We start from the raw sequence: 72089 nt of genomic DNA, 5'->3' as shown, positions 1-72089 counted from the left end.
CTTTATTATTATGGAAATTAATGCCGCAGATGTCGCAACTCCTTTGGTGAATTTTTAAATTGATACTCGTGATTTCTGGAGTGAGCTCGGTTGGTTGGTTCTCATAGCGGAAATCATACCTCTCAATTAAACTAGTTGTTTCTGTTTTCATTTATTCAGAAGATATTCTGAAGTCTTCGTTTTATCATTTTTTGTAGGAAGTTACATAGTTGTCAATGCAATTCATGTGAATGCATTTACGTGCTTACTAGAAATTTAACAGCAGGAGTTTGACATGGGAAATCGTTTTTTTTTTCCTGAAATTATGCATCTAATTTAACTAATCGTCTATTTACACAATAAGCAAAAGGTGCCAATGCATCGCAATTCACACGCGTTCATTACTTTGCTGGTTAGCGTATTAAAATTATAGGTCCGCATCAATTCTCATTGTTTTTACAGGTGGATTAGAATTACTCTTCGCGTAAAACTGGATTCCTAATATTGCATGCTAATTGGGTGTATTCCTTTTTTAATCCACAGCTGGGTTTAGAAAATGGAAATATATACAGTGAAAATTTCAAAGCGATTATGTTTATGACGTAATTTATTTATCAGTACCCGGTTGAGTCAGTACTAAATTAAGAAATCATCATAAGAGGTGATTCACAGTTTTCAAACCATATCTTTGTGATATTATCACTAAATTGATTACTCGAATACTTGAGTTCTAATTAATTAAATATTGGATTACTGCTTATTACACTAACATGTTATGTCTGTTATTTGCGCATTTTTTGAGGGAGATGACGAACTTTTACCATAAACCCTTCCACCTTCGTATAATAGTAACTATTATTATGTTGAAAAAAGCCTTTGTAAAAGTTATTTTTATTCTACGCAGAAATTTAAAATTATTCATCCCCGGGTCACTCGAAAAATATAAATAAAAATTAATAGTTGTGCAGTCACTAAATATTTTAATGAAACCGAGTTTTAATAGCGCATTATATCCATTTTAGTACAACTAGTTGGCTACTCAGGCGAATATGAATTTACAATTTCATCTTTACTCAACCCATATACAATGAATTGCTTTGTCTCTCCCAAGAAATTTCCTTGTATCAGAGAGCAAGTGGAATATTCCCCCCCTTCCTTTCCCTCAAACGTATAATAGTCTTCGAGAAGGACACCAAACTAGAAATTCTGTACTTTAAGGAACTGAAATTTTAAGTCATTCTTCAGAATTCCCAATGTTGGATTTATTACGCGTAAAACACGACACCAATGATTCTTACAAAATATGAGCGCGCAGCATGAAACAAGCAGGTGGGCGAGATTTTCTAATTTTCCATACCGCATCATCCTAATCTGGTATTGTTGGTCTTGCACTCATTTATCGTCAAGTTGTTCTTATTCATGCAATCACCATGGTAACAGAAAGATAACGATGCAAATTCCTCGATTCACCAGACATTAAACAGCAATTCTTTATCGTTCAATGTGAGAATATTATTCCTTGTTAGAACCGAAAAATTCCGTTACTAGTCACAAGAAGCGGATTTATCCTTATCGATAGTGTGCTATCCGACTAATGCTTTCTTTAATTATCAACTCGCCGCATTTCTATCAGTTCTTGTTAGCACTTTTGCATAGAATCAGAAGGGGAAAAACAGAGAAGCGCTTTTCCCATTTATCATCGCAGGAAGTACCAAATTTAAATTGTGTAGTCCGTATTTTTTCGCCCTGTTTATAATGCATTACCAAAACACCCTACTGGAGAAAGACAACCTACTATATAATGTTAAGATGGAAAATCTTTCTTTTCCCCCCTCCCCCCAAAGACAGTATTATCACTTTTTTTTTAAAAGTGTTCGTAGAAGCTGATTTTTTTAAAGCAGGCCGTATCCCTGTAGTTGTTTCATTTGAAAAAAAAAAAAAAAGGAGGTAGTCACGCTAACAATTCCATCAAAGGAAAGTTACGAGATCTTCCATTTCTGCAGCAACATTTAATCTGACATAAGCAAATATAAATATAGATTGCGTAACTCAGAGAAGCAGTCTCTTTGCATTAATTACTATTCCCTACTCAGGACCTCATTATAACATAATGCACAGCATTCAAATACATCATCATATTAACAGGGTTATGAATAACAATTTCTTCGAAGCGACTTTGGCGCATTGCAACTGTTGTTGCAATGCGCCAAATAAAGCTTCCTCTTAGAAGTGAGAATTCTTCTGTAATTCCAGAAGGCTTTATTCGCGTCAAGTATTTGTTACATACACTCTATTAAAGACACAGGTCTGCGAATCACGCGATACTCACCCTCCATAAATTTACGATAAAGAACAATACGGAGTGCAAGCACCTGATGAAGGCTACACCCACCAAAGTCAGACTTGTCTCAATATGTGAAGTCAGAGGCATGATGGTGTGCAAACTATCAATAACACTGGAATTCATTACCGGAAAACACCAGCGGAATAGAAATGCTGTTCCTTTGGTCGTGGAATTGGAGTCTTTCACTTTTTCCCCCTTAGTACACAAATTAGACACGCGAAGTGTATTATCTTCTTCATAAACGGTGCTTGAAAGGTAAGCATTCGTGTCTGAAAGGACTGATCTTTTTGATGCATACAAGGGTCTTATTTTACAAGATGTGAATTATATTGTTGTTTTAATCCTACAGCCTCTAGTTACTTCACAACTAGCTTACTTGTATGCAGAGGCAATGGACGTGACTTCAGTTGCCTTAGCATCCGATAATGGGAAGTTTAACTACCGAGGCCGGTTTTATTGGAGTTTCAAAATGTGGTATGTAAACTGGTAAAATACCTTGAAGAGAGAGAGCTGTGGATAAGTCATAAAGGTACATCACGCTTACGCTTATGTTTGGATATAGAATTAAGAATACAATTTCTTCTCAGTATAATTGTAACCAAGAAGAAAATCTTTCGCATCTAACTCTTATCCAGAGTATTTTAAAAATTAGGAAATACACTTTTTATTTGTAAAGAGAAACTATGATTTGCTTTTGCTTTTTACTAGGGATGGCTGTTACTGTTGCATCATTTCTTGTAGGCTGAGTGGAGCCACCAATAAGTTTCCTGCTCTGGAATCATGTTCCTACTAGTGACCTTTCAAGTCACTAGGTGATCTCTCAGTTTTCTTTTTTTTTTTGAGAGGGGACCCCTTGCACCTTAAAAGGACCTCAGGTCGAAACCAGTCTGAGTAGTGACTCTTCCCATAATGCATTATGCAGGGGTCTATCGCCAGATTAGATCGCTTCGTGAGACAAACAATTGAATATCGTCCCTGATGGATTATAAGGCAAAAATATAAGAAATCTTCAATTGCTATTTTGTTTTTATTACAAGAGAAACATTAATGCAGAACGATTACATAATAATATTAATTAAATGTTTGCTCTACGGGGATATTGCACATTAAATATGTTTATAATCTCTTCGAAATTTAAATTATAAGCTATGTCCTCCTCTATCGATATAGTTGCTAGATCAACCAATCTTTCTTGGGTCACCGCTGTTCGCAAATAATTTTTAACCAGTTTAAGCTTTGAAGAACTTCTTTCCGTACTTGCTACGCTAACAATTCCTGTTAGCGAATTGTTAGCGTAGCGAAGCCGCCTACCGCAATAGGGCTGAACGAGCGCCGTGAGGCAGGCTGCCTCTCTGCTACACCCTGTCGATCTACAGATGATGATACTACAACTTCACAACTGTCGGCATCCCATTATGGGATGCCGACAGTTGTGAAGTTGTTTCACGCTTTAAGAAGGATTAAAACAAGAATAGATTTTTTGCCAAGTATAATTCCAAAACTTTTCACAATTACTTACTAAAACAATACTTTCTGGATTAGGCACATTCTGAAAAATACCTAATATCCAGTTTTGTCTAATGAAAAAAAATAGAATATTACAAAATTAGGCAGCTACTTCAGCTGGTACTTAATTGAAAAAATATCCGTAAGATAGCTTTAATTCAATAAACATTTTCCTTAATCCGAATAAAAAAAAGTTTTATCCAAAAATGTCGGTATTAATTTAATTTTTTATTTTTATTTTTTTAGAAATGTCATTAAGCTTATTGAGAAAAATTGCTTCTTGTGCGGTCTTCTGTAAAAGGTTAAGAAAATGAACACGGGAATTGGATCTCTAACTAACGGCGCACTCCTCTGTTATACCAAACACCGAGAGAGTAGATGCCATAAAATGGCCAATCAAGCTAATTATCATTATTATCAGCCTCTTTTATTTAGTTTCTCATCAGTAGGAGATAAGTTCTATAAAAGAGAATAAAATGATAAGTTACACATTTACCAATAAAGTTGCCATTACTTAATTTATATTTTGCATTAAAATATTAAACACCTTATTTTGGTTTTTATAGAAGCACTTCGAATATCTTGGAACTACAGTGCAAGGATGAATACAACGAACGAAGCTGTGCAAACGTTTGTTTATTTCTCTTGGAATTTTAAAGTTACAATTATCAAAACAAGCGAATACATTAAAGCTTGTTTATATGCTTTTTTTCTTGAATTGTAAAGAAGGTTTAAAAAATTTCCGAATGTTTGACCAACTCCTGTTTTTTTCTTCCAGTCTTTAAATCTTTTGTTATTTAGCAATGCAAGTGCAGGAAGTTAACTACTGGATATGAATGAAAATTAAATAATACAAAAATGAAATTCATATTCATTTCCTGTAGAAGAATATTCTTTTTCATTCGTATATCGGAAACACTCGAAAATCGAAGAATGCAAATTCGTCACTTCCGGTCCCAAGAAATGATAAACACTCAAAAGGAAAATTCAGTCATTTAAACACATGATTTATTCATATTCTGAATATGGCTGCATTCATTCGTCGCACACTTTTTTCCCTTTCAGCAAACTTTTATACCCACAGGGGGAAGTATATAATGAATCAGCCTTAGAGTCCCCACATTTCAAGAGAAAAAAAAAATTGATTTCTCTTTTCCGATTTTTGATGCTTCGGGTTTTTATTTCGATACAAATGGATGAAAAATGGGCACTTCTTAGGTGTTGGTTGCGGTACTTATCACTCAAACAATTCTTCATTCAAAATTGTAAGAACTTAACGAAACAAAGAACTCATAAAATATTCTTTCGTCCTCTGCTAGATTAGATAGAACCGAATAAAATTTCGCAAACCACAAGCGCCACATTCATTACTCAGACAGGACAGGAAATTACAGCATTTATCTTAAGCGAGACAGAGAAAGATGCTTTGTCTATGATAAGCAGACAAGCGTGTGATAAAGTAGGAAGATATTTTCACGATAGAATATTCTTTATCGGTGTCTGCAGTGCAGTTCTTATTCCACATGGCTGGTTGCTGCTTCCCCGTTAATTTTCGTACATGGCATGAAAATCTATACAATCCTTGAACGCACAAATTTTGATTCCAATATCCCACATTTGCGTTTCTTTTTCTCTGAACATTTTTTTATGTATCTCAAGTTTCTGTCTCCTCCAATGTTAGTATTGATTTTCTTCTTTATGCAAATGCTTGCTGTGACTTTGCTCCGAAATGCACGACTTTCAGTTCGCCCTTCTTCGAAATAAATATTTCCACAATCAAGATAAAAGAGAACGAAGGAGCGCATTGCCCTCTGGTGATCTTAGAGACATCGAATTCTTCATGTTCTATACATATGACGTTTCCTGGGTGGTTTGGTAGTGTGTAACAGAAAGCGTATTTCTTCTTTGTTTAAATTATGAATGCTTCGGACGTCCTCTTAAAAGATTCAACGATGACTTCTAAGGCCGGAACAGGCCACGCTAGGCATGATGATGGTAAATGCTTCGGGCAAGGAATGTAATAGTTATGCAGAAAGATATTAACTATTTTAATATCACACGCTGTTTTCGTTTTTTTTTAAAAAATACCTCATTATAAATAAGTCTCTTCAGAATGTGTACTAAACCTGTCTTTAGTTGTTCCCCAATTTGTGGCGAAATCAGACGAAAGGAGAACGTCTGCAGGCAAGCTTCCTAGCACTTCTGCTGTAAGTAGAATATATTGTTGTCATGGAAGCATTACTTCACATCCATCTATTGGCTTCAAATTACATTGTTATACAGTCAAAAAGTTAAGTAGATTTTTTTTTCGGGGGGAGGGACGGGAGGAATGGTTTCTTCTGATTCGAAGTCAAATGCTACCGTATGTAGTCTTTATTATTTAACTAGAGTTTTTCTTTCGTTTATAAGTCTGCATTCTATCCATCAAATTATTGAACGTGATTGTTTAATTTAATTTTTATCCAATAGCACGGAGAAACCAGTATGGTTCATGTGACGATGATTTTAGAGGTCGTGTCTGTGTTGCTAACCTTTAGAAATAACGCAATAAAATGATAAAAAAAGCATTCATATGTTTTGTTGGAAATGATCACTGAGATATCATAAAAAACGTAGAATAAAGTGAAGAAATTGGAATAAAAAATTCCAATAATGGAAAAAAGTAGTTCATTACTTCATTAACTTTAAATGTACTGTAATTAATGATTACCCATATATAATGTGCCGCTGACCTCTGAACACCTCATTTACTAATCTTTTTGAAAAATGTCATCAAGAATTCCGGAGACAACCGACAGCGCTGATATAATAAACAAATCTTGCATAGAGCCTTAAACACATCGTATGCTCACTCCTTGTAAATCGAATGATGACCCACAAAGAGTAATCTGTGTAATGCAGAGAAAACGTCGCGTTTATTTAGATCATTTCGGTCCACTGACTGAACCATATAATCTTTCATTCATGTAGAAATAACCAAACCAATCTATTCTATACTCATATAAATACATTTATCGACATTGTTCATCCCTAACCCCACTCACTATATGTAGTTTCAAACTTCATCTTTTCAAAATACTCTTGCAAAGATTACCAGTGCTTGCTTAGATGGTAGGAATAAGTTTCTCTCACAGTGATCATTTAGGGCTGCTTGATCTGGCCATCATCGGGACTGTAACATAACCCGATTTTAACCCGATAAACGCTCCTGCAATATTTATACGGGAATTTCCAATATCATTAATAAATCTCATTCTTTATGTTTAGAAAAACAAGATGGAGAGAAAACAAATTTCTCTTTTATCCCTTTACCTACTGTTTCTCTCCAATCCACAACCGGCTGAATAGCAGAGCAGATCCGCTATCTACTGAAATAACCAGAGTGAAGTGCAGATCACACTTCAAAATACTTCCTAAAATGATTGATTCACTATCCCAATATGATATGAGAACGATTCTTCTAACGTTGCTCGAATTTGCATTTTAAATAGCGGTACAGATGAGAAGCACTATATTACACTGGAAGGGATACCAAGCTTTTCGGCCGCTATGGCACAACATCCTAGTAGATAGACGTGCAAGCCAGCTCAAATCTAATCTTACAATGAAATGATGATCATGGTATTATCAAAAGGTAAGGGATGGCGAAGGTCGTGGACTTTATTATACATTACATCCAGAAGAAAGGTAAAAACTTGCATTTATATATTGCCGGTCCAATTTTTTTTCGGACTACTGCACTTCTTTTTATTTTTGCCAAGTTTATCAGTCGTCTAGCAAAAGAAGCCTGGGGCAGTTAGCATCTACAACATAATGCTCAGATTAATCCATTTCACCTTTACTAAACACGCAGCTATAACCGAATGTGCTCCAGTTCGGTTCTATACTTGCGAAGGAGAACAAAAAGCATCACCATACCCACCTACGCGGTGGTTGGCGTGTGTATATTCCCACCCATATTTTACTTCTTTCAACTCCCTGCGCTTCATTCTTTCATCATTTTTAAAGTTTCTTTTGAACACCTATTAATGCTTAAAAATACCACCAGTGCTAACTATAACGATTATTCAAATATTTCATGTGATTATATAAATCCATTACTACTAATGGATTTATATAATCAAATATTTCATGTGATTATATAAATCCATTACTACATTAACATCCCTTCGGACTTTCCTGTTAACTTCGTTTATATAAGGAGCATCCATATATTGCTGCAGTCGCGATATTTGCAACATGGTTGCAAAAACTTTTATTCGAATCCCATCGAAAATGTTAACCTACTGTTTCTCGTAGTTTTCATACCGAAAACATGCAATCTAGCCAGACGAACACACACAGTTAACAAACCTAATATCACGGTTACGTGCCCTTAGTTTGCGGTGGGAGATGTGCAAACACATCTCCCACTAAAACAGTATCACGAACAGCCATTCGCATGGAGATATTTGAACTCACAGCCTGTTGGTTACGGAGTGATTACGCTAACCAGTCGGCCAATCAGTTTGGCATCCGAAAAACTGACTACTCTACTTTACATCAGCAAGGTGAGAAAATGTAGTCTTAATATTTAAATCCCAGTCGTAACCATCTGGCTTTTCGACACTAAACGCTAATTGATGTGACGACAGATTTATTATTCATCTTACTAAATGATTATTTTGCTCAGTAGGATCTTGCATGGAACACCATCAGGGGATTTACTAAAATCCAATATGGGATCATACTCTTAATAATAATAAATAATCCTCGGGACTTGCAAGTATTTAAGATTCAAAACCTGCCTGGATCGGCTTCGGTGACAGTAATTTTAGTACAAGGTTATTGATCAGTCTAAATATGCATCTTCTTGCGTGTATTATCCTGATATAAGGATGACAACTCTGCTACTTCCGTATGAGATTACGTATCTTGAACTGTAAAATCCATAAGCTTAGAGTCCATATCCTATTTCAGTGAAGGTCCACTGGAACTTCATGTTACAGCTATTACTCGGTCCGCTTCGTTTGTGACTTAATAAATACGCAGATTTATTAACCGATCTCCTCTTAACGAAGTCTGTTACGTTATGCCCTCCTCAGCAAGTGTGTTGAGGATATACAGGATACGTTTTCTAATTCTTCATTCTATAACAGTACGGCATATATGTCTAATTCTACACAATTGTGAACTGCAATAATTTCATACAACTTCTAATCGGAAGATACTATTTAAGAACTTACTACTTAAAATCTCAGTACATTGAAGATAAATTATTTACTAATCCTGATCAAAGTCTCTATACAAAGACGAGCCAGTTCAAATCGTTCTTCTAGAGCAGTGTTTCTCAAAGAGTGGTACGCGTACTCCCATGGGTACGCGAAAGATCTTCAAGGGGTACCTGGCAATTTTCGGCTATGCATCATTAAGGCATAGCCGAAAATGTTGCACCAGCAACATATGGTTTTGTTTGACACTACCCCGTCGTAAACGTGTTAAAACTAAGAAATATATAGTGAATTTGTTTCAGATATTATGGAATTCGGTTGAAGAGAATTAGCATTTCAACTCAACTGTCGTCTTTGGTTCGCGCGATCTTTCGCTAATACGGCACCAATCACATGCGCATCTCGAGTCTTGTAAATTATTGCTAATTTTTGCTTGAAATAATGGGAAAGCAGATATTTGGGTAGATGACTTTGAAGATGCACACAAGGAAACTGTTTTCGATGCCAAAAGTAGCGATAACGAGTAGGAGCTTCTTGGTAAGTCGCATCATTTTCAGTTTTTTTCTGAAAACTTTAGTTTCCGAAAATCCTCGCACTACGATTTTTTAACTTTAATTTTGGGAAGAAAGTGCGAGTTTTATTCGAGTGAACACAGTGATTTTTTTTAGCTTTCACATTCTTAAGTATGGATCTTATTCTTGTAGATAAGCTTATACGTTAGTGATACATAACTGTTAATTTTAAGGAAAGAACAATATATTATTATATTAACTAAATAACTTTAATTAATATTTCCAATATTTCTGCAATGTTACATTATCATCTTCAGGGAACGTAAAAATTAATGAAATGTGCACGCAATCACTGACATGGAGCAAAAAATAGCTGAAGAAAACAACTGAAGTCAGTCCTAAAGGGTGCCACCTAGTGGGCCAAATTGGGTATTAATCTTGGCGGTTTGGGCTGATGTTCTAAGAATGCAAGCCTCCCATTTTTGGGGTAGTCTCATGCACCCAAATTTATTGAGGTTTGGGGAGTTTAAGGCTGAGACTGATTCTAAGAATAATCTCTCATATATAAACTTGCTGCGGTGTAGTAAGGAAGCTTTCTTCCGACGTATTTTATGGCAGGTGTCCAAGGCATGGTCAGCGAGTCCTGAGTGGCTATAACGGTGGAAACGGATATAATTCTTATGTTCAGATATCCTAATATTAGCAGTCCTGCCTGTTTGGCCATAGTAGCACAGTTTACAACTCCAGGTAGGTCTAGAGGAAGTGGCTGGTCCTTGGGAGAGCGGATAAGAGATGCTAATTTTTGATAGGGTTTGTAACAAGTTGTCAAGTCATATTTTTTTAAAAATTTTTGTTAACTTTTCAGAAGTACCACGAATATAAGGAATAGTGACAGATTTAGAGTAGTCCTTGTTGTGAGAGGGGGAGGGGGGTTAGGTTAACTGGTTTTAATATTTTTTAGATTTTATGGGGGTTGTATCCATTGGCTACAAAGGTGTTAAGAAATGAATAAGTTCAGTAGTAAGGATGTTATCTGTACTGATTAATTTTGCTCTGTTATATAGGGTTTTTATAATCCCATATTGTTGGGAAGGGGGATGGTGTGAACGCTGGTGAATGTATCTGCCTGTATGTGTAGGTTTTCTCTAAACTGAGAAAGCCAGGGATCCATTAGGCTGGCGTGAAATCAGAGTATCTAGGAAAGGGAAATTGTTATTGTTTTCTTTTTCTAAGGTAAACTGGATCCTGGGGTGTTGATTGTTTAGGTGTGAAAGGAAGTTTTTGAGTATGTCTAGGCCATGTGGCCAAATAGCGAACACATCATCTACATAGCGTAGCCAAACAATAGGCTTAAGTGGGGCCGAGTTTAAGGCTTTTTCTTCGAAGGTCTCCATAAAGAAGTTGGCCAGAGGTGGGGAGAGTGGAGAACCCATGGCAATCCCCCTCTATTTGTTTGTAGAATTTTCCTTCCCAAACGAAATAGCCTGAGTTCATGGTGAACTGAAATAGGGCTGAGATATCGGGAGGAAATTTTTAATGTGCGAAGGTGTGTTGTGTGAGCACTTTGGCTAAATGGTTGGCTAGTTTGTATGTGGGGGAATCGATGCCATCCACAATGGGACGTAATGGCACATTCTGTTTATGGATTTTTGGAAGTCCATATATTCTGGGGGTATAGAGTTAAAAGGTTTTAGCCTATTAGTAATTTCCACAGGCCAAGAAGTAACCTTCTTAAGGAGCTCATGGAGTGTTCTGATTTGGGAGCTGGTAGGATCATATTCTATAGAGAGGTAAGTAGACCTATCTAATAGCAAGGAGGATAGCTTACCTGTGTAGTCCGTTTTGTTTAGAACTACAGTGGCATTTCCCTTATCCGCTTTAATTATTAATTTACTGTTATTTTTTAATTCCTGTAGAGCTTTGAATTCTTCTTTAGAAAGGTTGCATTTTGGAGGATTAGCTTTAGTGAGAACACTGGCTGCATCTTGTCTGAAATACATAAAAAGAAAGGTAAAATTAGAACGTAATATCCGCAACCTTCCCAACAATATCAGACTAGATCCAGTCATAAAAGCGTGTTTTTAAGACATTAATCCTCTTTGATGTCTTGCAATGTACTAATACGCTCTTTTAGATACGAAAGATAAAATGAAGCTAAATTCGTTTGTTGTAATGTTCTTTTGTGATAGATAAAAGAAAATAAGTGGTTAATATTACTCACATTTTAGAATGCTAGCAAGTAAGTGTTAATTTTATTTACATATATATATAATAATAGGAAAATAGAAACGAAGTACTAAAAGACCAGCTGGCAGAGCAAAAAATGGTGGAAGGAAGGACTGCAACGAAAAAAGACCTACTACTTATAAATAATTTTGACTTGTATTATTATAATTTGATTTTCTAAGATATTTAATAGAAATTGCAGTTTTTAAGCAATACTACGATATTGAAATAAGTACACCTTTTTTATATTTGGATAATCTTTCTATTACAATAACGGAAAATGCTTATGCGTTTATGTAATTAAGTATATTAAGAATTTAATATCGCAAATCACTTGGAGAAATTTGCAATCTTTCATCAGTGTATTTTCCTGGACACAACACAGATTTATATTTAATATATAATCTCCAAGACTTCAATGGGAAGATGATCACGACAAACTAAATGTCTGAATTTAAATATCCCCTCCTTGGATTTCAATTCGAGTGAACAGTGTTGGGCAACAATGCTCACTACTGTGATGTATTCACCTTTTCTTAATACACATAAGTATTAAGAATTTAATACTTATGGATATCATGAATGCCTTGTGATTGGCGTAAAACAGTTTGGTTTATGAAGAAATGCAAACATTCAACTATGTTATTATTAATCTAAAAATAATTATTAAACTTTTTAGTGTAGTATCTGTTCTTAGCAGTCAACATATATCAATATGTAGTGATTACTAAAAACAGATACTACACAGAAGCAACCGCTCATTAATTTTTCACTTATTTTTATGAATTTAACAACTCGTACATAAGATTCTGCTTGAGGACAATATATTGTAATGTTATTTCATTCTGAACTAGTTGGCAGAATGAATAGTTTGTCGAATAACTGCGTCACTTTACCTTAATTGCCACAGATGTGTGTGGCGTGCGCATTCCCCAATATATCCTGCAATGGCGAGAAATTTGCGTTCATAGTTCATCAATCCAGTACTATTGTGAGTCTACAAACAGGGGTCATTAAACATGTTGCTAGACTAATTGTCAGCATTTAAATATCCCGTCCTTGGATTCCAATTCGAGTAAACAGTGTTGAGCAACAATGCCCACTGCTGTGATGTGTTAATCTTTTTCTAATTGTTGCACGTCTCGCTGGCACGAGAATACTGAATCATATAGTTATTCACTAGATTCACATCAAGGGCTTCTGTGATCAGCTGGATAGTTCTCAGACAACCGGTAAAAAGCAATGCTAGAGTCGAAAAATATTCTGGGAATTAAAGGAAACCTTTTTTTCCCAATGGTAACAGGAATTTACATCTATTCCAAGCAATAATTCGTTTTATTTTTTTCATAATCATTGTTAATTCCTATTACTGAAGATTTGAGAAATCTACACTTTGACAGTACGAAAGCAATCTGCATTGTATATTTCTAGTATTATATTCACTTTTAATACGTACGTGCGATTTCCACCAGTCATCATTAATATTTTGACTAAAATCTAGAAGAAAATGTAAATTTATTAAAGCCAAAATATTACGTTTACACACGAGGATCAAGTGATTATAAAAATCTTAATAAAGCGCATGCGTCACTAGAATTCCGTTGCGTAATACACTTTTTTTTTTTTTTTTTTTGAATTTTGAATCCATAAAAGTTTTCATTAGTACATTCCCTACCATAGAATGAAAGTAAAAATATATTAGGGACAATTGAATAAATTCAGATACTTAAACAAAATAAATTAGTGCAGCGAAGTCACCATAGATTGGAACTAAATAAAGCCGTTACTGGTTCTGGCCAAATATGTCCGTCTTTACAATAACCATAGGAAATTCTTGCACTCTGCCGTAGTCACTGCATTCATTTATAGTGCAGTAGCACGGAGACATACGAAACACGAAGTAAACATCAACTTGCTTTAATATCACATGCTTCTAAGGTCGTAAAGCACGTCATCTTTTCTTAATTCTTTTTCCAAAATGCTATCTGCAATCTGAACCTATGACGAAAAGCCATCAGGCCGCACTTCTTGAGAAACAGCAGCCTTTAAAGGAAGGCATATTGCCTCTTCACAGACACCTCGCGCCTTCGACAAGTGTTAGAAATGCAAATACCCTCCTTAATATTCGTTTCGCTGAAATCCTTGACCCCTCGAACCACGTTTTCTCTTCTGTACATTCCACGCTGATGAAAATACTTTCAAATCACTGTACGTTTAGCATTCGAAGTAAACAACTGTTTTTTTGCCAATACGGTTATCGTATCGACTGTCCAATTTCATAGTAACACTGAGCCAGAAATGTTGTACATTTAATGTGTGTAAACTGTTTACTACGATAATATTAAAATATTAGCTATATTAATGCTTATAGTCGATCTCTGTCTAGACTAATTACTTGAGCCATGCCTGAAGAAGGCCTATAACCTCATCCGATCAAAGAGAATTTAGTGCAACTGTGCATCTTTATTCTGTCAACATTATATCCGATCAAGCATACTCTTATTTAGAGTAAGAAACGATACCAAAATGTTTGTTTTCATAAGAAATAAAAATACTGAGAGCACATTAGTGACGAAGCGTACTTCGAAGCAAAGTGAAAAATATTTCCTAAAGATTGTTTGATCTCTTCTGAGAAATTTCTTCATTTTAGTCTATATTTGCCAAAAGAACAATTTTAATTCAAGAATGGCAACACCAAAGGAGATCAAATGATGGGTAGGAGAAGAAAAGTAGCGACAAAGTCTGTTCCTTTAACAGCAGAGGGAATGAAGGGTCTGTAAATAATGCACAGGTTACCGATTGAGAAAAGACGTTTGAATCTGCAAGAGGAAGGGAGTTTTTTTTTTTTTTCTCATTTTTGTTAAGATTGCACATTTAGTTTAGGCCCTATGTCTGTCTCAGGAGCAACTGCAATAGAGCACAAATTAATTCAGAATGGCGGCTATAGGTCATTTACCCACGGATATGGACTGGACTACCACTCATATCGAATACGGGTTCGCCACTTCAAATTTCGCAGTGTGTGGGAATTTTGAATAGCCGTGAAATCAGAAACATCCTTTATCCTTTTACACAAAAAATAAGACAGCCTAATCAACTCATTTTGATATTAAACTAATAATTACATTGTGCTAATTCTCAATATTAACATTTCGTCCTAAATGTCTTTTTTTTATTATTATTCTTCCGTAATTTTAATAACCTAGCGTACGTATTCTGTAAGAAAGTTAAAAAAAATCATTTTGCATTTCGGTAAACTTTCTAAGTAATAGGCGGCAGTGCAATATAAGTAACTAAATCTCTAGAGCAAGTAATTTTCTTCTTTTTCTTCGCTTGTAATTTAGAGAGTGGAAAAATATATGACCCATCGTGAAGGTGTTGGTTAAATTGCAACAATGCGCGAACAAACGCACGGAGAATTAATTTCCTTTGAAATCGCATCACCGGCATGCGTACCAAATGAAAATTTCATCCTCTATTTCTTCCTTTTCCTCCAGCTGTTAATTCTTTTTGCAGTTTACTTTGCTATATACATACACCATCTGTCCAAAAAGAAACCGAACTTTTGATAGAAAATAAAATACAGACCAATTATAATTATTCAAATCATTTATTTCAATCAACATACTCTCCCTCAGCTTCGATACAGCGTTTGGCATCAATTAATTCGTTAAATGAGTTTTTTATAGCAGTTTTTGGGATACTGTTGAGGGTCGTGGTTACTACCGCTTGAATGTTTTCAGTGGTGTCGTATCGCTTTCCTTTCATTGGTAAATGAAGTCGAGGAAAGAGAAAAGTCACAGAATGCTAAATCAAGTGAATACGGCGAGTGATCCAACACACAACCTTGATTTTTGCTCAAAAACCGTCTCACAATGTTCCAACGATGAGATTGTGCATTATCGTGCAAAAGTGACAGCTGTCTGCATCACGATATTCATGCCGTACGCGGCGATTTCTCGCTATCAGTCACTTCCAAACTTTGAGATAAAACTCACCATTGACCATTTGGCCAGGCGGAATGAATTCTTTGTGGATAATGCCCTTGGAATCGTAGAAACAAATCAGCATTTTCTTTACTTTTGACTTCTCCAAGCGACTTTTTTCGGATGCCACTCTTCTGGTGGTCTCCATTCAGCACTCTGGCGCTTTGTTTCGGGATCATACTCAAAATACCACGTTTCGTAACCAGTAACGATCGTTTCAAGGAAGTTTGGTCCTTACGAGCGGTTTTAATGAAGTCCTTTGCAGTGTTCAATTCGATACATTTTTTGGTCGTCGGTCAACTTGTGGGGAACAAATCGCGAATTCAATTTACGAAGGGCCCAAACTCTCGGTCAAAATGTTGTACGCAGTTGATTTTGGAATCCCCAATTCATTTTCAATCAATCTCACGGTCGATTTCGGGTTTTCTTTGATGAAATCGCGCACTTTTTGGATGTTAACTTCGCTCAGTCTAGTTTTTGGATTGCTCGGCTTTTCGTCGTTCTCAAGCGTCTCATGACCACTTTAAAACAGTGTAAACCACACGTAAACTTGAGTACGGGATAAGCATTCATTACCGTATATTTTTTGAAGCATTTGTTGCGTTTCGGTAAAACTCTTACGGAGTTTAACACAAAAAGTCAATCTCATCTCTGTTTGAAATTCATTTTCCGACCGTTCGTCAAAACACACTATAACTCTGCTTCTAATGAAACAAATGTCATAAACAGTTGACACAACACTGAAGGTTTCCGCTTTCGACAACGAAAAGATACAACAGTTGGTGCCAATAGTTTCTTCTATTTTCGAAAAGTTCGGTTTCTTTTTGAACAGAGGGTGTTGTTCATTTGTTACCTTTCGTTTCGAATGTTCAAATCGCAGAGGATTTAGGTCCCTGGTGTATTCTTTCATTTGGTAGAAGACATTTAATTAACTATTAATAAATATTGCATCTAAGATTGTTGTGTTGGCTTTGAGGTGTTTTTGACAATCTTGTTTGATTAGTAAAGCATAAAAAAGCAATATTAAATAGTTGAAATAAACTGAAATGAAAAATCATTTAGGCTTAAGGACAACTAACGCATTTAATATGAATGAACCCACCTTTTAGCTGCAAACCTGCAGCTCAGTCTGCGATGTATCGCTATTGTATGAAGCAAACATGAACTCGAACTGATTACACTATTTGAAAGTGGGTTGCATGGGGATGGCATGCTAAACTGAGGAAGCGGACAGTCCTCACCCAGTATCTATCATAATCCTGGTTGAAGAACTATACTATTCCGTCACTCGCACCAATCAGTCGATCCTTCTTTGCTTCCTCCTGCGTCGATATTGAAGGTTCTTGCGCCACTGTAGAAAGGGGGGGGTAGGTGTATTTCTGGGGGGAAGAGATCTAATGATCAGTGGAGAGGCATTGGAATGCAGAAGACCGGAATATTTCAAGCTTTTAACAGGGTGAAAACCTGATAAGTGCACGTGTAGAAGCATATGCGGTGATTAACTCAATGCAGCCACTGTTGTCATGGTAACTCGAATTGCAACGGTAATACTGATCAGAAGCATATTTGCAGTTTGTTAAAATTATTAGCCAAAACTATTTTCGTAATATTTGCCTAAAGCAGACAATTTTCGAAATACAATTATTGGGATCTTTGAAGTGATCTAATCAGAAAGTTATTTATCGTATCGCATTACCGCTAAAAACAGTCAATTCTTGATAAAGCAACTGCAATCCCATATTTCTTTATGATGCTCTTACTGCAGAAGTGAATCGTTTGATCACTATCATAGAGACAGCCGTTTTTGCTGTTGTTTAAAAAACCCAGCTACTACTACATTAGTTAACGTTTAGATATCCGACTTTGGATAAAAGCAATTTTCTTAGGAAATGAAATGCAACTACTGTGCATTTCAAAGATAGATTAAGATTCTGGACGATAGGTGAATTCTGAGAAAGTTTTAAGCTGCAGTCGGTTAAAGATATCTTTCACTTCAAGCGATCTGGAATGATAAATCCATGTCAGATGAATAAGTTGTTTTTTTGTTTCTTTTTGCTAACATAAATCTGATTGGGTGATAATTCTATAAGGATTCGACTTTTTTCTTTTTACGAATATTGGTGTATTAAGTTTTGAAATTCTGATTAAATTTTCTCAGTGGAGAAAAAGATGATCATAGCTATAATCAAAGTAACACAAGTAAACTTTGGTTGCGCATAATTGGTGTAAGAATAGCTACGATCATTCTGGTTATATATAATTGGTAACGACATCCAGAATAGCCATGTGATTACCTAATTTTGTCCAGCCAGAATGTTTATGCTTTTTAACTACCTAATTATGTATAAACTGGAAAATTATAGCTACTTTAATTATGCCACTATGTATAACGAAAACCATCGGAAGTAATCTGGATTATACAATTATATATAACCAAGATTATTATAGCAATTTTGGATATGCCATTGCCCAGTTATAAACATATGATAATCATCAGTTAATTATATATAACCAGAATAATCATTCATAATTATCCACTGCTATTAACCAATTGCGTATGTCTGTATGTATGTATGTATGTGTGTGTGTGTGTGTGTGTGTGTGTGTATATATATATATATATATATATATATCCAAGATGACCATAATAATCCGTATTATTGTCACCCAATTATGTAACTAGATGCGATATACCCGAATGTATCTCAGTGTTCAACTTATAAAAAAAAAAACGAAAACTTAAATGGTTTAATTTTTAGCATTAATTTTATATGATTGATTAAATGATTTAAAAAAAAAAAAAGGTGAAAAACTTACATTCAAAAATTATCTTAAAGTAGTAACCACCCGAAATTTTCAACAATAGGCATACCAAATAATTAAATAATTAGCAAAAATACTATCAGCGAAGCAAAAAAAAATTTAAACAATGGACTTCTGCAACATCTAGATTCTAGAACTTCGTTTAAGTAAAAATACTACTTTATTCGTTAATACACCCTCTGTCCAAAAATAAACCGATCTTTTCGAAAATAGAAGAAACTAGTGGCGCCACCTGTTGTATCTTTTTGTTGTCGAAAGCGGCAACCTTAATTAGTGTTGTGTCAACTGTTTATGACATTTGTTTCATTAGAAGCCGAGTTGTAGTGCCAAGAATGACAGTGTGTTTTGAGGAACGATCGGTCGTCACGATATTCATGCCGTATGCGTCGCTTCAAAACTTCGAGATAAAACTCACCTTTGGCCAGGCGGAATGAATTCTTTGTGGATAATGCCCTTGGAATCGTAGAAACAAATCAGCATTTTCTTTACTTTTGACTTCTCCAAGCGACTTTTTTCGGATGCCCCTCTTCTGGTGGTCTCCATTCAGCACTCTGGCGCTTTGTTTCGGGATCATACTCAAAATACCACGTTTCGTAACCAGTAACGATCGTTGCAAGGAAGTTCGAGTCCTTACGAGTGGTTTTAATGATGTCCTTGGAGTGTTCAATTCGATACATTTTTTTGGTCGTCGGTTAACTTGTGGGGAACAAATCGCGAATTCAATTTACCAAGGCCCAAACTCTCGGTCAAAATGTTGTGCTCGGTTGATTTTGGAATCCCCAATTCATCTTCAATCAATCTCACGAACGATTTCGGGTTTCCTTTGATGAAATTACGCACTTTTTGGATGTTAACTTCTCTCAGTCTAGTTTTTGGACGACGCCCGGCTTTTCGTCGTCCTCAAGAGTCTTACGACCACTTTGAAATCACTTAAACCACTCGTAAACTTGAGTACTTGATAAGCATTCATCACCGTATCCTTTTTGAAGCATTTGATGCGTTTCGGTAAAACGTTTACCAAGTTTAACAGAAAAGTCAATCGCAACTTTCTGTTTGAAACTCATTTTCCGACCGTTCGCCAAAACATACTGTCTCTCTTACTCGGCTTGTAATGAAACAATGTCATAAACAGTTGACAACACTAAGGAAGGTTTCCACTTTCGACAATAAAAACATGCAACAGGTGGCGCCACTAGTTTCTTCTATTTTCGAAAAGAAAAGATCGGTTTCTTTTTGGACAGAGGGTGTATTATGTATATCTGTATGTATGTATTTATGTATATCTGTATGTATGTATGTATATATATATATATATTTAACAGTTCCCCAAACTAATGGAGATACGGCAATTGAATGTCTCATCATCGGTATAAAAGTGTGGCGATTTCTAAGTAAAACTACATGACAAATTTCCCTAATCCTTCTGATTCCATTAACCATAGAGACATACATGGCATCATATATGGAATCACTTTTCTGGCTACTGTGGTTACCGCTCATTGTTAGTGGCTACCACACACCAGATCGCATATGGTGTCCTTGGTGACGTTAGAATTCTCGGGCAGAATTTATCACCGTGTAGAACTGCTAAGTATCTCTGAAGGTGCCTCTTCTGAAGATAAACTTTGACTTATTTTTTGAGACCAGATTAGTAGAGATAGGAGTGCAACGGAAAACGAAATAAGTTAAAGTTAACGCTACTTTATGGTTGAATTACGATAGCCATTTACAGGAAATATTTATTCTTCCCTCATTCTTGATAAGCAGGGGATCGTGGCTTGATTGGCGATTTTTGCTCACCTTCTCAGTGAACGGGCCAAACATGACAAATAAACATAATTAATGATTATCAAACAGCATTCCATAACCGAATATAAAATGTCTGTCTGTATAATTTAGCAACAAAATGTATGTGGAGGGCTTTACGCCACAGTTTGAATTATTGTGCAAACATTTGCTTATCGCTAGACTCCAAGTCAAAATAACTCCATGTGTATTGTATGTTTTGGGACCACCTAATGACCCCGGAATCACCATTAATTGCTTCTTTATAGAAAAGTTATTATTTTCTGTTTGAGAAGCGAACTGCCTTTCGAAAGAGCAACTGTTTCTTAATGAAAGATAGCCATTCGATTTATTAACAGCTAGCGGGAACAGAATCTGTTATACTGTATTTCAAACGGCGTCTTTGTATTCTTCACAATGGAGCTTCGTTAGATGATACCCCCCGGAATTCCTTTTCAGCGGGGAGATGTCTCCGATGAATAGAAGAGATACAAGTCATTGAATGAGTTCAGTGGGTTCACTCTGCTGCTGTCAGCCGTGCGACAAGTGCAGAGGTTATTTTAGATGATGGCATGCGCACGACCAAACTTGTCTAATTTATTCTCGATTATTGAGAAATACCCGTCTATACACCAAGCTATTAAATAGCTGATTGTGTGATAGTTCATCACACTCTGCAATATCTCACCGGTATCTTTCTTGTATTCCATCGGCCGAAAGATCGCTTCAGTGAGAAGTGTTTAAAAAATTGATTGTGCATATCAGATGAATTATATATACTCACTGACTTGAGTACCATGGAAGCAGAATCTTCTTTTAGATTTTTTTTCTTTACAACTTATTTAATGGGAAATTATCCTCTCAATCCCGTCGATACTCAGATTTATTTTTGGTCGGTCCTAATTACAAAGCGATTCACTTGTCGTACCTAAACATCTGAGTTATTTCTAGCACTAAAGAAAGCGTTCTAATCCTTTTAAGAAGGCTATAGTTCGTTCCGATTATCATGCTACGCTGAAAAAGTAATAAGAAGATTTCATGTGATGTTTGTAGAATGACTGGGATAAGTAACACACTTGAAAGTAATATTTTGAGAAGAATCGTTATGTCGGATGTAAAATGTTCAGATCTCTAATCTTCGGAAGATAGAAATAAAAAGATAAAACGACGGTTTTAAATAAATCACGATGAAGGTCGTGTGTTTCTGAGAATGAACATGCCTATGAGACTAAGATCCGTTGTAGGAATCGAGTCCTGCATAGCATTACAAAGTGCTTCTGTGGACTTAGTAAGCCATTTCTAAAATTCCTTAAAAGGGATGAATACGTAATTTTTTTTTTTTAATTAACACTTGCATCACTGTTGTCAGGATATTTCAGAGTTGTCCATATCTGATGATCAAACTGCGATATTTTGACGGAGTTCGCTCTGTTACGTGGAAATTATGGCTGAGCCTAACGTGAGCTGGTTTCTGGAAGATACTTCGAATCTACGATCGCGCCTGCTTCTTAAGCAAACTTGGCTATGCATCTTATCAGCAGCAGTATGCTGTGTGAGTGTTATGTAATTTATGTTGCAAAAAGAAGGAAGCTCTAACTAAAATGTTGTGTATTTGTAAACTTTATGATGTTACGTGATTCCTTATGTTAATCCAAAAAAACTGTCTTGAATTAAATTTTGTTTTGTTTCTTTATATCTTCGTTCTGTCGTATATTATTTGACTTGCGACTAGTTAGATGCTAGTCGCAAGTGAATTTAACTTGATTATTTGACTAGTAAAATGATATCTGGAAGAATCTAATTGAAACTTGGGCTTTTGCAAATCATGTGATCATCCAGTCTACATTTCGTTGATTAGTTTAGAACTAATCAACGAAATGCAGATAGGTGTCGCTAAACAACAACAATGTACGCACGAGCTCCTGTAAGAACTGATATTCACGGAACAGAACCAACTCGCATAAAGATTTAGCCACTTCTTCCGCACTGTTTAGTTTAATGTTTTGATTTTTAAAAAAATCCAGGTAATTTTTCTGGGCGTTTTTAAAATCCACATACAAATGTACACTTTAATTATACTGAAAGCAGAATGTTAATTGTAGCATGTTTCTTTTAGCCTTGCGTTCTGAATTGTAAATTTCTTGTCAGCGTCTCCATTTTTCAGGGTAATGAAGAGAGAAAGTCGCTAAATGAGAGTAATAAACTAAAATTATAGTTTGCTGCGAAAAAGAGTTCGTGGTGCAGTTTTACTCACCCCTGAAGTCTTACTTTTTCATACTGGATAAAAAGCTTACCACGGACACTTTTCGCACACTTTCAGTAACACAGGTCATTAAAGCAGATAACTTCACCGCTCCCGTGATTTCAGCACAAACATTAATCTAGCGGAAGATGATCTCCCAAAATTATTAATATCCTAGCTTCCAATACTAGCCCCGACCTAAATGTGGTGCGGTCTACTTACTCTATAGTCATTGAGACCATGGCTTTAGCAAGCAATATTTGCTAATGTCGGCGATCAAATAGGTGAGCTGATCAACCTATACAGATGAACAGAACATCTGTATAGGTTGTTTATAAACTGTTTCTAAAATGCGAAGTTCATCTGTAGTAACGCTCTGTATGGAACTTTTCTGAAAAGGAATGTGCTCAGTGAATAAACGTTTATTTCAAAATTCTGTGTCATTTTAATAACCGTTGGAATGCGTTACATCAATACCAGAGATATCGCTATTCACAATTGTGCTTCTGACAACAGCAAAAAATCCCCCCCCCCCCGTTTCTATACACACACACCTGCTAAGAAGTAAAAGGCAGAATTTGGAAAAACTTTGTTTTCAAAGTGCATCATAATCACTCAGCACTTGATCAATTATACGGCTATAAAAGTACGAAAATTAAATGTCTGTCTCTCTCGAAAAACAGCAATGAAAATCTGTGTGCATTAAATGCAGAGAAAAGATGTCCAAATTAGCGTTTTTACGTTCCAGGATGAGAGATCACAATGGAACACCTTTAGAACTCAACAGGAATGTTATGAAATGCATCCTTTTCGCTCTTATTTCTCTTAAAGGAATTCATCTTAAAGTTCCCAACTAAGTGTGGAATGAAAAGGGAAAACAAATTATCTGAAATCCCTATAAATTAGATTTTTTTATGCAATACATCGAAAAATGCTCACGAATATGAAAGAGTCTGTTAACAATGTAGTTATCAAAACAATTGTTGGTTTGTTGCGTCAGGTTCCACGTGTACTACAAGTTCGTTAATTTTAATCAATACACCAATCCATTAACATATGCAAATGCTGATAAGAATGCGTTACGATGGCAGACGTTGCCTTCCTATTACGAAGTATTCTTGCTTTAAAAATGCGATACTATTGGCAAAATTCTTATACTCTGACAAATCATGAAGAAAAATCACTTGCAGCAATATTACTCTTATTAAGACATTAAATTCAAATGTCATAAGAGAATCAAATAAGGTAGACTGCATACAACTTCAGATATTTTGATTAAAAAAATCGTTTACTACAGCTACTGTTATTTGTTTTATTCATTAAATATTTTAAAATCCACCAAGCCATGGCATTCCTCATATTTCCTTCTGCCTAAGCACATCGTTCGGTATAATCCCGTACACACGCTGCGTTTTTCACGTGGATCAGAAAGAGAGAACGAATACAACGAAGCATGACGGATCGATTCGTTCGGCTTTGTGAAGGTTGTACGAAGTCAAAAAACAAAGGCAAGGTTCGGAGTGGCATACGACGAAACGTAAGGGGGGAAATCCTAACTTTGGAAGACTTTCGTTATCTATCAAATTCAACTTTGACTTTTCCGCAATCCTTAACTAAAAAATTCGGTTCTGCCCCTTCGCTGAACTCTTCCGAGTTCAGAATGATATTCTGTGCAAGCCAAATATCCGATTGTTGTGAGCCGGATTCGCTGATCTTGCGGAATTTTTATTTTTAAATTATAGTAAAGGATTGCGTGGTGTTCCCCTGAGAGAATTTTGAAGATTAAAGAGATAGCGGAAATCTTCAGATTTGTAATCGCAACAGTCAGTGGATTTTTACAGACGATTCAAAGATACATCACTATCAGCAAAATTCTTACAATCTAACAAATCAAAGAAAAATAATTTCCAGAGATTGCAGGTTCCGATGCGCTCATCTCTTTCGTAAAGATACAAATCTTCGATTCACTTAGAAATGCAACACAATAAGTGAGTGCCCTCTACGCACATAATTTTAAGAGAGGGAATGACCTTTGCAACCAATATATTCATTTATTTTGAGAAATCTTTAAATCGTCCCTTGTGTACGATAATGCTAGGCTTCAATTTACAAACGTGATGAAGCAACAGTTCCATTGATTTACTGCATCTTATTCAAAAACGTATCTAAGTGGAGCAATAACTCAGTGTTATTGTAAGTGTAATCATCCATAAAAATGACTTCAAGCTCTGGATTTTAAAAGGAAACCATTTTCCCGTGAAAATGGTTTGTTACTGGCAGATTTTTCCAAAGTTGCAATTTCAACTCTTAGAAATGTGCATTCCCTATTGAATAATCGTGGTTTGTTTCTACGTAAGAAATACTCCGCACATTCCTCTCCCCCCCCACCCTTTAAGGCACCAATGGTGACAGGAATTTAAACTTTTTATCTTCTCTGTCCTGAGAGAGCGATTAAAATGATCTCTGCCTATTTTCTTTAGGAGAAACACTAAAAAAACAAAACAAGAAAATAAATATTTTCATACCAACTCATTTAAATAAATGCCACTCGCACACCATTTGCCCTTTCCCTCCCTCTCTCCAATATTTCAGAATAAAAATCATGTTTAAACAAAAGATTCTACAAATGAGGAAAAGCTGTAAGTCTTGCGAGGAATTTAAAGGAATTCTCAACAATAAGCAAATATTTCTTTTAAATTACTTTCATTCTCATATAACAGAGCTGTGGTGATAAATCGAAATGTTTTTTTATGGTATGAAAGAAAGAAATTAGATGCATACATTGCGCAGAATTATTATTCACGTTGCATGGTTAAAAAATATGATTTTTTTAACTTTAAAATAATCATCACACCTCCATTTTTAAGTGCAACAATGTATTTCCATCGAATTGAATATCTATTATTGTTCTAAATAACGGTAACCATAGAAACACGAAAGTAATTTTTCAACAATATAAGCCTGCTGAATCAGATTTAAATAACTGTTTCAGGCATGTGATTGCGTAACTATGGTAACTCAAGAGATACTTGTTAGACTTAGTAATCAAATTGATATTGTGGTTTCAACAATTACTTAAGGGTAAATATGGGGTAATTAATCAAGGATAATTAAACAAGAATATGGATGGGTGTACTACCTTATTAAAAATTATAGTAACGCATCAAGATATAATATCTGAGCTTTTATTTAATTCACATTGAATGATTGGATATTGTAAATGTCATCGAAGCTAATTACCAATACATGAATTATTTTAGATTGCTCGTTGCAAGGCTTTTTTGCTTGCAACGAGCAATCGAACAACCTTTAAACAGCGATTTTGCCCAAATAAAACTCGATTTCATTACTCTAGAACAGGATGCAGAACTTCGAACATGCATCTGCAATGAACTCCGACCACAAAAATTCAACTAAAGCTAAAGACAAATTATACAAAAAAAAAAAAAAAAAATCGCTGAACACATTATGTTAAACAATTGACAAATGACGAACTGAGAAGTCTCATAAGTCACTTCTGAACACAAGTTTCTTTCACTCGCCCAACCATTTGATTGTCTACTCTGTCATTGCTAGAAATGACCCGCATTGACTTGGGGTCATTTGTTGCATACTGCCGCTTATACTGGCACATGGTTCAAACAAAATCCTCCGTTAAGAGAGAGAAAGAATGACAAAGGATATAAATTCTGTTCGAGAAATACAAGAGAGGTCGAAAAATCATTGCTACTAATTGGACTCATGTAATTCAACACAGAGGGACAAAAATGCCTACTTGGAGTAAGGGTGGGGGGCATTTTTGTACACAGTATAAGAATGAATTAAATGGTAATATTTGAATATTGCAGAAAAAATAAGCAATCCACAAAATTCTCAAGTATTGGGATTGCTTGCATACGTATATGAGATGATCGCAGAAAAGCAACCTTAAATTTGTTACTAAAAACAAGGGAAGAAAGACTAAAAATGTTTCATCTAAAACTGAATCAATAAAAATTACATCCATAAAAACAAATGTCGCTTTCTTAAAATTGATGCATAGAAGTAACCCTGTACGAGGAATCAGGCCAACAATTAAATGGAGGAAAAACCCTCGTGCAAGATGGGAGAAAATCGCTATAACTGCATTAAAAAAACCACCACTAAAATGATTTTCAACAGGCTTTTTACCCTATACGACAGAATCCCCAAATTAACACATTTAAGTCAATTATTTAAGCAAAAGAAAGTTATTTCATTCGTCTTTTTTTTCCCCCTAATCTAGTTTCATACATTAAGCATTTTGAACTTCCAGAGCATTTTAATTAGTTCTGTTAAAATGTTCCTCCACGCTAATTAGTGGAGATTAATTTCAAATTGTGTTTTTTTTTTTTTAGGAGCAATACAGAAAGAAGTCAATTATATAATGAAAAACCGGGAATTAAAGTGAAAATCTAGAGCTATCTACCAATACGTTGCCTACCAGCAAGATATGAATACCAACGAAAATTAACATTTCATTTCAACAATACTTTTTTAGAAATAATGCGAGACATCTTTAAAATATCGAAGCAAACATTTTCAATTGTAACTAAGCCATTAACATTGTTTTGTTGGAAACAATACCTCACTGTTAGATACATCATTACCGTTGAACCTGCATAGCTAGTGTAGTTAGTGATATGTAGTAGTTAGCTCCGATATTACAAAAATACAAAACAACGTTCAATCAAGCATCCCTATTAGAAAATGCATGAAGTTAATTTGGAGAGTGTCTTCTCTCTTTCAAACTTTGGGTACTAAACTTGTTTTGGAAAAAAAAATACTCTAATGTATTAACAGTCCTGGAAAAACTTCCCTTATCTAGATCACTGTTGTCCTTTTGATCATCTGATTATATATAAAATATCTCATTTGTCTGGCATTTTAATCTTACTATCCCTTTAAGCATTAAGATGGGTTAGATCGAAGCAGTACTACCATCTGTTATTCCACAAAACAGTCCAGAACAAAGCACAGTTGGCATCGAATACTCGCTAATAGTTGTTTTCCATTTGTTCTTTGCGCAGTGAAGGAATGTCCAAATTATTACCTGATTGCAACTTTGTTTCTTCTTTTCAAATGTGTTCTAAGGCCGGATAAGTTAGGAAAACTTCCATCTTCAGCTGAAACTAGTCAATTCAAATTTCTGCTGAAAAGATCTAGAAAATGTTTCTCTTTGCCGTCATAATAATAATTTTCCATCCAAGTGTTCGAGTGAATTTCGATGGAAAATACATCGTATGTATTTTCAAATAAGCTGTAATCTTGTTTTAATCCTTGATTAATAGATTAATCTTAGAATTATCAGAACCAAAATTTAAAATAATTTGCTCCTTGGTACAAACTTTATCTTATTTTTCATATTCTAATTTATCTTTTTAAATTAAATCGGAATTTTTTTCGACATAAAGTTAAATGCATCATCATTGATACAAGATCCTATCATGCCTGACTCTGCTAGTACAATAAAAAAAAAGCTATGTTTACATCTTCTATTAATTATTTTGCTTTAAATTTCACGTGAATTATACTTCCTCAGCACTTTCATTATACTCGTAATTTTGTAACACAGTAATAATAGCTCTAAACATTTACTTTAAATAATAGAGTTTTTCCCAGATTTTTCAACAAATTTAGAAACTGGGTCGAAAAGTCAAGCATTTCAATTCCTGCATACCTATGTATCATTTCCTTTTTTTTTAAAAAAAACTATTTTAGTTAATTAAAAGTAGCCAAATTTCAGTTCCTTTGTAGTCTGGTCTACCTGCTTCCTGTCAACATTAGAAATGAATTGATTTTATACTTTTGCATTAAACTCATTACGTAATCAATCAATTTCTATTACATCAATTGAGCTGTCGTCTTCAAATCTTGATAAAGCTTTCTCAATACATATAAAGTATAAACGGAACAATAGCAGAAGATCAAGAAACGTGTTGCTTCTATAATGCATTCAGTCTTGCAACTAAGTAGAACAAAACAGAAAAAAAAAAAGAAAGAAGGAAGGCAATCATTCCCACGACGGATTATTCATTCATTGAAAACCCTGAGCTGTTCGTTCAACAAGAAACCCATCAATTTTCCAATTTGCTCTAATAGCAAAGTTCGTTTCGTATCACTCAAAGTTGAGTGATACAATAAATAAATAAAATATATATTTGATTTACTGTGTTAAAGAGTTGGCTGATCAAAACCATCACCCGATATTGACCAATATCACAAAGTATTCCGAAACAGAATTTTGTGTAGGAAAAACTACAAACAATAAAGTGACGATATGTCACGCCACCTATGGTAAAAGACGGTGTTCACTGAAGCAGGAATGCGTTGATGTAAAATGCAAACATATTTCGTCTCTCGTCTTAATGTAAATTAGATGCATTGAAGGAACAACGTGTGTCCGCATGGTTCTGCTTCAAACAATTGGGTTACAGAGACGTAGCACTCTTAATCGATAGATATGCGAATGCATCCATTAGAGATAGGTGTAATTAACTCGATATTTAAGCCGAACCCAGTTCAAAAACAAACCAGGCTAAAAGTACACAATACATCAGCCTTACCGGTCTTAATGTATGGAAGCGAAATCTGGACGATAAAACAAAAAGACAAACAAAGATTAACAACAGCAGAAATGAAGTTTATGAGAAAAACTGCAAAGTATACCCTATTTGATCACAAAAGAAACGAAGAAATTATGAAAGACTTAAACCAAGAACCAGTAATAGAAAAAATTAAAAAATATAAACAAATGGATGGAACACTTTCAAAGAATGAAAACAGAAAGATTACCAAAACAAGTCTTAAAGTACAAGCCGTTAGGAAAAAGAAAACCAGGACGTCCTCTTAAACGACGACTTCTAAGGCGGGAACAGGCCACTAGGTCTAAATCCTTGATACGTATGATGATGACCCATTACAGATACGTGGAAGTGAATTCAAAAACGATTTCTTCGAAATCATTGGTGGCATATGATTGATTTGGATAATTACAATTGATGTTGTGGTAGCGTTTTCTAGCGAGAGTTCGTACTTATCCTAGAAAAGCACCAAAAACGGGTGCTTTTCTAGGATGGCAATGCCCTCTTCACCCCTCTTTCTTGCTAACATACCTTCAGGACTGGGAGAGCGAATGTCATCCTAATATCGTAATACTTAGTCTTTTCACCGACATAATGAAGAGAAACGATACCTGCTTATTGTGCCGCCTACATTTCAGCGTCTATGATCAATGTTTTCGTTAAGGACCACTGTTTTGAAATTCATAAGATGCTAGTCTCGAAAAAGCCATTTTTGAAAACCAGTGTCTCAGGTTTGAAATTTATTTCATCCGCTAAATCCTCCTTCTTTAAACCGGTGAAATATCACCTTTTTACAAATACCTTCCGCTTACGGCTCTGTGATCGGTTACGTGGGGGAAAAAAAATTCATTTCAGCATGTCTTTGTAACTATGAAGCATAAATTCATTTGATTACCTCGAAATATTTAAGGAACGTAAAAACTGTAATAAAAGACCATCAGAATTCTAGCGAGTATTTGGTGATATTTTGTAAACACTCCATTTCCTAATTACCTGTTTCACGTTGCCACCATCTCTCTCTCTCTTTATTTGAATATGCGGAAAACGAATAAAGTACGTAGATTCAGAATGTATTTTCCTCGTACAGCGATTCAAATTTAATCCCCCTAATTGAATTTAGTTTTCAAATAAAAATACACTTCTTCCCTTTTTTTATCTGAAAAAGAAAATTTAAGTCAATGATAAAATTGTCGACCCCTTCCTCCCCCTCACCTCGCAATTCAGTTCCAGACATGCAATCATTATGTAATCCCATGCATCGAGATTGTCAGGAACAAATTATCTTCAAACCGAATTCTGGAGGTAAATATTTTGTACCTAGATAAACATCTTAATTATAGTAAAAAAACAGGTTATTTACAACTCTTATTCTCCAATTAGGCATAAGACTAAAATTTATCAAAACGTCGCTACTGGATTACTTCGTACATTTCTTATTCTTTATTATTTCCACTTAACAGATTATTTTCAGAAATCTCAGTGTTAGGCCGCTCTACTGTTATGCAATCTTTGTTAATCCCTTTTGTAATATTCCTATATGAAAAAGGAAAGGAGTGGAATGGACTATACTGGGTGGTGTAAGTGAAAATACACTTTTTTGATTATTGAAAATAGTTCTTTGCTAATTCAGGTTTTCGGCAGGAGGATGATATTTAAAAAATAAAATAATTAAAATTTTATGCCTTTATTAATACACCGGTAACAAAGCAGAGCAAGAAGAGTTCCTATCAACACTCCAGAGCATTTTGCTATTTCTTTCAGGTATCAGGTGTGTGGTGTGTGTGTGTGTGTGTGTGTATATACACACACACACATATATATATATATATACACACACACACACACACACACACACACACCTGATATAATACATTCTTACGCTAATTAAACATTGTATTGCATTTACACACACTGTAATTTAATCTGGTAGGTGACAAAGGATGAAGATATTTCTTTGTCTCGCGAGAAACAACACACGTGTTATTTAAAAAAAAAAAAAAAACTATATCGCGAGCTTTGTCATTTTTTTTATATTGTTGTAATGAAGCATAACGGCTTCACTCATTATTGTTAAATAAACAATTAAACTGCCTGAGTGAATACGCTGTCTAAATATCAAAAGAAAAATTTAAATCTAACTACGCAGATGTGAATATTTATTTGCAGATAAAAAAGAAAGTTAATTTTCAGTACATTAAGGAAACTAAAAAAGGTAAATGTTCAAACTTGCTGCCATCATACCAGATTTTAATCCATTATTTAACATGAGATTGCGTACAATACGAAATCGATTTAATTTAAATATATTATAAAAACTCTAAGTTAATGAAATATATAACGGAATACCGTTTTTGCAGAGGGGGAATATCTGATGAAGGGCGTGGAAATTACTTTTGAACGAAGGTTTGGATTGCACGCACATAAAAATAGCGACTGGCTGTTTATTCGGAGATGAAATGAAGAACACTTGTTCGCAAGTCTTGAGGAGGGAGCGCACTATACTCCGCTACACACGTCTCACCGTCTTCCCCTACTGCTTGATTCTCCACCTACACACAACACTACTACTACCACCATCACCGCCACCTACTGCCCGTCACGAACAGTATTTTTTGCTGTAAATTAAGTACGTTCACTGACTTATACGCGGGATGAGAAACCCTAGTTTGAGAGAGAAGACAGAGCTACCACCGTAAAAATTATATTTTCCTATTTTTACCTATTGCGTTTAGCCAAACGTTTCGATTTAACTGAAAATATATGTGAACTATCGCACGCAGGATAAAAAAATTTGGATTAAAATATAATTGAGAATGGCAATTTCTTGCTGAATTCAAATTAAGAATAAGAAATGATGCATAGTATTAGAATGAATATACTATAGTATTATCAGTATTATATACGTAACAGTGTTGGCATACTGATGCAGGAGAAGAAAAGTTAGCCTGCCACAAAGCTCCAAGTTCTTTAACCAGCACCTGACTATGAATGGTTTTGTTGACACCGCACTGGCTATGCAACAAACTCCAATCTTGCATTTCTTTCGCAAGCCCCATTCTTACACTGGTATAGAACGATCCGTTCACGGAGTACAACTCTGGTACACGACACCAATGATCGGGGGTCCAGGACATGAGGAGCTGATTGTAACTATGGCAACCGACAAGAGCGACTGAACCGGAAGAAACACCATCCATAATAGAAGTTTCTGGTATTTTCCGTGTTCCCGACATCCTCCAGTACTTCGTCAAAGTTCATCCTTAACCTTTCGCTCTTGTTTAGTAGATCCGCGCGCAGGAGCACCGTTTCCTTTCCAACTACTGCTTCATTGGTTATCGGAGAACGAGCCGTAAGCTTCCCGAATGGCTCGTTTTAGAGGTGCGATTGACACACACACACTTCCACTGTTTTACGTGGCGTTGAAGACATTCTACGTTTGTATTCTCTGTAACAGTGTGATCCTTTTTCGTGCAGTTTGTGTATTTCATCGTTATTGACTTCGCTGGACATTCTCCTGGCAAGTTTCCAATTTTATTAACGGTGCAAAGACAGCCGCCAAGTGTGGGGAACGAACCTGTAGATTCTCTTTCTTCTTTCTGTGATGAGTAAGCCAAGTTTACTTGGCTTACTCATCATAGAGTAAGTTATTATATAGTAGATTATCTAGTAGCCGGTTTCATTTGGACAACAAAATCCATTAAAGTGACCCGCTTTACTGACCTAACATTACTTGAGATCATTAACTGTTTGCAGTAAAACAGTCAAGACCACCTGTGTGGCATTTTGGATGCTACTAAAAATTGGCCTCCATAAGCGACAACTCTCGAAGCCAGTTATTTGGAATAATACATTTTCAAAATACGGATGAAGAAAAATATACAGTTCATTGTCAATTATCATTATTAATGTTTAATCCAAATATCAGTTGAAAAGAAAAAGTGAAATGAGCACGCCAAAATGAATTATGCTTTCCACTGTGTTTTAAAGTCCATGTGGTGTGGAAATGGACGCAACTCTACGATTTTCTGATTGCACTTTGTATCCGACTTTTGAGCAAATGTTCAGTATCTGCAGCAGTCATTAGTAGCAATCCAAGGAAATGCGTTCCCCTTTCCAATACTGATAATCAATTATTTACTTTGCTGGGTCTTATAACAGGGTCATTTCTATTCAAAGGTTCTGCTCACTGTACTCCTGTTGTTAATCAAACATTTAACAAAATACGTTTGCGTGCATTCAATTTATACCTGGAATCCAGATCAGATACTTCAGATGAAACTTGTGGCCCCAACATTTTCACACAGAATGCAGGCTCCAGCCGATAATGTGTTTTAGTAACAAAATGTCTCGCAAATACTTTCTATAGTCACATTTGACTCTGCCAGTACTCTGTTGGTATCACTCAATTTATTCTTGTCGTAATCCATTAACCTAACCTTTAAATGCGCATTTTTTTCCCCGAAAGAAATAAGGTCAGATGGCAGTTTTCAGTGTGAGGATTAACTTTCGGTTCTGGCCAAAATCTGATATATCCACGTTTCGTCCATTGCAGCAATTCTGTCCAAAAAGGGTTCGCCTTTGATTAAGCAGTTCATCTAGAAATACTCTTGAAACAGACTTGAAAGAAGTTGCCGTCAACTCTCAATGCTGACTTCAACACTGGTGATGTGTGATATCCAACCTGAGTCAAGATTAGTCTCCGTTTTTGTGTTTTATTCCACAAAACATGAACAGTACGAACAGACAAACTAGAACACTCGATTTTTCGTCAAAGGCCAAGTTAGAAACAGCTTAACTGTCGTGAACGTGGAAACTACGACATCTCACTGGCCACGCATGCGTGGTGTGCAGGACTTTCATATGACTCACGTAATTAACGTATCTAGCATTGAGAGCTTGAAAAATCCTTTCAACAATGTTAACAAAGCGAAGAAAGAGATCCTCTTAGGAATAAGAACTGAAAAAATATATGAAAGAATCAATCTGTTTCGATTTGCTGGAGCTCCTTATGCCGAACAAACAACGGAAGAATGAAAGAATTATTTCCACTCTGCTATTGGTGTTAAAATGGCGAGATGCGAGTAAAAGATATTTTGCTGAATAATGTATGTTGTGTAATGTTTAAGCATTCAAACTTTTCAGGCTACTTGTGCTCATCTCACAAGGCAATCTACTTAAAGTACGTACCACTATGAGGGAAAAATTTAGCCCTCCCCCACTTCTTCGCTGCATTCATTCTCAACTTCAATGGATGCTCTCTTTCTCTCGTTCTATTGCCACCCTAAATAAAATGAAATTTCTATCTATTAATATCCTGAATGACCCTTTTCGGACTACTAAGTGTCAGATTTGTATTTGCAATCTTTGTACATTGCAAATAACCTTTGAATTTCAACTTTCTATATACAAAAACTCCAAATCCCGAGCCTGGTTCGTTTCGTCTAGTATAATCCCCATCAATATCTGATTACACCAAGGTGCATGATAATATATTTAATAATATTAAACTAATAGAAATTTTCACGTGTCCTTAATTTCAGTACCTATTCACGAATCATTCTACAAGCGCTGCATATCAGCCGAATCTTGATTACCTACCTATTTTGCTTCATCAACAAACAGCATAACGATGCATTCATTTCAGTTCCATACAGCTAGCTGTTTGCTGATAATGTCAAGTCATTACTGTAAAGATTAAGTAACAATGAATGAATCCTTGTGGTACACCACCGGTCACCTTTAATCTTGCAGAGTTACATCTCCACATACTACTTTTTGGTATCTCATAAACCTCGTCGAAGTTCTTGTAGTTGAATATGATAAATCAATAAACATTCGTTTGCTAGGATATTTATAAGATCTTTACTTTCCTTCTGGCGCGCGCACACACACACGTGATATTTCACATTTCATTGATAGAAGTTAATCCAGAATCTCTACATTTGATGTCCAGTTGGTATCGCACTTTGGGATTTCGATACGATACACTGCTCAAACGAGCAGTGTATCGTATGTTGCGCGTTATTTTTGTGAGATACGAAACTTTCATTATTGGTGTTTGTTCGTGGTCCAGTTGGTATCACACTTTGGGGTTTCGTTACAGTACACTCTTTTGAAGATACAGTTTTGCTTTGATTGTAGATATGGATTTAAATCTTTCTCATAGGGATGAGGAAACACTCAGCTTTCTTAACAATTAGAAATATTTTAAAAATAACATCGCCATCTTCTACAACTGCTTAACAGTTGTCATCTATGTTAGTCTCTACTGTTTTGTCTACTAGTTTACTAGTTTGATTGCTTACACCTGAAGAAATCCTGGGCAATTAGGTTGAGACGTCGTGTTGTCATTTAAACAGTGGCGACCCGTACATAAGCACAGCGACATTGCAGCACTCCCAAGGAAAAAATGAAAAAATTAAATTTTGTCTGTATTTATAAATAATAATAATGCTTAGAGTTCATTATATAAATGCAATACAACATGTTAAAGGTTACAGCTTATGTTTTGACATTGATTGAATAGTTAATAATTGGAATTGTTCGATTAACGCTTCAGATTACGAAACAAATGCACTGCGATCTAACGCAGTGTCACTATTGTCACGTTCGACCAATTGCAGCCAGTCTCGCCGATATTCTTTTGCGCTTGTGATTGCACGTTACAAGTCATTCCGACGCTGCTCGTTTGAGCAGTGTATCGTATGTTGCGCGTTATTTTTGTAAGATACGAAACTTTCATTATTGGTGTTTGTTCGTGGTGAGGGTGAAATATTTTTAATAAAGCCATTTTTTAATATGAAATTTATTTATTAATAAATTGGTTACTGATTAAGGAAAAAATATTTTTTTACATTTTTTTTACTTTGTACATGCAGCACCCCCCACTTAATATTTTCACCGACCGACACTGCACTTAAAATAAATCATTGCCTTATAAACCCTTAGTCAGATAATCTGAAGTTCAAATATTGTTGGAGTTGTCATGACAACAGTTGAGGAATGAAAACTTTTTAAATTTATCCGGTTTAACAACAGGAAGAACTAAGAATTTCCTGGGTGTTTTTTTTTTTTTTTTTTAATGAAATCAATTGACATACAGATTGTTTTAGCGAGATGACAGTGGAAGTCTTATAAACTTCGGGAAGAATAGAAACATTTTCTAAGTTTTGGTTTATGTAACTTCGGTAGCCAGTTGTGTGTTTCACTTTGATGATGTGCAAGAGATTCATCACGAAATACTTGCGAGTTAAATTATTTCATTACGTGATATACGTGTACAGGCAATTATATTACAATGGCAGCTGTATCGAAAACACCAAAAATATCGTTAATATTGATCGAATTACGAGGAACAGTTAATACATTCACTTCACTTGAAATGAGATCAACCACCAATTTTACTAACAAATGAAATTCCATTGAACTATTATAAATGGAACAAATTTCATACTTAATCAATTTAAACTTTCAGTTCTGACTATTATTACAATAGATAGCATCGATACACCCAGCTGCGCCCTCTATATTTACATTACGCGAGAGTAAAATAGCGAGTAGTTTAAATTTCGCCTTCTACCCTACGTCAGATAGTAATTCCCTACTCGAACAACAGATGACGCTAGTTTTTCAGAACGATTTACTTTTATTTACTTAATTTATTTCCAAAAGTAGGAAAATGAAATTGTCACTGCCTGATCCAGAGAAAGTTGATTTTATCAGGCAAAGACAAAGAAACAGTGTCTTATTCTAATTACATTTGGACCACGTTTCTTGTGCGAGTGTATCCAGTGAATGCCGTATTCGTTTTGTTGCTTTCTCACATTCTTTCATTCTTTGTTCTCTTTGGAAGAAACCCAAGAGATTAAGTGTCAGGTGAGCCTCTAAATCCTCCAACAGAGTAAACAACATCACCTGCACAGACGCTTGTTTTTCCTTTTTTCATTACTATTTGACACCAGTCTATAACAAGATACTTATGTTGGCTTACCATACATTTTTTGTTTTCTAAAGCCTTCCACTGAACTCCACAGCACCTATCCCTGTGTAGAGTTACCTTCACAACAAATTTCCAAGAAGTTTATGGTCGATTTGAAAATATATCCGTGACGCACACTCGCAATTTAAACCCATCAGTGTCGGTATAATCTTGCATTTAAATTCAGGACAAAATTTTGTTGTACTCCAAACAGGATTTGACTATTGATGGCATCACTGCCCCGAGGACGGACTACTTAAAGGTTACGAATTTTTTCAACTTTCTTTGGCTTCTCAAGATAAAATTTGCCAACTTCGGGTAAGAATATTTTTTCTTGGAAAATTCTGTGGTATTAAATTGTCCAAACCGGTATGGAATAACAAATTTATTCAGAATAAAGGAAAATACGTACCTATCGATGGCATGCGATAATCATCTAAAGACCAGGAAACGAACCAGGAGTAAGACATTCCCTAGAGATTATTATGCAGCGTTGTTAATGACTTTGATGAGACAACTACAGCCATGATGATAGCATATTCTGTCTGAATTAGCCGGACAAATAGTTTATTTGTCCGGCTGAGACAATTTTTGGAAGGACAAATTTCATCTACTTCCTGTGTGAAAGTCGGTTTGGTTTAAGTGGAATTACGTCTGAAGGAACTAAAGCTATAAGGCTTCTGAATAACACTTGGCAGTTGCATATGCTTTTTTGGCTGGTTTAGTTTGCTTGTTTTTGACACAGTTACCTTAGATTGAAAAGCACTTATGAAGTTCCTAAATGAGATTTGGATCAAGGTTTTTCCAACAGAAAAATAATAAAGCTTGGTCAGTCATATGCTCCTAAAATTCTATACATTACACGACTAAGTATTCAGGGGAAAAAAAAACTTTCTTTTTCCGAGTACTGCAACTGTGAGTAAAATACAACCAACAAAGATACCAGAAGTTGTTGCTTAGTCTCTCGAGAAATATTTTAAGGCTGTAACATCAAATTAGAGAAAGAAATGATGTCAAGAAATTCTAACGAGTGCCGAAGCCACTCCTTGAGAAACTCGCTGAATGAACGTTGGACTACAGGACGAGGTGGAAACAGCAATACAGAGTTCTACACACATAGCAATTGCTTGTGTGTGTGTGTGTGTGTGTGTAGAACTCTGTATACCCTCTAAATGTGTTTTCGACCATTGATACCGTGTGCGAGGTACAAGTAATCATAGGCACTGTTTTTTGCGTATACGTGTGTAAATGACGTATTCATACATTAATCTATTTTCATTTTAGATGGAATATAATCACGTTTTGTGTATAAGGCAATCAATTTAAGTTTTTATATTAACAAGATTAGAAATAAAATAGCTTCTTACCTAATTGCTAATCCATCATAGTTTAAAAACGTGTCGGATGTCACTGGTTTGAACAAAACTTCAAGAATATCAGAGACAGGTTGTTTTCCACAACTGTTCTTAATTTTATCTTTGAACTGTAATATCAAAAAGGAAATGAAAACACATAACTAGAATATTCTATATTTATTGTTTCTCAATATAAAAAGGTGTAAAGAAAAATATTTTATTAAACTGGTATATCACTATTTATAAAAGAAAATTTCAGACTCAACCACTTTTCAAATTCACATACCGTTTGTTTTTTGTAATATGTAGACCTTTTATAAAACTTGGTTAAATGAGCATTTAGTAGGTTGTGAGAATGGGGAGATGAAACCCTGGGAGGGTAATGGATGGTAATGCTGTAGCCAATGAAGTTCTGAAGCTCGGCTATTGCTGTTACCCTCCTGCCATGATCAGAGCCTTAATAGCTCAATAACACCTTATCCCTACACTGTCCTCTACAGATAACGGGGAAGATGAAAAGCATTCTTGCTTCGCCCCTTTAAGCCAGTCCTTATAAGGACTATAAGGAGCATTTAGTACCAGCTGATCAAGCAAGCTTCAGACTCCAATGAAGCAGAATTCTGCAAATACAAAAGCCCAAGTCAATTCTATGCTCAGCTGAACACAGCTAATCTCGCTGCTCTTTCAGGGTGAGCTTAAAGCTCAATAATTCTCCACTCAAAGAACTTTCATTCTCATACAAAGGGGAATATGAAAAGCATTTATGCTTCATCCATCAAACCAGTATCGTTCTGCGAGCATTTAGTGTGATGGTGAGAATCCAGGATAATGGATGGCAATGCTGTAGCCAATGACAAAAAAAAAGCATTTAGTGTAACAATTGAGAAAGATTTTTTTTTTTTGTAGACGTTATATGAGATAATCAATTAATGAACGAATTTTAATTTCATCTAATTTTCTTTTCCAAAAAGATTATTAGATGAAAATTCTTTATGAAAACTTACATGGATAAATTACTTTCCGTCAATTTTATACCTAAAGAGAATACTTCAGTTTGTTTATGCCTATGTTATCACCTTTCCAACTGACGTACAGAAATTCTTTGTTTAATAGGAAACGAACATGATAGGAAAGTAAGTGAGATTTTAATCGCATGACATAAATTTAACACTGCATCCCTCCTCCTCCCTTAGCCGCATACAAAATCAATCCAAATAGCAATCCATTTCAACTGAGAATGAGATTTCCCAAAAATTCTAAACTGTCTGAATCGAACCTGTGGCCACACAAGTGGCAGTTTACTTTAAATCAATACAAATATCTTACTTCAAGAAGACTTACGAATCCATTGATTCCCAAGTTCACCTCGTCACAGATCAACAATATTACAGTATTAAAAATCAAGCCTTTCCCTTACCTACCCAATTTTGGCAAAGTTCCGTTAATAAAAAATCAAGTGCAGTCATTCTGCTTAAATAAAGTTAACGGGAGTGATGCATTTCGCTTAGAAATCAATAAAGTCGTCTTTTAGTAGCTCAAACGCGATCTATCCAATGTAACTGCTTTCAGCAAATGTGGCTCGCGTTCATTATTGCCAGCAACTCTATTGTTATCTCAAGCATTCTTTGCTCTGATTATGTCAGACTAAAGAGAATGTCTTCACACTCTCGATTCAGGAATCAAGCTGGAAACGGGATCCGCTAATTGTAGCGAAACAATCAAGCAGGTAAGCAAAGAACATTTTGTTTTTGTTGTTGCTAAGAACGAGACGAGAGAGTGGAATTGTTGAAACAGTTATATTCCTTGGCTCTCATTAGGATATGAACTCTTGGGTTTGCTGAAACAATCCACCAACACCTGGAGTTTCTGGTTAAAGTATCTGAAAGTATTCATGTAGTGTAAGCTTCGATGGGACTCTCCTGACTAATTCGCGTACTTTGATTGGTATTTTAAAGCAGCACTAATCCTAGGGATGCATAGAAAAAATCTTTACGTTCTTTCATCGATATCAGATTGGCGATATCAAAGATAGATGTATTTCTTGTGTTCGCTTTAACATTTTTAGGCTAAGACTATCTTTCAGGTAGAGGAACGAAGGGAGGTGAAAGTCTCCGTGTAGATGTGAATATTTATTTTGATATAATAAGCTATTATATATATATATATATTTGAAAAAAATAGATTTAATGACTCCAAGACGGAGATAACATATAAAGATTTTAATGATAAATACTACTAGTTTCGGCATATAGCAGCCTTCTTCAGGTATTTATAAAGGAAAGGAATACTAATAAACATTGAATTATTTAAACAAACTGGAAATTACAGGTACAAATTGCCTCACATAATCGATACATAAAAACGTCGTATTTTTCAAGTTGTTCCAACTGGCGTGCCATTGTTTGTTGCAATTGTGCGTGCAAGTTCACGTGAACGCCAATATTGAATAACTGCAGCATGGCTATCTGGGATGCTATAACTTAAATTATTATTTAAGTGGACCGGGTTCAGTAGGATTTCCCTTGATTCTACGATTTTCCTTTCAAACTCATCTTCACAGCGAAAAATATTTTCTGATCTATTCCAGCATACAGAGTGGCTTTGTTGGTCATCATTGCAATATCCCATACTTTGGTCAAACTAACAAATCTATTGAACAACGCATAGAAGAGCATAAGAGAGACATCTCATACAAAAGATCTCATGCAACTGCGTTATCCAGTCATGTTCTTTTTTCAAATAATCCTAATGATGACCAACAAAGCCACTCTGTATGCTGGAATAGATCAGAAAATATTTTTCGCTGTGAAGATGAGTTTGAAAGGAAAATCGTAGAATCAAGGGAAATCCTACTGAACCCGGTCCACTTAAATAATAATTTAAGTTATAACATCCCAGATAGCCATGCTGCAGTTATTCAATATTGGCGTTCACGTGAACCTGCACGCACAATTGCAACAAACAATGGCACGCCAGTTGGAACAACTTGAAAAAATACAACGTTTTTATGTATCGATTATGTGAGGCAATTTGTACCTGTAATTTCCAGTTTGTTTAAATAATTCAATGTTTATTAGTATTCCTTTCCTTTATAAATACCTGAAGAAGGCTGCTATATGCCGAAACTAGTAGTATTTATCATTAAAATCTTTATATGTTATCTCGGTCTTGGAGTCATTAAATCTATTTTTTTCAAATGCATAACAACCGAGTAAAAGCTGATCGCCACATATATATATATAGGATTAAAAACCAAGTTTATATATATATAAAATAAACTTCGGTACTTCGATTGTGCAATGTGGTTACAAGAAAAAAACAAAAATAATTAAAAAAAAACAACAACAAGTGAAGTCGCTGCAATTCCAGAATCGCCGATAAAACCAACAAGCAAAATCCTCCCTGTTAGAAACCCAGTTGAAAATGCACAAATCTTATGAATTTGCTTATGAAATTCGACTAATAGTTATTTTGACATATTAATAAGCAAAAGTAATTACATATATTTTGATGCCTGTGGTGGATTTGTATTTACTTATTAATAGTTAAGAATCATTTTTCAAAAATAGTAATATAAGGAAACAGGCATGTTCCGATATTTTTTAGTAAAAAAAAAAAAAAAAAAAAAAAAAAAAAAAAATCACTGATATTCGTTATCTATTTAGCCATAATTTGATGGTGACTTTTCTCAGCACTGCACCGTGCTTTATTGGCAATTATTTCATTGAAGTGTTTTGAATTTTGCTGTAGTGATTTAAACGGTGTGCTCTAAGGAACGATTTAGCACGTAACGCTCGGCTAATAAAGTGAACGCTTTTTAGTGCAATTCTAGATCAACTCGTTATTGAGAATAAGCAGGAGATGATCTAATAGAGTGGACCTCTGCTTTCTCTTTTTGCTAAAAGAGAGAAAGCAGAAAACGAAGAATTGAATTACTCAACCACAAATTTACAGCGAGGTATTATAAAGATATGACAGAAGAAATCGATAAAAAAATAAAGAGAAAGATAAGGTTAAGGGGTGTTCGGGTTGCCTCGTTCTCTACTGTAAGCTTCACAATCTGATGGTACGCTGTTAATAATTATACACCAATATGCTGAATGTAATGAGCCAAATCCCGATCATACCTTAAAAATACAACTTCTTGCGTCCTCTAGTGGTGTATTTCGGAAACATAAGCTAATATTTGATTACAGAAAGAAGTCGAACTTGTAAAACTAAGCAGTGATAATTAAACCTACTCGATATAAGTAAGACAGTTGTTTCCATCCACCTTTCTTCATTTTGGCACTTTCTTTCTCATTATTACGACCGGAATTTTATAAAGTGATATCCCCAACAAAGTTGAAGACGGTTTCACAAACATGTTGGGTTTCCAAGAGTCCTGAAATGAAGAAGTTTCTTTCTTAAACCGCTTCACATTTTTTGTTCGGGTGCCAAGACGGTAGAACCCAAAGAAAGGTATTCGCGCCGTTGTTTGAGGTTCCAATTAAGTCTTGACATTTCATTTAACGAATTGCTAGCGAATGAAATATTTCCTCGCAACAAGAGCTTGTCGAGTAAGCTGTCTGTGACATTTCTTGTAATTAAGCATGTAAGATGTCGTAAAAGAAAAGTCCTACCGCCCAAAAGAAAGCTCCGTCTATCTCCCACAAAAAGGATACTTCAGTTCACTCTTATTAAATTTATTTGCGAGTCACGTGATACATAAACTTTCACGAATGTTTTTGTTTTAATCGCTGGGAAGTTTTGGGGAAAAAGAAATAAAGTTCTTATGCTGGTTACTGAGAAATTTCTTATCTTTGATTCTGAGGTTCGCTATAATTCTCTGTAAATGAGTAGCCATGGACGATACCCTTTCATTGGAAAGACCCGGGTTCGAATTACGTCGACGATATAAGAAACCTTTATAAGGTCTTTCCAACTGAAGGAAAGTTGGATTTCGTGTGGAGGAGAAATTTCCATTTCCGGAAAACGGAAAAAGTTTTTTATTATTAAAAATTCCCGTTAACACACAGGTTCAGATGTAGCACTCCCACCTGTTCCGGAAAAAGAAAAACAATAAATTGCTTGTAAATCCCTAACCTTAATCCTTAATACTTAATCCACCCTCGAATAGGAGATTTATCAACCCGTCTTTATCCACTTTCCTGAACATTCAGTGCACTCATGAATACCTTCAAATCGATCTTGGAATGTCATTCAGTGATGATATTTCCTCATCCTGCTAATGCCTTCCACGAGTATCACCATTTGCCTTGGTGATAATCCATCTCGAAACTTCCACTCAATATATATATATATATATATATATATATATATATATATAAAATAGCTTATTATATCAAAGTAAATATTCACATATACACGGAGACTTTCACCTCCCTTCGTTCCTTCATTACCGATAAAGACAAAAGATAAACAAAGTCATTGCAAACACTTATAGAGATGTCCTTTTCTGTTTGGCAGAATTCTTCAACTGCTAGCCAGTCCAAGTTTACGGTCCATCACTAACATTTTATTTTGTTAGTCTCAGATGAACTTTAATACAGCCAATGATTTTCTTCACAATATAATCTTGCTAATATCGGCGCTACTAAAAGAAAATCTTGTAATTCAAACTAATCCATCTGGAAAAGTCAATGCCATACATGCGCAGCTTCTTTCTTCCCGACATTGAACTCATCGAGGCCTCTTGCATATTGCACGTTTTCAAATTATCTTATTAGGGATTAGCAGAAAAAAAAACTATGTTATTCTGTAAATGAAAGATACCAAATAAATTATATACTTGGTTTAATCCTTCATCCAAGTGTAAGCAAAGAAAGCTTGCACCTGAAATATAATTAAGACTGGGGCAACTCGTATATAGAAGCCAATGACTTCACATCACCTGCCTTAGTATATCCCATAATGCAGTATGTATAATACTATGCATTATTGCAAGGGCCACCACCCAGACCAGTTTCCTTGTTTAAGTGTGAGGTTACCTCTCCAAAAACTTGTGCGATCACTCAGATCACCCAACATTGAGCGACCTGAGTGGTCATTTAACTCAACGGTGGCTCTGCTCAAGTGACAGGTTCCCCTACCACCAAGCAGAACCGCTCATATTCCAAGAAAAGCATCGGCCAAGAAAGCCCTAATACAGGCCACCCCAACGATCCAAATCCCTGAATGCTCAAAAGCTTCCTAAGGCAAAACCCTTAAGAGAACAAAACTCTGCTTCCCCGGAATCAAACCACCAACAGGTTTCGATCTTTATATAGGTCTCATCAGTGGGAGCCAGAACCAGAGGTGATACTAAGGTTGAAGTAATGCAGAAGACATTTTCATATATGAGTTGCAAAAAAGTGTCACAACTTATCATTAAAATACTCTGGATTAGAGAAAGTTGTTGGAAGTTTTTCCGCTTGGTTATACTCTAAATTAAAGATAGCAAGAATTATATACTTGGTTTCATCGTTTATCGAAGCGTAAGCAAACAAAGTTTGTGCCTGGAATATAATCAGGGACTAGGGCAACCAATATATTAAAGTAGATTAAACCAAGTATACAATTTCTTGGTATCTTTAATTTATAGCATAACCAAGTGGAACACTTCTAGCGATGTTATACTATATTAAGAATAAGATCCAACCATAAGATATTCTCTCCTGCCAGTACTTAACGAGGGTTGACAATCTTATGTTTTTTTTTTCATTTCCACGGGAAATTACTTCTTTCATTCGTTTAATTCGGCTGAACGGTCTTCCTTTCATCAAAGATGTGTAGCACGAAATTCGCGACATTATCCCGAAGACGAGCGAGAATAGAAGCACATACTGGAGAAAGAGGTTTTTCTTGGGATAAAAAAAAGAATGCATTTGCGGTCGCCAAAACACTTCCAAATAAGAAAGTGGTTTATTCTGGTACAACGGTGATCGTGTAAAGTGCGGATGTGCTCCTTTTGTATCCTTTCTTTAATACATGTATTTTCTTGCTTGTAATGCGTTTTCAGTGGGTCCTTTCAGCTGGGAAAAAGATGAAATAAACGAAAAAAGAGAACAATCAAAAAGCTTCATAACAATCCCACCTTTGCAATGAGTTCAGGCTTAATCAACAGGAAATAGTGAATTATCTTTCGCAGAGATCTTTACGAACTTCCTGTGAACTTAGGTAAGACTGTGGTCCTAACATTCCAGTCTACATCCGCTGATTGCTATTCAAATAATTTTTCCGACTTTCCTCAGTTTTAAGAGGATCCACACAGATTCCCGTCAAACGTATTGAAAAATGAAATCGAGTGACAATCTAAATAATACAGTAAGGATTTTTTCCCCGCCTAACTAACCCTTCATAAGAAATAAAACATTGTGTACTGTTAATTCATTTTTTTTCTATTTTAATTTTATTTTTCAAATAATTAATCCTTCGAACAATGAATGCCCACCATCTCATCAAAGTAATGTTTTGTCTTCAATTGAATTGTTTATATATTGAACTTTTCAACAATTAAAATCGTTCGTGTTATTTCATTCTTGTATGAACTCGCTATTCTGAAACAGTGCAGTTGTTCTTCTGCAAGTTTCAAGCCCTAACATTATTACGCAAACGTAACTTTCACTCGAACGACAAGATGCCCACTTGGAAACTAAGCTTTAAAAATATTCCCTCACTGTTTTAAACGTAATAAAGTGCGGATGGCTTTTTCTATATTATATATTGATCTGCCCAGTACACTGTGATTAGAGGATTATATTACATAATACATATAACGAATGTTTTAAATGAATGGTTTTATGAAAATTACAGCTAAAATATAGTGAAACTGCAGGGAAGTTTTAGAATTCTTCGTTTTATTTAAAGTATCGTAACTATAAGTAATTTAATTATTACAAAATAAATAATGTCTAAGAATTGTAAAAAAAATAAGGCAGTACAATTCCTTTTACAGATTTTACAAGTCAGAAGCACGTTAGAATTCAATGTGAACGACATGACCATAAATAACTGTAATTGGAAAGAGTATCTGCAACCCAATAATCCTTTGAAGTTTCTTTGTTGAATATACGACAAAGTTGTATTTATGGGATTATGCTCCAAACTATAATGAAGACCATCAATTTTAGAATATAACAGGTCGAATAAATTTGAGAAATATATATACTTATTTTAAGCTACGTAAGCAAATGTTCTTACTTTATTGTAACTCGAAAACACTGTCAGCCCTTAATAATCTCGTATTTTTTGTACGGCCTGAATCTCACAGTTTCTTCATAAACATGTCAGAGTAGGCGAAAATGAAACTTATTTAAGAACTTATATTATAAAACCTCTCGTTGTATTTGTCAGCGTGTAGGACGTGTGTTGCAACATTTTTCGGATAACTTGTGTGGACGACTACAGTAAACGTTCCCCAATTCCCTTCATGGTTGTCACATGGAACCGCGTGTCAAGCCGATGGCAGACAATACGCTAATTCCAATATCGAAGTAACTACGGGACATGTTACAAGTAAGTGCCCGTCTTGTGGCTGAAGCTAATTTCCAGACATTTCTGCAAACGAATGTTCGTAAAGATAGAAGTGCTTGCAGAACTTCGCTGTTTATTCTCATTCCCATCTGAAGTAATCTATTACAATTAGCAGCAACCTTCTTTAGATAGTGCACTGGGTAACACCTTTCCAATTCGGTCACTGTTTTCTTAATTACGTTATGCTTATGTGTTTTTGAGAAAAGAAATCTGGCTATTTGGACATTTGTTTTCATTTTTTCCCTATTGCTAAGTAAGATACCAAGCAAGAAATTCATGGAGCAAGGATCATATTTCGTTCCTGAAATCTTAGCTGAAATAATCATGGGGAACGGATGAGATTTGCATAGTTAACCCTTCAATGATTTTGAACGACACACAGTGTAAACAAGCTATTCTCTTACTAAACAAACAGTAGAGATATTCTGATATACTGATGGCAGCATATTAATTTTAAGATCTCACAACAGAGCTTTTGATAATGTAAGTGGGGGATGTGATATTTTCGAAACCGCTGAAAGTGGAGTTTACAAAAATGTAACCTGAAGCAATGTAGCATGCAGTAATGCAAGCAACTGAGAGTAAAGCACGTAATAATGTAGGAAGCTCCTGCCAAAATGTGCAATAATGGAGGCGTCTGATAGGGAAAGATGTAATATTTTTTGAGCTGCAAGTGATGCATTCAATAACTTCAGTTGTAAAAAAATGAGGTGCAATAATTTAAGCTGATGAAAAATATCTTTTCAAGTACCTGACAGCCGAGCTTCTCGTATATTCATCCAAAACTTAGTCAATACGTTTTATGGACGTATAGCACATCGCATCCAATCTTCAACCAGTGTCATTATCTTACATATCCTATTAACCAAGGTCGGACGTCTGCCAACAGATCACCCATCAGTCTGTTAAAGTATTCGGAAACACGACTTCCAAGGGCAGCTGCTTATTGTCCTTCTGACCTTTCCGATGAGGTGTCCTGAAATGAAACGATGGGATGAGAAATGGGTACATTATTGGATAAAAAAGAAGATAAATCCCACGCCTGCCTGAAAAACGTACTCTGGCTAATGAAGATCCCTTTTCGCTTAACAGAAATTTTTTTTTTTTTCGTTGTTAGCGGCACTCAGTTCTTTATCCTGACAAGGACACGTTTCGTTCATCAAGAAGTGTCACTCATGTAAATTACTTTCAATAAGTAAGGTTTTCCTTTCTTACATATGTATCATAGGGTGGTCATAATGACTTCAACAACGTGACCAGCTTATCAATGTTATCTTTAGGATTTCACACTTGTAATACTCGGATGGACAGATGATCTCTGGTTTACGTTAAAAAGTCTTGGGTTTAATTTCACTTAAGTAATTCGGAGATGTTTCATGAATAATACATGACTTAGACGCTTCTGACACTCAGGGATGGGGGTGGGATTTAGAAATCAGGGCTAATTTAGTGTCACAAATACCAAGAATCCATTGCTCTATAAATAGTTTTTATAGTTATGGTTATTACATTCAAAATGTAAATTGACATCTTTATGATAATTGTGATTTAGTGAATATTAGCAGCACATCATCTTTTTTTTTTTTTTTTTAATTAAGCTCACGCTTGTAGCCACTAACGAGAGTTATATAAAACGCTACGTTGAATATTAGACTTAAATGTTTCTTTTCAAGTCTAATATCAGTTTGTTGAGAAACAGCCCTTCTCCTACAAATGGAACATTTTTACTTTGATGAGAAGCGACACGACTCATTGACAAAATTCTCGCGACCTACTTGTTACAAATGAACAACTTTCAGCCGTGTTTCGCCTCCATAACAATAAACCGCAATAGTTGTTCAACTTAAAAACTCGGAGCTTTCTAAGATTGATCCTGTTATCATTCGCCTTATATAAAAATAGGTAGGGAGTTGCACAACCTTTAAAGGATAAAAATAAAAAAAGTATTTCCTAAAACCAGGATTTAATTAAAACTTTATTTAAAAAGAAATTCATTTATACGAAAAACTATTCTTATTAAGATAAGAATTTTCGTACGATATTAATATCGCCACAATCTAGTAGAACTTGTGTATTAATATTATTATGCACAACAAATAATTATCTGTGGTATTTATAGGCTATGGTTGGCCCATCACCTGTTGAGTTTGGATTTCACAATTCTCTGGCGTGTCACTCCTCTGTTGTGTATCTCTGAGAACAATTACTTTTGCTCGTGTAATTGTGTGTTTGTTAATAGGGTAGTTTGCCCGTTTTGAACGAAGGTGGATATTAGCGAAAATCTCAAGTTCAACTAAGAAAAAACCCTCCATCTCCATATGAAACTGGTTAATTGACTATTTGAATAAATCTAAAATAAAGGTTTCTCACGTTACAGACGGAATTCGAACGCGTCTCTTTCTAATCAAGGAACCCGTGTTTACCTGCTGAGCTATAGAAGCTCCAAGAGAAGATATAAACCTTGAATCAATTGCAGACTTGTTCAACATTTGTGGAATATTAAGACGGCAAGCACAAATGAGATCTTAAACAGTAAGATGAAGACAAGAAAAATTTATTCAAGGGGAATTTTTCACCAAAATTATCCGAATATAACATTGAACACAAAGATTAGGGAAAAACACACAGAAGTTTGGGATAATATAAACTATATATAGAGAGATAAAGAGGACACTTGAATCCAATAATTTAAACAACTTTTACCAATTTCAATCAAGAAACAACACAGAGAAGTTATGAATCAATCGGGTATATAAAAGTACACGGCTACAATATTTTAATGTCAGAGGCTATGAAATACAGTCCAACACCCGGAACAGGAATTGAATGATGTATTAAATAACTCTAAAATCAATAAATTGCATGAATAAGATAATATAGATAAAAGACTGAGAAGTTGTGATAACAAGTGGGTGACATCACTGACGTCAACCTCATCTTGTTTTCACAAACCACTCAAATCAATCTAACAAATGAAGGATGCATAAAAGAAAAACATATGTCAAAGAACCTACGTACATGGCCGCGATAAATATTATAAAGCCTTTTTTATGGTTACACTTGCATGAGATGGATAGATACACAGCAAATGTTCTGAACCTTTAAAATCAGTAAATTGATTTTGTATTCTTAGGTATATAAATAATTTAAAACTGATATTTTTTCTAATTTTGTTTTTATTCCATAAGGGAGGATAAATGTTATCTAATTTTAGTAACATATCGTTATCCAAGTTCATTCGTTATAACGCATTTTATGTTGCCACTTAGCAAGGAATCAAATGTACTTTTACTACTGAATTTGATTCTCTTCTGCTGCATTCTTGAAGAGTGAATAGCAAAGTGAGTAACCTTTTTATTAAGGCAATCAGAAGGGGGGAAATGATCCCCAGAACACATCCAGCATTTCTGATTGGCAAAGAATGTGAAATAAAGTTTTGACTTCTATTAAAATCTTTTCATGGCTTTGAACATCTTTATTGAGTGTCCGATGAAATTGCTAATTACAAGTTTATTGCAAAATTATTTTACATGCTAAAGCAAAGTTTATTATTTTACCTCTGCAGGAAACCGATCCAATTTTGAAGGAGCTAATATAGAGTTTTATAAAATTGGGAAAGATTTAAAAAAAAAAAAGACAAGCACACGAACTGGTCAAGGGGAACAATTTCGTGACACGCTTTGGATTTCTGGAGGAGGAAACTAAAAAAACCTTTGCCAACCTCTTAATGGAGCTGAAATATGTTTAAAATTATAACTCTTTACATCGATCTTGAGCAAGAAATAATTAATTATTGAAATTCCAATTGCTGTCGACTAGATAACCTCAATACGATAAATTCGCAGAAGAGGCAATCGGGCTATACCGTCAGTTGTATAAAAAAAGAGAAAAGACAAAATGCCCGCCAAAGTACGTTAGCTGAATTCTTTGTTAAGAAGCAGAATAATAAATTTATATTCCGAATATGTTTTATTGTCTTTCAGCTTCATGGTTTTCCTTTAACTAGGCCCTGAAACATACCCTAATTATTTTATAAAAAAAAATTAAGGGTTAAAAAAGAAATCTAAGGAACGAATTATACATTTTTCCATAGGTTATTGTATTCGATTAGTGCGATTTCGATTAATGCGCCTATTTTCAAGAATGCATTAGGCGCATTAATGGAGGGATTGCTGTATAACTCACAATAAACTCTCTCTTAGGACTTCATTAATATATTCTTTTGAATTATATTCTTCTCTCCATGTGAATTTGTCACTGACCATGTGGGTGTTGATTGGAATGTTTTCCCACTGGTTCAGGACATAAGAATACACAGAGGATTTGAAATTGGAGGTGCTCATATAGTTTGAGCGGGATAAAATTGCATTTATTATGGAAAAAAGAAGACCTTGTAAAAAAGTTTTTAAAAGAATCAAATGTAAGCAGCTTTCAAAGATAAACTGTAGACTTAAATACAAACATCATTGAAAAAAATGAAAGACTTTTAAAACAACAACCAAACCATTCAGTTACAAACCCTGAAGAAAACACTGATTCAGCCAGAGAGGCATGTGGCAAGGTTGTAAGGACTGACAAACCAATGATTAATTCAGGAAGTTAAAGAGGAAGTCAAGGAAAAGAAAACAAAATACATATGGAAAGTTTCTGGCTAAATACATATGGTAAGTCAGCTTGTGCTCTTAGAGAATACAGAGACAAATGTAAGAAAGTGAAGCGCTGTGTAAAACTAGCTAAACAACAGTACTGTGAAAGGAACCATATTATAAAGGTGACATGAAAACTGAAGATAAAGATATTCTAGATGTCTGAAGTAATTTCTTTGAAAGACTGCTAAATGAAACAAGCATTGGCAGCATGATGGTAGAAAACTCCCAACAGCAATGCAGTCAGGAATACATATCCATGCTCGTGGCAGAAAAGTAATCAAAAACCTGACATGTGGAAAGACCGCTGGAGTTCGACCCAAAATGCTGAAATATGGAGGTAAAAAGTTTTACAGTGGCTGCACTGCATAATTCAGAAGTATCATAGAATAACCAAAGTTGTGTTAAGACTGTTAAGCCTAAATGTGATGCATTTTATGGCAAGTATGATTAGGATTCATGAGTTTATGATAATCAATTTTACTGATCTCAGTGCTGATTATAATTGATCGAAAACTGTTAATGAGTATTAATAAAAAAAAAGGAAGAAAATATCCTTCAGCCTTGTTAAAGATGGACAGGATCCACCATTTAATGGAAATTTTTAGCGATTAGGGAATGGACAGTCAATGAGTGGTCTTAGTCAAAGTATAGAATGAATTCTTTAGAATAATTCAATATACATCAGTTTAGAAGGACCATGCAAGGACACGACTGCAGACAGTCGTTTGCAGCTTCCTTTTTTTCGACATTTAATTATGTTTTTCTGGATTTCTCCAATACGCACTTCGATTTAAACCGAAATTAAAGCAATTCAACAAATGTTAATTCTGATCCTGTGCACCATATTTAGTTGAACATCGAGACAGAAACGGAGTTATGTAGAAGATAAAAACAAGGTGAACTTGGCTTTGTCTGCTATGTTTTGCAAAATCTAACAAAAAATCAGTGCTTACAAGAGAACCCAATGTTAGCCGGATTAAATACTCACCGATAGTTGAACATCAGGAATTCACTGACGTAATGGATTTTAAGAATCAGAGGTCATGATTTAAAACCGCTCAGATGTCAACGAAGAAAACATTTACACTATATTTCTACACTATTCGTGACCTTAATAACCGAGTGTATTGTAACAGCTAAGAGTATTACGTACTTCCTGAACAACTGCTCCGCCAGAGCATCTTCGGTAAATGCCTTCCGGAAGGTATCGACTTCCGGAAGTCGATTACCGAAGATGCTCTGGCGTCAGAATAACAGCTCGTCTCATCTCATTTCCCCCCCCCCCCCTCGCCCTCTGTTCTGCAAAGGGAAAAGATTGATAGCAGTGTGCGCGTATGGGTCATGACACGTGTTCCCCGCCTCAGAACTCGCACGACACTGAAGTTCATGCTTCGAATGATCCATTAATTTCGAGTGTCGGTTTCAGCCACTTTTTCTGCAATTCTCTTTTTCATTCTTTGTATTTATCACTCAACTCATGTCCCTCATTTATTTTTCTTTATATTTGTCCCTATTTGTACTCTTGTTTTCCTCACGTTTTATTTCCCTTTATCACTTCTTACTTCTATTCTGCACTCGCTGACTTTGTTATAATGAAAACATATCAAACGAAATACTTAAAAAAAATTCAGAAATTGATTGAAATCCTGCATAAAGAAATGCGAAAACTTCTAATATGACAGCTGTTTAAAAATATCTACCATGCACCCTGGTGGCGTCTGTAATCATATTAACTGCGCTGCTTTACTGTTTCAGTAAGAAACATTTGAGTTTAAGCCCTGAACATCAGCATGTGTGGTCTAACGGATTTAGCCAATATGCTTCCCAAACTCCAAACAAATGATTGGCTCAGAGTGGACATAAACCCGAAAGAAGTCGCGATTAATAATAATGCAGTGAATTGTAAACTAATTTTCAATTTTTTATTAACTAATAAACACTTTTTTTTGGCTAAATGGGTGAAGCAAGAATGCTTTTCATATTCCCTTTTATCTGTAGAAGAAAATGTATGGATGGGATGTTATTGAGCTATAAGCTCTGATCATGATGGGGTAACGGCAATAGATGAGCCTCAGATAAAACTTCATTGGCTACAGCATTGCCATCTGTTACCATCTGGAAAAGGATTCCAAAAAAAAACACTTCAACTTTACTGGCTCGAAGGGTGAAGCAAGATGCTTTTCATATTCCCCGCTGTTTGAAATGGATACAGTGAAGGAAAAAGTTTATGAGCAGTATGCTCGCCCTGAGAGAGCAAGGGGATTATAGATCATTTCTTGAAATTAGGATGGCTTGAGGTCTTCTGTGTTTGTAGAGATCCGTTTCATCCTAGTCAGCAGCTTGTTGCACCAGTCGATTGGGATGTGTAGACATTTTTAGGAAATACTCTGCTGCAAGATACTGAAGGAAAGAGTAGATATAAGGGATGTCGGTGTCTCGATGAAATTTAAATCTCTGACAAACCGTGGGGCGTTCAGAATCATACGTAGGCACTTGTTTTGCACTCGCTGCAGTTTGAGGATATTAGTATCGGCGGTATGGCTCCATACTGGCGATGTGATTATAGGACGAATTATCAGTTTGTAGCGTAGTTTGATTCTGGTGTGTAATTTACCGTTTTTGTTAATTAGGGGATAGAGCTGGGCGATGGCATTTGATGCCTTTGCACACGAATCCTTGATGTGGTGATTGAAGGTTAGTCTTTTGTCCAGCAGCACAACAAAATATCTGACTTCTGTTTTCCAAGGAATTTTGGTGTTAAACAGGAAGATGTCCCCAGTAGGCGATACTGTTCCTGGAGGAGAGCACGGCTATGCTCTTCAAGTGATTTACATGTAATCTCGAATTGGAGAACCATTTTTCTCATATTTGTAGGTTTTCTTGGAAGTTTTCGGTGACTGAGGGAGAAGAGATCTGGTTCTATCGCTCTTTCATCAGCGTAGCGGGCCAAGATAGATGACATTGGGTTATGTGGAATATCTGCCATAAATATCGAGAACAGAATTTGGGCCAGTAAAGATCCTTGCGGAACTTCAGCCAGAATGCAGCGCTTGGCAGATATAGTTCGTTCCGTTTATCTTGACCTGCATAAATCTGTTGCTGAGGTATGAGTGGTTCAACTGTACCATCTGTAGCGGGATGTGAAAGGCGATGAGCTTGTGGAGCAGATTATAATGCCACACCTTGTCGAAGACCTTGGCCATGTCCAGAAAGACAGATCCAGTACGTTGATGCCAACTGTAGCCTGTGGTAATATATTCAGTTCATCGATGGAATCTGTTGAGTGGTGCTGTGATGTTGACGGAATCCAAACTGTTCGTTTGGGAGGATATTCAGCTTATTTACTGTGGATTGGAGCCTGGTGAGGATGACCCTTTCGGCTATCTTTCCCAGGTTTGAAATCAGGCTAATGGGGCGATAATTTTGTCGTAGATGGGTCTTTGCCTGGTTTGAGAATGGGGGTTATATAAGTGGTTTTCCACGGGGAAGGGAAATAAAAGAATCTAATGATCGCGTTATGTTGGTAAGGTACACAATGGCTCTGCGGGGTAGTAGTTTAATGACTTTATTGGCGATGCCATAACGTCTTAATAATCTCTTAGATTTTTGCAAGTGAAGTAGGAACGATTTGATTAGCACAGGCATCAGGACGTTTTAGTAAGTATCTGAGAAGATGATGAATTTTATACAAGTGGTTGAAATTTAAGTCTTCATGAGCATGTCGACACTGCCCTTATCCTCCCACAGCCGATCCCTGTAGGCTTTGAGGGCGTCTCTCACAGCTCCATTTAATCTATTAAGGATTCTTTTGCCTTCAGGAGCGCGAGTATTGTGAAATCTTTTTCTAGCTTTATTTTTATCTCTGATCAGGTTCATAATATTCTGCGGTAATGGAATGGTTGTGGAGATAGTTGTGTAAGACGTAGCTGTCGTTATGGCTGCATTAATTTGCTGAGTAAAATTTTTGACTGCTGTTTCAATTTCTTGCTTTGACCTTATAGGAGGAACAGGGCCAATGAACTCCTGGGTGCTTTTGCTAATTTTTCCCAGGATATGAATGAGTGTGATGGAGTGGGCAGGTTGTGTTGCGTTCCCAGCTGTAATAGCACTGGATCACAGTCTGACGACGGCTCATTTAATGTTCTTAAAGTATATTGAAATTTAACATTTTTCACGATGACTATATCCAAGATGTCAGCAGTGCCATTCAGGCTGTGATGAGTAGGTTCAATGGAGCCTGTGACGACAGCACAGCACAATTGAATCCTGTGTAGTTGGCGAGGATGCGTCCGTTGTTGTGGTTCTACAATTCCATGCCGGTGTTCGGAGTTTAAGTCCCCAGCAATAATGATGGGCTGCCTAGCATGGCATCCAGATCCGTGTTCAGTAGTGTTTTTCGCGGTGGGTTTTATGCAGCGTAAATTTTCAGTCTGCCAGTAAGAACCTCCACGTCAGTAACCTCGTGATTAGTGGTTGGGGGGAGGGTTATTTACTATATGGTGTTGGATATAATTTTTAATGATGATTGCAGTGCCACGACCTCTGTAATTTAGCCTGTCGGTTCTGCAGAGGTGATATCCCCTAATTTTGGGGCTGTCCGATGGCCTCAGGTGTGTTTCACTTATCAAAACAACGTCTGGCTAAAGTCTCTGAGTGAACTCTTGGAGCTCCATAATCTTGTGTTTGAGGCCATTGGCATTCCACACTACAATATGTAGAGAGACTGGAGTTAGTTTATTCCTGTTCATCAATAAGTGCTTGAAGGAATGATCGTGTTTCATATAGAAATCTTTTTTAGCAGCTGGTGAAGGAATGGAAGAACTTGCTGAAATCCTGTAGAATATTTGCCAGGTTGACAGTAATGACAGTTGTCAGGTTTCACTGGGGTGCTGATTGATTGTGTTCCTTCGTTATTTTGGCACGGGACAATTCCGCATAGGTTCTTGGCTTCCGTTGGTAGTTTGTTCTCTTAGGGGCCTCAAACTGCGGTGGTGGGACTTCTGACACATTGTTGAACACTGTGAGACTGTGGTGCCAGAGTTGTAGGTATTCGTGAGCTGATAGAGGCGGAGGATTGTCTGTTTCGGACCGTCTGTTATTCGGGTGTTGAATACATCTTTTATAGTTAGCTGGGTGAGGGCCATCACAGTTTGCACAACTAGCTGGGTGGTTTTTGACTGTGTAGGTGTTAGTAGGGTGGCTCTTCGCACATTCCAAGCATTTATAGTCTGCCATGCAGAGTCTCTGAGCATGGCCAAATCTTTGACATCTCTGGCACTGTCCAGTTGAAGCTTTCTTCCTCAGTGGCTCTGGGGTGATCTGGAGTCCACAGACTGATCTTAGGTCATAAATAGTTTTGTACGCTTTATGGATCGGCACTAAAACCAGAGGCATAGGGCTTTTGTGAGCTCTAGTCATCCTACTGATCTTAATAGATGGCAGGTCGGCCTCTATTTCCTCTGTAATACCTTCAGGAGGACCACCTTCAGATTCCTCTCCGAGCCGAGAGAGAAAGTATGGTATTGAGTATTATTTGAATCTAACGCTTTGGTCAGTTTTCTATAGTCCATCATGGTAGCAGGCTAGATTTTAATGCAATCATCCATGTTCTTAGCTAAAATGTATTGTACTTGTAGGTTTGTCATGGTGGACCCTAAGAGTGTCCATTTGTTCTTTTCCCAGAAGACGATCGGTGGCAGCCTGTCTTTGGGAGAGGCCAAAGAATCGGAACTGGGAGCGTCATCTTCCATACCGGAATCCATGGGAGGTTCTGCGTCGGTGGTTTTGCGCTTCTTGCGCGCACGGATCTCTTCAAAGTCTGGGGGAGTGAAAATCACCAAATCCAGCTTCTCCTCCATCTGAGCAGTGTCTTTGCCCTCAACTTCTGGCAAGGAGTAGAAATTAAGGATGCCGGGTCACTCGGGTTCGAACTTGCTTACAATCTTTTTGAGAATGCTGAGCGCCCGCCTCAATGTTGAGCAATTCAATATAAGCGTCATCTTCCTTCTCGCTCATGGTGATGATGATGGCACTAATAATCTATTATTTGTAATATAAGCCAACAAGCGATTCTAACAGTATGTAACGAAAGCAAAAATTAGGCTTAGTAAATTGCTTTCGTTGCAACTAGTTTTCTGGAGTAAAGTACTTACCTAGAGTAACCAGAACAACATGTCAGATAACAACAATCCTTCTATCAAATAAACACTTTTTTTTGTTAGATGGGTGAAGCAAGAATGCTTTTCATATTCCCCGTTATCTGTAGAAGAAATTGTATGGATGGGGTAATATAGATCTATTAGCTGTGATCATGGCAGGAGGGTAACAGCAGTAGTCGAGGCTCAGAATTTCATTGGCTGCAGCATTGCCATACATTACCCTCCCTGGGTACCCATTTTAATCGCCTCGTATGGCATGCATGAGCTACTGTGGGGCTATTCTTATCCCAACCACCACATGGGGTAAATAAACACTTGTAACATTCGAAGTCTATTTCATTTAAGAGATTAATTTTAAGGATAGGTGGGAAAGTATTGCCCCAGTTACAGAAGCTATTAGTTTGCAAAAAAAAAAATATATATATATATATATATATATATATATGTTTAGAGTTTCGAGCCAGGCTTACAGATTATATATAAAAATATATAAAGAATTACAAAAATAAAATAATTCAAAACGTCTCCAGCGTATGTATATTGTTGTACTATTGGTTTACAACTTGTAGTGAGTGTGAGCTAAAAAGGAAGCATTATTTTAGACTATAAAATCAAGCATAAGTTTAGTATTTAGTACAGCCGATACTCACTAGATGTAGCTAGTTAAAAATATATTCCTTTGAACGATTCAGCAATATTTTAGGCATCTATAATTTTTAAGATTGTTTTTATATCTGCATTCAGAAAAGGCTCAAATCAGACAGGCAGCGCCTCTTTTGCATAAAAGAAATACTCAAAGATTTCCCTTGAATATATATTGAAACCTAACAAAATTCTCGTCGTTTTCATTTTTAATGAGCTTCGTTTATGCAAGTGCAGGGGAATCAAAATATCCCAAGAGCTCACGAGAAAATCCGAAGAGTTCGGAAGAGAGAATGTTAATTTTGATTACTTCGTGTGACGGATACTGCGGGGAAATTATAACTTAATAAAAATTTAAAAACATTAAGATTTGAATCTGTTTTTCTCGAAGCCAAACTTAACACCGACCAATCAATGTGCAATGCAAATGATTGCATCCTGTGCAAATATTTAAAAAATTACAATACAGTACTTTGTGTACTCATACGAATAAGAAACGTTTACGTTATCAGTCTCGGATATTCTCTTTCAAGATCCTGTTATTAACTCATATTTCTAGCATATTTGAACATTAACTCAACGTCGTCGGTAAACAAATGCAAAATTATGAATTCGTAAGCGGAACATTTTCACCACCAAACGTTTGACATTCGAAAATGGATTGCGCAAAATATCCGGAAATATTTAAATATCAAAGGCCAAGAAGCGAAATAAACCCTCGAAGATGCAGTTTTTGTTGCTTTTCAAAATTTGGATAAAGTGAGAACTAGGGCGTAAAGAGATCTCCCTCAACTGCTATGAAATAAGCAGAAGGGGGGGGGAAATGAGTCGCAGCTAACCAAGCATGGAGTTTAATGTACACGTGAGGACTTTACTGGCGTTGTCACATGTCTGCAGTTCCGGTTATATGGGCTTTTGTATTCAACATTTTCATTTTTTATTCTAAGTGGACTGGGTGAAAGGTTCAGCGCATTAAATTTAAACTAAACCTACGAGTTTTCATTTCCATAACTTACAGACAAAAGGCTCCTACTATCGATTTTACATTCTCTGCAGTCAATAAATGGTATCGAAAATAGTCACCTGCAAGAATATAAAATAAAATCAAATATTTACCACCATCCTCCCGCTTGAAAATGATAATTCATTATAGGTATTATTTCTGGGAAAACTCCCATATTACTTCTCTTAAAAACTTATTTTTACGGTTATTTTTCCTGCTTTCGTTTAGGAGTGCTGCTGTTTTAATGTCATTGGCTTTTTACTCAAGAATTCTTAGTGCATTGCAGATGTATTTTAGAGACAAATATATGTAGCATAATAAAAGAAAATTCGCACATACCTTTTCTTGGATGTTGTTGCCTGTCTTCTTTCTGCGATGTGCATACTTCTACTGTTATGGTGTTAAAAGGGAACTGGGGGGGGGGGTTAGGTAATGTGGGAGAATTAATTTGAAAAAATCTGATGATTTTTTTCAAATTAATTCTCCCACATTTCCTACCCCCACTTCCCTTTTAACATAACTGCAGAAGTATGCACATTTACTGACATCCACTGTTACCACAATTCCAGCCTATTCCAATCATTCTGCAAATAATGAATATCAGCAGCATTCCTGATTACCCTATCTATCTTAGCATAATCAGCAAATAACTAAATGTCGCTTGTCAAATCCTTCCCATTATCATTAACATACAGATTGGATAACAGTGGACCAAGAACTGATCCTTGTAGTAAACCACTAGTTACCTTAAATCTTATAGACTCATGCCCCGTATACAATCGTTTGTTATATCATTCAGCCATCCTCTTAGCCACGCCAATATTTTGTAATACTAACCAATATTTTCCAGTTTATGCAACAGACTTCCATGCTGTATTCTGTCAAAAGCCTTAAATCCAACAAATCATGGTGCATCTTCCCATAGTCAAGTTTAATGGTAACATTGTTATAGAATGTGAGCAAGTTGCTAAAATATGACCTTTCCTTGCAATGTTGCTCACTGCAAAGTAGAGATTCACTGTCAACCATTTCTGAATGCGAGCCCAAACCGGGTTTTTTTTTTCAAAATCCTCACCTATTCCTGCGATACTAATTGGTTGATAGATGGATACATCGGTCTTTGCACTACCCATGTGTAATGGCATTATCATACATTTTTTCCATTCCTGCGGAACCTTCCCATTCTGAGACTCAAATTATATAGCTTGGTCAAAGGAATAGCCAGTTCAGCTGAACACGCTTTTAGCACAAGTGCTGATATCCCATCAGTCCCTATTGCTGAATTCTTATTCAGTTTGTGCAACAGACTGAGCTCAATGTCGAGTATACCAAATTGATAGCTTTTAACAAAACGGGCACTCATTAGTTGAACAACTTCTTTTGCATCTGTCACCCACACACCATCTGCATTCACTAGAGGTATGCTTTCATATTCTTTCTTTTACTTGCAGCATACCGATAGAATGCTTGTGGGTTATCTTTAGCTTGCAGAGCCAGTTTCCTTGCATACGCAGCTTTTAGTACAACAGTTGTGACTCTTATTTATAGAATGATTGTGGGTTATCTTTAGCTTGCAGAGCCAGTTTCCTTGCATACGCAGCTTTTAGTACAACAGTTGTGACTCTTATTTATAATTTTCGTAACGAATGTCATCCTTATTCCGGTATTCCTTCGGCACACGGTATTCCTTCCAGACCATCCGTTTCTGGCAGATCTTTTGCTTAACAAGAATACACATCCATTTGACTTCTACTCTGTTTATTTTTCGAACTCTCGGGACACACTCTGATAACGCATCATTTACGTATTGTTTAGATGCTTCCATGCACTGGAGATATTCTTCCCATCCAATCTTTACTGAAACGCCTTCTGACACTATAATCAAATCTAACATTTTTGACATCGAGTTACTTCTGTCACTTCTGTTTGAGGAAGTTGTCTCGCAACAGCTTATTAAATGCATTTTCATTCTTCTCATTAGATTTTACTGTAATAAAATAAATATTTGGATAATTAGTCTCCCATTATGATTACACTTTTCGCGCTCATCGTCTCTAATATATTAGTGGCGTCGCGTGTCCATTTAGGTTGGGTGTGCTATCGTGGGGACTTATGCAACCCACGCTACAAAATTCGTGTCATTTTGACAGTTTGATTGCATTTATATATATATTATTATTAACAAATCGTAATCCCACCAAGACATTGAAATGTAATAAGTTTCGAATGCTTTAAAAATGTCTACTGATAATTCACTACTTAAGACACCCGCTCTGCCAGAACATGTATATTGATTAATTAAATTCAAAATGTTTCTTTAGTTTTGATTAAGGATATCACTGGCCCGAACAGATGTTCCGAACTTCGGATCTTTTCACGAAGTAGATAAAAATTATAATATTGAAGTGCTGGAGCGAACTCTACAAAGAAATCTGTACAAAAATATAATTAATTGTCGTGTTATTTAATTCAGTTAGACTTATATAATATGCGAATTTTATTTAATTTTAACGCAAATTAAAATCTAAATAAAATTATAGTAAATCAATAATATTAAATATAATTTAATTTAGTTTACAGAATTAAATTTAATAGTAATCATAATATGATTAGTATTTAGGTCAAGTCCTTGCATAGGATTAAGTTATATGAAGTGAGAAGTTTAATACCTGAATTCAACCCTGATTTAGTCATTAAAATTTATGTACTTTCCATAAGCGAGTTCTAGAAAAGTGTTTAACCTCTACTTAATTAATTCGAAAGCATAAATGGCATAATTTAAAGTAAATAAAAATAAACAAATAAATAAGCGTTTATTAGTAATTTATAATCACCGTCAAGATTTAAATTTATCAAGTAACATTTATTGTAAATATATTAGAACCAGTAAGAATGTATTAAATGAATTTACGATGCGATAGCTTTTTGCTATTTCGCTGTTCAAGCGTATGAAAATATTACCGAGAATTCACTGTGCAAACTTGACTTTCTATCCCTTCTTATTATTCGCATCCGCAGAGCAGAGTCGGTTTCAATAAGTTTTCAGGCAATTTCCAGAAAGTTTCCAAGAACTTAACCTGTATAAGAGAATTAAATAAAGAAAAGGAAACTGCAGAGGTTATACAAAATCTTGTTAGTCACATTTTGCTTATCTAAAAGAACTGGGCGATGGACTGAGTTCTTGACCCTTTATCCCGTCATCTGAATGAAGAAAATCTGTGGATGGGATGTTATTGAGCTAAAAGCTCTAGTCATGGCTGAGTATCGGCAATAGCCGAGCCTCAGTTAAAACTTCATTGGCTACAGCATTGCCATCCGCTACCCTGGAAGTCCTAAAAAGTACTGATTATATATCCCTCATACCATAATGATACTTTTCGCTTAATGGTGTATAATAATTATTAATATGACTGTAGGATTATTATAAAAAAATTACAATTATTTTTCTTTTTTGTAGTTGGCAGCTACTTACAATAATACAAAATGAAATGCATTTATGAAAAGGTAGAATTCGTTCCGAAATGCTTTGATACTGGGATGATACTTAGTGATCAATGAAGTCACTAAGTAGATATGCGCATTGCATGATTAAGTTAACATAAATTAGTTATTTAGGATTTTGACAGCACTTAAAATTAAATTACATTTTAAAAATATTTCGTCGAATTTTTCAAATATTGATCATTAACTTCGACTCAAAATGCATAGGATAAAAATATTAATAGGAAAATTGTTTGATTAATATCTTGTATGAAGGGCAATTGCGCATGAGTAGTGCGATTATCATATTTCTTTAAGCCTGTGATTTTGATTTTCTTATTCTTACACAAGCAATTTCTCTTCGACGTGCGTATCCTATTAAACTCATATTTTTTTCCTAAACTGATAGTCGGTATGTTTCTTGTCGTATGCAAGTTAAAACAGCTTTAATTATTTTCTATATCTCAAACCGTTCGTTCACTGGAAAGTCGGTGGGCAACTCATAGCAAAAGTGCGGGGACTTGGTAAGCAGAACTGCAAATTAAACCCATTCTTACTATAATGGACAAACTTAAAGGTTTCTGGAGAAGGGGGGGGAAAACAACTAATGTTCTGAAGGATTGCTACGCATACTACACAGAAAGATTTTCCCCATCTTTTGAATGAATAGCAGCAGTCATTTGGCAGAAATGCTTTCTTTAATCTCTTTTTGGAAGTCAGGAATTAATACTATCTATAAGAAATCAGTTTCAAGTGGCAATGTTTCCCTAATAACAATATAAGTGAAAATAAACATGTTCAGAAAATGTTAAAAAAAGCCTTTGACTGAAGCTGGAAAAGAATTATGTTCTGAATGTCCCTCCCTTCCAGAAGATAACTGCCTAGAAATTAGGACTTCACCTTTCGTTGTGACGGGTTCATTAATAAACTGGGATATAAGCACTAGTAAACCTCACATGGAAGGGCTAAAAATCACTTTTTTTGTTTCTTAGTGAAATCATAGTTGGTATATTTATGGCGTAAATCCGACGGAATACAAAAACACTTAGTAGCTAGCATATTTTGTCCCTGATAAAGCAGTAAATTGCGTCGTATAACTGCCAAACACGAACTATACATCATTGAAAGTATTTAGCGAAACTGTTGCATGGAAGTGAAATATCAGTTGTCTTTGATTTGGCTGTTGCGAAGTAACAGTTGCATTTCGTAATAATTGATCAGTGAGTGGATCAATAGAGATTGTTGCCACTATAAAAATAATGTAGCCATTTATATGTAAACAAGATACCAGCAGGTTTCTTTACAGCATGAAATGATATAGTCGTGACCTCGAAAGAGATGAGTTTGTTTATCCATCCTCACATTGAGTACTTCCTATGACGACTTTTAACTCGTGCATGACAGTTTAGCCGAGAGAGGATTATTCAGTCGCATTCATATGTTTGTCAAGAGATTTGTGCGTAATATCTGACTTCCATATTGCAATGATATTTCAAAGGCCGGTGTCATTAACACATTTTGATGGATGATGCGATAAGTGTCATGTACTTGAAACAAGGCCAAGATTAGATTATTTTCGGTAAAGCACGAACCATTTCTATGCAAGAAAAATTATTTTCCAACTGAGGGCGAGTTATCCACTATCAATCACGTGGCAGTTGCAAAAGTTTCACTCAGTCTGCTACGCCTCTGATATAGAAAAGATTTAAACATTTCAGAAATTAGTTTTTCGTGGTTTAGATTTGTGCTAGTATTCGATAACATCAAAGTGCAATGTTTAAAGATTTTTATTTTTATCATTCAATGTGTGTAAACAGCATCAAAATATTAGTCTTAAATTTCAATTAATCGAATGGACAACCAAATTAATACAGATAATCACAAGTCCTGTCTAGAATAGTTGGTTGTGATTACAACCCCCCCCCCTATGGAGGAGACAATGAACGTATGAGACTCATTAAGCTTACAAAAGCCTAGTACAGTAAACCTTCGATTTAACGGACTTCGGATTTAACGGAGAAAATTTCCTGTCCGTATGCCACATGTGAAAATTAACACCCTGTTAATTTTAAAATACTTTTAACCAAGATTTGCTTATAATTAAATTAACAGTTTTTTAGTTATTATTAATATCCTGCTATTTATAACAAATTTTGGCGAACAGGCCATAATATGTTGGAAAAACACTGTTTATCCGACATAAATGGGTCACCGCTCATAAAACATGTTCGGCGATTGATTAGGAAGTGATCACACCAGTCGCACTGTAATTGGTTCTTTTGTCGCGTAGAGTGACATTCTGTGGCAGTTTTACACACATTTTCGTAATTTTAGGGAGTTAATCATAATAGAATAGCAGAATTCAAAAATTCAAAAAAAAACTTCATTATTTTTTCAAAGCAGGATTACCAAAACCAAGCGCCTCAACATCGAACATTAACTGATCTAAAAGTGTGTGTAAAAACCTTATTTTTTGTTATTACAGTGCTAATATTGATAAAATTACAGATATATTTATTTTAAAAAATTGGCGATTTAACGGACATCTCTTAGCCCCTATTAGTCCGTTAAATCGAGGGTTTACTGTAAGGTGAAGGTATTTAATCACGCACAGTTTGAGTTTCTGTAGCGAAGATTAACATTTTACTTCCATTTCGAGATTTATAAGAGCTGTATTAATTATTTTGTATTTCAGTGCATTTCGGTCTCCTTCACGAGATCTTGAATTAAAATTATCATTGTCAAATTTCAGAGACTCGAGAATGAACTCTCAAAAAATGTCAAATTTCAGACTAATTATGATGAATCTAGAAGAAACTACAAATCGCAGTTACCTTTAAATATCAGAATTACCCACAAAATTCAAACTACAATTATTTTAAAACATCTTCTAAGGACATCGGAAATAACTAGGATATTGATATTTATATAGATGATATATTGAAATCTGTAAATGGTATATTATTAAATTATGCCATAAATACCCTATTTCTGAGAATCAAACTAAATTAAACAATATTCAGTTGAAATTAAATGAAATATTTATTCTTTTATAATCAAACTTGTTTTGAAATCTTTGTAGAATTCGCACTGCAAACGTCCATTATTACTTATTACAGTTCGGTATTCTCCACATTATTATCACGCAAACAGAGAAATCAAGAAAGGTAGAATATATAAGAGATTCTGCTTATTAAACACAGATGAATAACAACCTTAATAAATCCACAGGCGTTCTTTATAAAGAGGAGGATTAGATGTCCGTTAGGAACAACAGGATTCCCCACACATTCCGAGCACAAGTAGTTCATCTGCTTGGCACCGCTGTGGATCCTTGTACAACGGACGGTGTTCGGAAGCACAAAATGGTCAACTCGTTCGCTTAACTATTACTGGGCGTAGTTGAGCTGACGTTTCCACAGATGAGAACGAATGTGCCACAAACAATCCCTTTTATGTAGGAAAGGAGGTTTAAGATTAATTTATACGAATGTATGATGTATGAATTGAGCACATCTTATTACTGACTTACTGAACGTGAAACCTGCTGTTACTATGGAAACATTGCTTCATCACAGTCACCTCCGTTATGAAACGAACTTATTACAGAGAAATAAAAAAAATTGTGAGAATTTTTTATTCTGTCTCAATTCTTCGCCTCCGATAGTTATTTTCGCCAGAGCCTAGAGTAGTTCGGTCTATGATGACGATGTTCTCTCGCAAAAGTCCAGGTTCGAATCTTTTGTTGGACAAAAAAAAATAAAATAAAATAAAAATCGGTGTTTTTACTTCTATAAAATCGCCCAAAGAACATACAATTAACGGTCAATGCGTACACCTGTCTCATAACCTTAGTTATTGCGATCTCAATTCTAAAAAACTATTCCTCCATTCTTAACTCTTTCTCAACATCTCTCTTAACTTTTCGCCTTACTTCTCTGCCTATCTTTAGTGTTAATCTCTCTCCAAATCACATTTACTGACAAATCTATTTCCCCCTTTCTATTTTCTGTATTTTACCTTTCTCTATCACATCCCTTTCATTCCATTCCTCTCTTCACTAACCTTGTATGAAGCGCTTTTAATCCTGATATAAACCCCCCCCCCCCCCGGCTAATGTTTTTGCTAGACGTATTAAATTCTTCACGATTAAATCTGAATTACGCAATGTTAGCAGCCCAGATTTCTTCTAAGTGGTCCTTTTCTGTGTCTTACCTTGATTTGTAATTTAGTCGATATGTGGGCTACTCCGCATTTTCTCTCTGACACCTAACTGTAAATCACGTGCAAGAACTCATTCCTAGTAAAGACGAAGCAAAAAAAGAATTCCCCTTAAACAAAAGTCTTCAATTGTAAACCATCTCCACAATAGAGATTAAAATTTAATTACAAAAAGAACATGCCAAACAAATGAGTCAAGCCTGCTTACTCAGCCTTGTAATCAGAGTTTTTCTCTCCGTATCCTTCGCATCTGTACTGGAGGTAGAAAGGGTTGTTACGCTCTTGGTTGTGCATTCTGAAACGGATTTCGTTTCAAGAATTTAGTCCAGTGTTTCCCAATCTTTTTCGAGTCGCGCTCCTCTTTTATTTATAATAGCCAGTGACCTGCGACCCTTGCCATATTTGCATAAAAAGGCGTTTTTAATAGGGTAAAGAAAACACATTAAAAATAGGTTTATCAGAATATAATTGTAAACTAATATTTAACTAACGTAACATTTAATGCGATAATTGTACTTGCATCTGGGCAACCAGGTTCGAAATTCGCGAGTGAGTGTTCGTTAAAGCCAACCTCAATCTATTTCTTGCCTTTGTTTTGATATGAAGGAGCACTGAAAATACGAAGAAGAGCCAATTAAGGGTGGTTGATTATTGGCGAATCAAGTTCGCGCCAGTTTCCATTAGACGGTCCATCGCGGATATTATTCAATTACATATTTACAAACATGGCATAAAAATAATTGCAGCTAAAAATAATCGTGACGACCCCCCCTCAGAAAACACTTCGCGACCCACAGGTTGGGAACCTGGGATTTTTGAGAAGTGGCCATTTGTGATTATAGTAATATATAGTAACGCTACAGAGAAGTTCTTGTAAATGGTCAGATCTTCACGAATCATTTATTACAAATCTGCAATCTGTTCGCCTCTACTCAATCACATTTCATCCAAGTATTAATTTCATTTCATTTAATTTTTTTTGTAAATATTTCTTTATTAAACTCATACTCGGTGTTCTATCTTAAGAGAAATACTAGTTTAACGTTCCGAAAAATAAATAGGTAATAAGCAATCTTTAAACTACTGATTGGATAAGAATTTGGGGAGTTTTAAGTAATATTTCATCTGAAATTCATATCATATAAGACTGTAAATTGTTCGCCTAATATAAAGCATCTTTAAAAGAGGAAAAGTAATCTTCTTCTCACAGACTTCACTGGTATTACAAATGCCGATTCGTTTGCTTCCTGCATGCACCAGAAAAAAAAAAAAAAAAGCAATGTTTTTAAAAATTTTCTAAAATTCTTTCGCTAGTTGGGGAGGGGGGGGTTAATTTCCAAATTATGGGAGACTGAGATAAACCACCTTAATGCAATGGAATGATGGAAATGATTAATTTGATAATTTTCTCCAGAAAAACCATCAGAATGCATCTTAGGTTCATTAAGTGTAATATTCTTCCGAAAAACGCACCATAAATTATAAAATGCGTTACTTTCAAATTAACAACACAAGAACGATATAATTGCTGAAATGTTTTTAATATGGTTTTGGTTGAAAACTTAAAACTCACTTCTATGAACTGATGAGTTCGATGGTTTCAACGCTTCTCTCCCCGCGACTAATTCGCCAAAAATACGCATTTATGACAAAAAAAAGTAACTAAACAAAGTTACTAAAAAGTCACTAAACACGCTTTCTAACTAGATAAATGCACACCCTCATCGAATTTATCTTGATACCGACAGCATCCTCTTCTGGAGAGAAAACAGAAGCTCAATCTCAGCAGTAATTCTTGGACACCGACATAAAGTACCGTGCAGATGTTTAATCTCACGTTGAAAAGAATTTTCCGTCAGCTTTGCTGTATTGTTCGGGAAAATCAGCGAAGCCTCTTCAATAATAACGGGCTAATTGTTATAAATGGGAACAACTCTACTGATCTGTAATTTATCACGCACATTTATATTTAATGGGCAAAACGAAGATTAAAACTTTTTAAATAAATGTAAGACACCATCAGCCCACCAGCTAAAGTGGTCTTTCTTTCGCCTTGCTTGCGAGCTTATTAAAGTTCAGCCAATTAGAAGTTGTCACAAGGCTTTCAAAAGTTATTTCGGCTTAATCTCATCGGGTAATTGTTTTTACAATTCTCTCCATATTTTTCCATTAAGGGACTTTTTTCTAGCAATGGAAATCCAAATGAACCTATGCTACAATTATCCTCAGTGAACTTTAGAAACTTCAGTAAGTAAGGTTAAAGTGAACTTCAATTAAGTCTCAAATTTTGGAGCAAAATCTTAAAATTTCCACTTGGCACATTAAGAAAATTTTGCTCTGAAATGTTGATTTAACACAAAAATAATCAACCTTACGACATAAACGATTGAAAAAAGTAAAGTAACGTTTGTTTTAGCTGCATCAATATGAAGCCGCATTCTTCATATTTTCCAAAATAATTGACAGATTACTTTTGTTTGGTTTACAATTCTCTTTTAAGTAAACATTAAGCTGTACTAATTATTCTTTTGTCTGAAGTTACGCGATCTTGAAAGCCCTTCAAATGTACAGGATTTAGTTTAAGAGTATCCTATAGAACAATTATAACTGATGACTTTATTCACTTCTACTGATGCATCCTTAATAGATCGGATAAGAGACTGGTACGTACAGATAACAAGTAGACAAAAACTTGGAGGGAGGGAGAGAGCTACAGAAAATGTTCATAGAAAGTGAATACTGAGAAAGAAAGAGTAGTGAATACAAAGGCTTTAGAGATTTGAAAATATCAGGAAAAAAATATACGTGATGGCAATGCTTTAACTTATTTGGATTTTAACGAACTCAATGTAAAATTTAGTAATACGTCAAATATGCTTCGAATGCCACTGGTACCTGTTGAACATACTCTTAACTATTTATTAGCACAGGATCGAAGTCAGAGGGGTTTAGTTCGAATGTGAATAAACACAACGGACTCATTTAAATATACCTTCAACTGATAATCTTTGAATCACTTCTATTCAATTAGAATTTTTCCAATTGGTTACGGAAATCTTAAAGATGGGAACTGATCTAAGTTCTTTACTTCCAAATTAACAATACAAAAACGATATAATTGCTGAAATGTTTTTCATATGGCTTTGGTTGAAAAATTAAAACTCACTTCTGTGAACTGATGAATTCAGTGCTTTCAACGCTTCTCTCCCCGCAACTAAAACCCGAAGATTTTCCACTCAAAGATACTCGCTATTAGTGGAGACATGAAATAAAGAAAAATTAGAAATTAATACTAAACTTAAGAATTAGAAGCGAATTTACACTTCTTAGCTTACTAGATAGGCTAGCATTAAATTTTAATTTCATGAAATAAATGCAATTAACCTGTTAACTCAAACACCTGACTGACTCACTTCTTGACCGAAGTACCAGAACGCGCTAATTTCTACTAGGTGGCGTTGCAAGTCAAGAATCTTAAATATTATAGACTTACATTCTGTCTACTCTGATTTAAAAAAGGACGAAACTAGGCTCCAATATATTTTTTGTGTTAGATTTATTTTTAAGCACACCTAATGGTATCATCTACAAAGAAATTTTCTAGTGATGTTTATTCAGAGATTCTCCAAGCAGTGATTTGCTCTATCGCATTCCTTGGCCGATTTAAATTTCGAGTCTCTCATCAGACTCCAGAAAGGTAAATATACAAGAATGAATGAAAATGAGAAATTTCAAATGTCATTTCTTTTCCTGTTCGATGCATCAGAATGAGAAAGAAAAATACGAAAGAGTCACATCGAATGAACATCTGGGGAAAAGATAAGATTCGATAATTTTTTTTTAAATTCCTTCGTGGAACAGGTGTGATCAGATTTGTCTCATTCAGCAGCATCACTATGAGCATAAGCTTATAACCCTTTTTTCATGTAAATTCCATCCAAGAATGGTTGCCACACCTAGCGTACATCAGCAGTAGTGCTGTGGGTTGTCGTAAGGGTTCGATTACCCTTGAATCCTGCTGTAGAAACCAAACAAAGCTTTTCCAAACCACTTCAGGTCTTTAATAAGCTGTGTGATAGACTCACACCGGACGATGAAAATCATCTGCAACTTAAATTGTGGTTTGTCATGTCCAGTTTGTTTCTTTTCGTTGAAGGAAAGTTTCTTCACTCAACTTGAGGTGAAAACTGATATCAAAGTTGGAGTCAACGATGGAATGTCGTTGCATTATAAGAAATGCGAAGAATTTCCCCAAAGGCCTTTTAAATTTTTGATGACAGTCTGATTTAGAGGAGGCATTTATTCTCCTGTCTGGATGCCAAGAACTTGTATTATACACTCAAGTTTGAAGTTAGTTTTAACTTCACTGCAATGTTTACTTCGATGTTTTATAACCAAATAAAGAATTTCTTCTGTTTACAATACCAGCTTAAGAAGGTATTTAAGCATTTCATTTCCGTTCCTTTAGATCCTTTTAAATAAAGTAAAATAGCTTCTTATTTTCTTTACAGTTCACTTCAAGAAGTTTAAGAAATCGAAGATTAAGGGTGTGTTTATTTTGCAGTTATTTTTGTAGAGTGTCGGTTTATGTTGCATTTGAGATAAGGAGAATCATCTTTTGCTTTGATTGCAAACGTTATTGCTTTTAGAAAAAATAAGTTTTTGACAAGAGAGAATGCGCCTCATTTTAGTGCATAATTGCATATTGTAATGGCTTGGAAAGGTTTGCCATAAAAATTAAGCCAAAAGAAAGTTTATTTTAGGATTGACTATGAAAGGAAGAATCAATAAAAAAATACAAAATCATGACTGCTATAGTCGTCTGCCATGTAGATTTTAAACAATGAATTGCAAGTAATGTTAATAAAAGCCTG

This window comes from Typopeltis vanoorti, chromosome 18, assembly GCF_054136105.1.
Source record: "Typopeltis vanoorti isolate ZY-2024b chromosome 18, IOZ_Tvanoo_1.0, whole genome shotgun sequence".
NCBI classification, from domain to species: domain Eukaryota; kingdom Metazoa; phylum Arthropoda; class Arachnida; order Uropygi; family Thelyphonidae; genus Typopeltis; species Typopeltis vanoorti.
The sequence above is the reverse complement of the archived record's forward strand: the minus strand, read 5'-3'. Positions refer to the sequence as shown.